At 39.9% G+C, this 66,812-nt stretch overlaps 1 protein-coding gene across 1 annotated transcript; it reads left to right on the plus strand.

Moving 5' to 3' along the window:
* The first annotated feature begins 37,641 nt into the window (after positions 1-37,641).
* LOC117260673 (Krueppel-like factor 15) lies at positions 37,642-59,547 on the plus strand. The gene is made up of 3 exons (XM_033632701.2): positions 37,642-37,992; positions 42,243-43,403; positions 59,050-59,547. The coding sequence occupies exons 2-3, from the start codon at positions 42,313-42,315 to the stop codon at positions 59,216-59,218; spliced, it is 1,260 nt and encodes a 419-aa protein (XP_033488592.1). The 5' UTR covers positions 37,642-37,992; positions 42,243-42,312; the 3' UTR covers positions 59,219-59,547.
* Positions 59,548-66,812: the final 7,265 nt, after the last annotated feature.

A 66,812-nucleotide genomic window follows, 5' to 3' on the forward strand; every position in this document is an offset into this window, starting at 1 on the left:
AAAATTAAACTTACCAGCCCTGTCAAGAGAAGAGGCATCTGAAATGATCCGGCCAATTTCTACACAGGAAATATTGGATACAATAAAAACTCTTAAAAATAATAAATCACCTGGGACGGATTGGTTTCCGGGAGAGTTCTACAAATGTTTTAGAGAGGAGCTAACACCTGTGCTATGTAAAGTATTTAATTATGCTCTAACATCTGGGGACCAACCTAAGTCATGGTCAGAAGCCATCATATCAGTTTTGCATAAAGAAGAAAAAGATCCAACTTTATGTGAAGAATATAGACCTGTGAGTTTACTCTGCAATGATTTGAAAATTCTTACAAGCATAATGGCAAAAAGAATGCAAAAATACATAACTAAATTAATTAAAACAGATCAAACTGGGTTCATTCCCGGTCGACAGGGAGCAAACAACATTAGGAGAATATTAAATATAATTTCAAGTATAAAATACAAACCTGAGGCTTCTATGATGCTTGGCCTTGATGCCCAGAAGGCTTTTGACAGGGTGAAATGGAGCTTTTTATACCAGACACTATCAGCTCTTGGGTTTCCCCAGAATTTCATAGAATGGGTAAAAAAATCTGCAAAGACCCCAAATCATGCAACATAAAATATTTGTTTTATATTGTTTGCAGATGATTTACTGATACTTTTAAATGACCCATCACTATCAAATCCAGCCCTGTTGGAGAATCTTAGAGAATATGGAAAAATTTCAGGATATTTCACTAATGAAAGCAAATCACTTGCTATGATGATCTCAGATAAATGTCCAGTAGAGTTAAAAGAAAAGGTTGAGTTTAAGTGGACCAACAAAGGGTTTAGATATCTGGGTGTTATTATTACTCCTAATATCTCACAGTTGTACGATGCAAACTATGGAAAACTGATAAAGGAAATTAAGAAAGATTTGGATAGATGGGAGATTTTACCCCTGACTCTCACTGGGAGGGTAGAAACGATTAGAATGAATGTCTTGCCAAGACTATTGTTCCTGTTTCAGTCACTTCCAGTTATGATTCCTGGCTCCACCTTTAAGATGCTGGACAAAAGTATGTCAAAATTCTTATGGCAAAACAAAAAAGCAAGAATTAAATACAAGACACTTTTAACCCCCCAAAATAAGGGAGGGCTAAATTTACCAAATCTAAGGAACTATTATTGGGCAGCTCAACTTAGAGCTCTTATATTATGGATAACGAAAGACAAAGATGCAGTATGGGTGGAAATGGAGCAACAGGCATGCCCTGCTGTTTCTTTGGAATCACTACCATTTGTAACCAGGTCGGTGCAGAAGAAGTTTAAAATTTGAAATGATTTGATTATAGAAACAATGAAAATATGGTCGACAGTTCAAAAGAGATTAAATATATCAAGCTCTGTAAGTAAAGCTACAAAAATAGCCAAAAACCCAGACTTTTTACCGTGCACTATGGATGCAGGATTTGAGAAATGGACAAACAAGGGGTTAATATATATAGCACAATTTTTTTCAGGGCAAATTTTGAAATAATTTGAACAACTCAAACAGGAATTTAATTTACCAAATAATGATTTTTATAAATATCTGCAAGTGAGACATTACCTCCAGAAACATGATGAATGGGAAAGAATATGCAAAGAACCAACCAAAGTTGAAAAATTGCTCCTGTCATTTACAGAGAAAGAGTCAAAAAAAAGGGCTGATTTAAAAAATGTATAAAGCACTACAACACAAGTCCAATGACAATAATATGGATGTTAAAGAAAGATGGGAATTGGAAGAAAATGTAATAATAATGGATGATGATTGGGAGGAAACGTTAAGATCTGGACATAAATTAACAAATAGTCCAACATGGAGGGAGTTTGATTGGAAACTGAAGATGCGTTATTTTAACACCCCATCTGTCACAGCAAAATATAGTAAAATATCAGAGTTATGTTGGAGGAACTGTGGGATGGTGGGGGACTTCACTCATATATTTTGGGATTGTCCAAAGATCATAGATTTTTGGAAAGGTGTGAAAAAAGAAATAAAAGAATTATGGGTATTGACCTATATCTTGACTCAACCCTGTACATACTTCGGATATTACCTGAGGATCTGATAGACAGAGAATGTAGTTACTTATTGAGAGTCCTGCTCCTGATGGCAAAGAAAATGATCACAATCAGTTGGTTGAAGCCACATCCCCCCAATGTAACACAATTGACAGAGTAAAAAAGGTTCTTATTATGGAAAAAACTACATCAAGACTACAGCTGAAACTAGAAAAATTTCAGAGAAGTTGGAAACCAATAATACAAGCGATATCAGAGCTCTAAATACCTTTTTTTTTTTTAAACTGTAATTATTTGATTTACATGTTGTTGTTGTTGTTGTTTTTGTTTGTCTTTTTTGGTTTTTTTTTTTCTGGTTATTTTTATTTATGTATCATTATTATCATTTATTTCCTTATATGTATATGTATTTTTTCACTGGCACCTGTTTTGGTTTTGCAAGTACACTTATCTGTACTATTGGACTATTAGAAGAAGTCAGAATTCAACAAATGTTGTTGATATATTAGATTTTGACTTGACTTGGTAATATGATATGTTTTGGATTGAGTGCTGTCCCATTCCTATTTGTAGCATCCGGAGCCCTTTCAGACTCTCACACTCAATCACTTACAGCTGACGTCAGTTAAGTCAGTGAGGGTTCAGGGCTTGAGTCTTAAGGGGCCGGATTGGAATTGGGCCAGTGAAAGCGTGCCTTCAGGAGGCCAAAGGTCATTTTGATCCTGGCCCTTGTCCTGGCATGGGCATGATTATAGGCCTGCTGTGCTTCCTGAGGGTCTGTGTATAGTGTGAGGAGAAAAGGCTGGCAGGCATACCCCCTGTCCCCCAGCAACACACCAGAGAATTCACCTGTCAATACAAAATCTCATCATCACAACCTCATAAATAGAGTGACATTCTTGACACAGCCATGATGTAAAAAGTGGTTATTAACAGAGGTTGTGTGGCTCACCTTGTGATAGGCACTGATAGATTCCAGAGGTCCGAGAGACTCGGGAGTCATGGACCAAGCTGGGCCTCTTTGCCACAACATTGCTGATGAGATAGTCAGCACTGCAGACCATCTGAAATTATAAGATGAAGGTAAGGTGAATCTGTGAATCTGTGAATCTGTGATCGATGGCGGGGTCTATTTGAAGAAGCCACGTGCGCGCACTGATCCAGGATTGGTTTCACCTGGCTTAATGAATCTGTGTCTGCTCATCCTGGCTTGGTCTGTGTGCAACCAATTAAGCCTGGATGTTCTTGTTTTGGATTTGTTGAACCCAGCTCAGTCATTTATCCTGGATGTCTGAGTCCTACTTTTGTGCAACGGTGTCATATATCATCTTTTTCAAGCACTAAATAAATTCATAGTCATACATTTAGGGGCACCACCTTCATTTAGAAGGGAAGTGATTAATGAATTTATTACTCCAAAAACCAATTATTAATTTGTTAGTACACTTATCAATCATGAATCAATCTCAGTATCTGGGTTATGAATTCTCTATACAGTGATCTTAGTTCCTGCTCAAGAGAAATATTCACAGAGAAAGACTTGGCGATAAATGAAGATTTATTTAGGGCTAAATGTTTAACAACTGAGTAAATGAATAGTAAATGAGGATGATATGAAATGACACAAAATCAACTGTATGTATAGATGGATTAAGACAAGAGATAACACTTTTTTTTTTCAGTTATTTAGTTTGGCGATAGTGAGAGAGTATGTGACTATAGATAGATTGGGGATGCAGGGATGTGCAAAACCATTTATTTAATGAAACCTAAATTAAGATCAGAATAAGTAAGTCTCCTATTCTACATCAACTCTCATCACAACACAGCGGCTGCATCAGGTCAGGGAAGTTTTGCCTACCAATAGCAGCTTGGCTCAGCCAGATGTTTCTTGGGGACCCCAAACTGCTGCTGGCGACTCCCGGCTTCACTACATGGCCTCCCAACAGGACGATGCGAACTGGAACACAGTGGTGAGGGGCGGTACTTGGCTCCACCAAGACTTTAGGTGGTCGTCACACATCGGTTATTTCAGGCTGTGGAAAGTCTCTTGGTTTGTCAAAGGAGCCCCTGCTTTGCTGACAACTTTGGCAGGTGGCTAGCAGCACTGGATCCGATGAATCTTTGATAAAGTTGCAGGTCGAATAGTAGCTCATCTATTTAGCTGTGGCCACTCGCTTATAATAAGGTTGAAAACAATCTTGTCAGCCATTCAATATCATTATCAAAGTTATTATTAATGCGTATAAAAAATGTTGCAATCAGCTGGCTTCATCGCTTCAGGTATAATGTTACTGAAGGCACAGACAAAAAAAAATAAAGAAAACTCAGGACAGACACAGCAATCCTGGAGGTGGCGAGCACATCTTAAAAGTTTAAAATAATTTCGATCGTAAGAAAAGAAAGGGTTACGCAGGAACCAAGTGTAAGAACGTAACGGGTTAAAGCATAAAGAGTATAACTAGAAGGAAAATGAAAAAAGTAAATTAAAGGAGGAAAGCAAGGAACTAAAGCAAAAGGAAAGAAAAAGAAAGAAGTGCGGAGATGCCACGAGCTCAATAGTTTTATCCAACCAGGTTGAGTGGGCGTGTTTGAGGTAAGGCGGGTCTCTTAGTTTAGACATTACTTTACTTTGGAGGAAACTTCACCCTCTAAGCACCAAAGTTGCAATATTGCGATAAGCAACATTGCTGAATAAAACAGACAATAGCTCCAAATATACTGCCAAATCTTGTTACTACTTTGTACCCCTAGGTGGCGAACACGTGCAGCTTCAATCCTGATGTCATTTGTGAGTGTGTTTCTATTTAAAAAGTTTGAGATAAAGATTTGAAACAGGGAGGGAGGGGCAGAGCGCAGTGAGCGGAGTGAACACAGCAGGTGAATGGAGTCAGAGAGAGCGGTGTGAAGGCCAGCAGATAAAGAGTGAAATACAGCAAAGTCACACAAAAGGCCTAAAGGAATTTTCACTGTTGATGAAGTACTTAGTCAGTTAATTGCCGATTCTGATTCTGACGGGATATATTTGCCCTCTGATGACGATCAGTCACCGAATGACAAAAGTGACGGTGCATCTGCGTGTTTGTACATCGCATGCACCATGACGGTCCACACAAAGCAGCACATGACATCGATAATAACCAGACTTTGCCTCACCACTAGCTGACGAGGGGAAGTGTTGGAAGCTGTAGGGCTGGTAAAAGCAGGGCTGTAAACAGTGATGATGATGGGTGGATTTACTTGAGAAATGAGGAAGTGGATCACTATGGAGCTAAAACAGTCTCAAAATGAATAAATGACTCAAAACACAAACACATTTTCAATGCACACAAAAATATGTTTCATTCCATACATAAGTAAAAGAAAATCCACATGTAATAAATAAGATTTATAAACATATTTGTGATGCACACAGAAATATTTCTTGTTTTAAATATGTGTAATTGAAATTCACAAATGTACGCATGTAAAAGTATTCGCAATTGTCATCAAATACATATTTGGAGGTTGTTACATTGATATATGAACTGTCGAACCTGCATTTACAAAGTGCTTTTAATTTGTAAACTTTCCTGCATTTGTGTGTGTGAGTTTTGAGACTCCCCTGACGTGACTCGATTCATAAATGCATTTTTTCTAATGCATTTTTTCTAAGAGGGGATTGTCTGCAGCCAATCAGATGTCTCGCTTCTTTACAGACACTAGACTTGTTCGAGATGAGCCAGGCCTGCGCAGATTTGATCGCTGGCGATCGCCGCACAATGCATGCCGGTTAGTTTTGTATCCGACTTCATCCCAACTTGCTCTGACGTATTACAAAAGTGGACGGAGATAAAACCGCTAGAGCAAGGCGGATGCAGTTTTTAGAGCCAGGCGCAATTGTCATCAAATACATATTTGGAGGTTGTTACATTGATATATGAACTGTCAAACCTGCATTTACAAAGTGCTTTTAATTTGTAAACTTCCCTGCGTTTGTGTGTGTGAGTTTTGAGACTCCCCTGATGTGACTCGATTCACAACCTGCCGAAGAGTCGGAGGGGCAACGCAGAACTAAATTGTGTCAACAGGTTGCCGGTCGGACCACTTAAAGTGACTTCCTGTTTGACTCATATGGTCTGTGCATATTGACGCATGTATTGATGTGCCGTCGCGCGGCGTCCATCAGAAATAGACCCGGCGCATGTTTTTAGCGGAGCGGAGCGCCAAGCTTACATTAGGTTCGTTAGAGATGAGCCAGGCCTGCGCAGATTCGATCACTGGCAATTGGCGCACAATGCATGCCGGTTAGACGGCATGCCGACTTCATCCCAACTTGCTCTGACGTATTACAAACGCGGATGGTGTTAAAACCGTGAGAGTGAGGTGGCCGCAGTTTTTAGAGCCAGGCGCTGCAGTTGCTCTCCACCGACTGCACCACCTGGCTCTCACCTGATCTAACAGCTGATTGGTTTAGATGTCAACTCAACAAGATGATGTTTTGGATAAACCATTCATTTTTGTTGAATTTTAGAGATTAAGATTGTATTTGTATGATTTGAAGGTTTATTCTGTGAACAGAAAACGTGTGACTGATGGTGAAGTTTCGTTGTCAGAGACTACATTCATCATAAACTATACAGTCTACTGTATATTAACACTGGACTTTTTTAATTATTGAAGTGTTTAGCAACACAGAGACTGGTGGTCAGTGGGATGTGAGGATTCTTAAACTAACATCTGTACAGATGTGAAGCTCTGACTGTATCTGACTGAGCCTTAATGAAAGCTGTTGTCTTGTATTTTTTTTTCCTCTGAAAATATGAACCTTATAGTGAAACACAGTTTATTCAGCCTGTGTAGTTGAGGGGACAGGTCAAACTGATATGATGCTGATTTACAGGAGAATTCATGTCAAATGGAGGATAAACCATGAACATAAACTACAGATCACCTGTAAAGCATTTTAATAAATCAATCTATCATAACTGAAACAACTGGAAACTGAAAACAAACTGATATGGGTCTGATCACTTTATTAATGAATTGACATAATTCCAGACAGGATGTAAGTGTGTCTGTGACTTCCTGTATGGACTGAAGGGTGCTGGAAACTGTTTTGAAAGTGTCTGACTTCGCCGTGGCTTTTTGTCACCACACCCCGCTGCAGCCTGCTCTCGTCTACTTTCCAGGCGAGGCGCAGTTCATCTCAAACGAACCTACTCACATGAGTGCCTCCCCACGAGGAGTGTTATATCACGTCATTAAAGTGCAAGCAGGTGGGAGTAGGCAGTGGTTGAATTGTTAATTTTTAACAAGGGGGATGTAGTGTAGCTTTGATTTTTTTGCGTGCACACATAATCAAATGTGACAGCAGAGATGTGCAAAATTAATCAAGATAAAGAAAAATGGAATGACCTACACCTGCTGCCTTTAAAAACACAAATAATGCAGTAGTATTGCTATTGCAATACAGACAAAAACATTTTAAAGTATAAATAAGAGTAGTTCTAAAATAGCTGTGAAAATTAATCTTAGAGTCACTCTTATCCTATAGACATTTCCTTAGCCAGTTATAATTTCTCCTTACCTGTGAAGCCTTGGGCTGATAATTGGTTCAGCTGCCAGGTCCCTGTCCTAATACCTGCCTGGTTTCTCCCTGTCCCTCTTCTATCGATTGCAATAATATAGGTAATAAATGTGCAAAGCAAAATTCATAAATAGAATTAGGAATAGTAGTGGTGACATAGCTGTGGAAATTAATCACACAGTCACTTTTGTGCTCTAGATATTTTCTCTCAGCCAGTTATAATCTCTCCTCAACTGTGAAGACCCTGCATGATCATCCTTGCTGGCCTCTGGTCCACTGTCTCCTCCCTGACCCTGCTCTTTCTACTGTGGCAATAAAGATTAAAAAAATATGTGCAAAGCAGTAGTGAGCACAAGTTCTTATTAAGGAGTGGGTTTTTTCCTAGCATTAAACTAGCTAGTAAGGTATTTAACATAGGTAACAATAACATTAGTATTCTTGTTAACTAGTTTAACTTGATATATTGGCATCTATTAATTAGTCATCATTTAGCTAACATTATCTACATACAGCAGCATTACTCAACTTACATGGTTTGTTTGGAAGAAACTGTGCAAGGTTTTTTGCTTCTTGCTGGCTGCTTTGCTGAACATAGTTAACACAGCGGCACTGCTCAGTAACACACGTCTCGTCTGTGCGATTGATTCAGATCACAGCACAGTGTGTGTATGCGCCTGGCACCATCTACTCATGGTGCGTTTAAAGACGGCTCGGAAAAACACATTACCACATGTTATAAATGAAATGAACGGTTTGTAACGGTGTAGGTACCAAATGTGTCCAGGCTGCCAGATTTGTCCGGGGTCCCGCAACTTCTGATGACGCGACATACTATCATTGGCTGAGTGGTGCGTAGAGGAACGGCATTGGCTGAGTGGCTGCATTTGAATGCGAGAGAAACAGCGTTATGCGAGAGGGAAAACAGTGTTAGTGGCAGGATGGCGAACGAGTCAAAAAGGATGGAGAAAGATCGGGAAAATTTTAATTTCTATGTTGAATTGATACACTATATTGAAAATAACACGTACCACCAACTTACCATCAACTCCGAGAAAGCGGAGAGCAGAAAAAGGATGATTCGGAGGGAGTCGAAGTACTATCTGATGAAAGGTAAGTGAGTTAGCTTCTTGGAAAGCTATCAGGTAAAGGAAAAGCTAACGTGGCTGTGTGAGGTGTATATGGGTAAAGAATATTAAATTAGCTTCCAAATTTAACTTTCTGGAAAGCTAACGTGGCTGTGTGAGGTGTATATGGGTAAAGAATATTAAATTAGCTTCCAAATTTAGCTCTCTGGAAAACTAACATGGCTGTGTGAGGTATGGTTCATGAATGAATGCATTTTTATTTTTATGTCAGACACCAAAAACATCAGTGTACAGTATTACTTCTCAGTAGCCACTGTTCCATTTTTTATCTCTCTGTTTTACAAGATATGTCGGAACAGGAAAAAGGGGAAAAATCCAAGCGATTTGTTCTGAGGCCACACATCCAGGCTACTGTTCCCACTTCTGCATCCAAATGCAGTAGGTAAATATAAGTTTGACACACCCAAATCCTGATCTAGACCAATTACCATTTCTGTCACAATGTTAACTTCTTGACAAAATTATCTTAACACTTATGCATGTTCCAGGTCCCCCTTTTCAAAGGAGCGGACACTGGTCATCAGGGCCTCTATCCCCCATCTACCTGAGCCCTGACTGATACGAGCAGACACTGGGCAGCCTGAAACTGGAATCAGACTGGAGACATTGTGATCACAATATATGGAAAGTGTTTGAACCTGTCGTCCACCACAGTGGAGGTGTTCATATGCAAGGAGTTACTTGACTGTCAGCCTAATATGGTGAAAGTCTTATTCTGGTTGTTTACATTGACCTTTGACATTTAGAGTTTCCTTGTTGTTATGAATAGACAAATAGCATACTCTGTCAATCGTGCCTTCTTGTTTCATACCCAAAGAAGCTTGTTGAATTTAATTGTTTTTGATACGTGCATACGAAAATACTGTTCAATGTTAATTTAACATTTGCCTTTTTTTATTTTATGTTAAATTTCATTCTATTTGTCTCTGATTCCTTGTTGTCATGTGTAACACTTGTGTAACCCCAGTGTTAAAAGAAATGGAGATTTAAACGATGTTCACACCTAGCCTGGTTGGTGCAGTTCAATCTACACTCAACAATCTTGCGCGTTTGTTTGTTTATTTGTTTGTTTATTTACTCGCTGTTTAGAGTGGAAACAGTGATTTATATATATATATATATATTACATATATATATACATATATATATATATATATATATATATATATATATATATATACATAAATATATCTGCTAACATTAAAAGATTAATTTTAGAAACATAAGTGAGTTTATCTATGGACCAAGCTTGTGTCTGAAATAAAGTTATACATATATATATATATATATATATAGTACAGGCCAAAAGTTTGGACACACCTTCTCATTCCATGCGTTTTCTTTATTTTCATGACTATTTACATTGTAGATTCTCACTGAAGGCATCAAAACTATGAATGAACACATGTGGAGTTATGTACTTAACAAAAAAGGTGAAATAACTGAAAACATGTTTTATATTCTAGTTTCTTCAAAATAGCCACCCTTTGCTCTGATTACTGCTTTGCACACTCTTGGCATTCTCTCAATGAGCTTCAAGAGGTAGTCACCTGAAATGGTTTTCCAACAGTCTTGAAGGAGTTCCCAGAGGTGTTTAGCACTTGTTGGCCCCTTTGCCTTCACTCTGCGGTCCAGCTCACCCCAAACCATCTCGATTGGGTTCAGGTCCGGTGACTGTGGAGGCCAGGTCATCTGCCGCAGCACTCCATCACTCTCCTTCTTGGTCAAATAGCCCTTACACAGCCTGGAGGTGTGTTTGGGGTCATTGTCCTGTTGAAAAATAAATGATCGTCCAACTAAACGCAAACCGGATGGGATGGCATGTCGCTGCAGGATGCTGTGGTAGCCATGCTGGTTCAGTGTGCCTTCAATTTTGAATAAATCCCCAACAGTGTCACCAGCAAAACACCCCCACACCATCACACCTCCTCCTCCATGCTTCACAGTGGGAACCAGACATGTGGAATCCATCCGTTCACCTTTTCTGCGTCTCACAAAGACATGGCGGTTGGAACCAAAGATCTCAAATTTGGACTCATCAGACCAAAGCACAGATTTCCACTGGTCTAATGTCCATTCCTTGTGTTTCTTGGCCCAAACAAATCTCTTCTGCTTGTTGCCTCTCCTTAGCAGTGGTTTCCTAGCAGCTATTTGACCATGAAGGCCTGATTGGCGCAGTCTCCTCTTAACAGTTGTTCTAGAGATGGGTCTGCTGCTAGAACTCTGTGTGGCATTCATCTGGTCTCTGATCTGAGCTGCTGTTAACTTGCCATTTCTGAGGCTGGTGACTCGGATGAACTTATCCTCAGAAGCAGAGGTGACTCTTGGTCTTCCTTTCCTGGGTCGGTCCTCATGTGTGCCAGTTTCCTTGTAGCGCTTGATGGTTTTTGCGACTCCACTTGGGGACACATTTAAAGTTTTTGCAATTTTCCGGACTGACTGACCTTCATTTCTTAAAGTAATGATGGCCACTCGTTTTTCTTTAGTTAGCTGATTGGTTCTTGCCATAATATGAATTTTAACAGTTGTCCAATAGGGCTGTCGGCTGTGTATTAACCTGACTTCTGCACAACACAACTGATGGTCCCAACCCCATTGATAAAGCAAGAAATTCCACTAATTAACCCTGATAAGGCACACCTGTGAAGTGGAAACCATTTCAGGTGACTACCTCTTGAAGCTCATGGAGAGAATGCCAAGAGTGTGCAAAGCAGTAATCAGAGCAAAGGGTGGCTATTTTGAAGAAACTAGAATATAAAACATGTTTTCAGTTATTTCACCTTTTTTTGTTAAGTACATAACTCCACATGTGTTCATTCATAGTTTTGATGCCTTCAGTGAGAATCTACAATGTAAATAGTCATGAAAATAAAGAAAACGCATTGAATGAGAAGGTGTGTCCAAACTTTTGGCCTGTACTGTATATATATATATATATATATATATATATATATACACACATACATAAGTGAATAAACGTGATTGCTTCTTGATGGGTTCGTATTAGCCTTCTTTTAAGTTCATCATCATCATTTATTCATATCAGATAAAACCGTGTACAAAGTCACTCATTGTTGTAGTTATCCTATGTGAAATGGGATACCCTAGAAAGCTAAAGAACCGTAATTTTGACACGAATACTTTAATTGCAGTATAAAAACAATCTAATGATATTAAGCACAACACACACAGATTAGTCAGTCAGTAGAGTGTATTGAATATAATATAATTCTATGCAAAGACCTATTGCCAACCTAGTCCTGCACACTGCACTTGTACCTGGCACTGTGTTTTTTGGTGGTTCCTGCTCCACTTTCCTCCTTCTCCTCCTCCTCTTCCTCCTCCTTCTCCTCCTCCTCTTCCTCCTTCTTCTCTTCCACCTCCTCTTCCATCTCCTCCTCCTCCTTCTCCTGTCCCTCCTCATCTGTCTCTTCCTCCTCCTCACTCCTATCCTGTCCCTCTGCATCAATTCCACGACTGACACTGGCCTTGTCAGCTAATAATAACAATAACAGCAACAATGATAAACATTATAGCAAAGAATTCACAGTGTTAGAACACAAATACAATATAAAAATCAACATAACAAACATAACAACATTTTTCTTGAGCTGGTAAAAATGGCTATATATTAGTGCAGAAACAGAACAGGAAAACAGGATGTATAGCCTATATATTCCAATATTATCTTTTTAACTTTAAACACAGACTCTCTCCTGAAATAGGTTTTTGCAATAAAGAAATTTGTGCATTTTTCTGGTCAGCCAGTATGGATTTTATTTTTAATTGATAAAGCAGATTAATGATTTATGCACGTATGGTGTAAGATTGCTGATAGGCTACCTTTAATGTTCTGTGTGCACATCCAAAACCACAAACTAGACTTCTCAATGGGCCTGAAAATTACAACACGACCCGAGGTGACCTGTAGTTTATGTTCATGGTTTATCCTCCATTTGACATGAATTCTCCTGTAAATCAGCATCATATCAGTTTGACCTGTCCCCTCAACTACACAAGCTAAATAAACAGTGCTTAACTATGACGTTAATACTTTCAGAGAAAAAAAAATACTAGACAACAGCTTTCATTAAGGCTCAGTCAGATACAGTCAGGGCTTCACATCTATGTTATTTTAAGAATCTTCACATCCCACTGACCACCAGTCTCTAAGTCTCTAAAAGTCTCTAAAGTCTAGACTAAACATCACCATCAGTCACACAACATGTTTTCTGTTCACAGAATAAGCCTTCAAATCAGACAAATACAGTCTTAAATAAACCCTAAGCCTATTTTATAGGCCTCTGCTCAAAAATTGCATATCCATAATGAAATGAATATATCTCTGCAACCACAAGGTCTATTTGAATACTTTTGGTGTCATGGTAAAGGGAACACTTGTGAGATTTGTTAAGATGTGTAAATATCAGTATGTTATATGTGAGGAGTAAATGAAGATGGCACACAACACAAATGAAATATTTTGAGGTTCTCCTAAAAAATAAAAACATTTTTAGGACGAGTATCCCTTTGGAATGATGCAGCTGCAGCTCTAAACCTCTATCAAATCATAGTACAATATGTGAACATTAACTCTGCAAAGGTTGATTCTGATAAAGTGAAGCAGAACAATATAAGAGAGGTTTTAGTACAGAAAATTCAGACGAGCTCTCCAAAATTGTACCAGATTTGCAAGTGATTTTTGTCATGTACGATCCTATTTCTTTCATTTTTTGTTTCTGTAAATCCCTTCTGATGTTTAGGGTATACACATAGAACTGTCTGTTTAATTTTTTTCTATTTCCCACTCCAAACCAATATGCACCTACTACATTTGAACCTGAGTTTCCATTCTGAGCTTTGGAGGCCCATATCTCCGTGACGGCTTGGCCGAATGACACCTTGTTTGATTCGTTAGAGCCAATAGAATGACGCTATACCCACCAAAACGAGACTGACAGTACTTTAAGCCAATCAGAGTCAGCAGAACGCGTTGTGGGGAGATGTCGGCTGCTGTGAGTAGTCATTGTTTTTGTTCCGCCCGGATTCATTTGAATGACGGACAACTTCTGGTAGTATGCGAACGGAGCGTGAATCAACAGTAGAATGCACATTTTACGGAGAAATTAATAAGGTAAGAGCCATATTACAAATATATTTTGACAAAGAGATTTCTGTTGTTGTTGTTCTTTGGGCTGTAGCTCTGTGATGGTTAAAGGGAGAGTGATTTGGAAAGAGTGGAGTCTCAGCTTTCATTTCAGATGAACGGTGTGTGTTTTGAATAACGTGTGGTCGAGTTAGAGCCCGAAATATACCGAGTGGGTTGGGATATCGGTGCTGTTTGGAGTTGTTAGTTGTTGTTGTTGTTGTTGTTGTTGTTGTTGTTGTTTATTTAGTTGATGTTAAAACTGAGTTTGGGGCATGTAAAAAGTTTTTTTACAGCCTTGTAGCTGAGGTTCTGCTGTTAAATTTCATGGGCAACATGACTATATTCTTCTGATCAGTGTATTGATACACACCAAGCCTTTATTAGCAGCTCTAGATGCCCCCCAACTGGGGGACTTTAGGGTTCAGTCTCTAAAAATCCACAAAAATGAATAGTTTATCTAAAACGTCATATTGTTGAGTCGACATCGAAACCAGTCAGCTGTTAGATCAGGTGAGAGCCAGGCGGTGCAGTCGGTGGATAGCAACTGCAGCGCCTGGCTCTAAAAACTGCGGCCGCCTCACTCTCACGGTTTTAACACCATCCGCGTTTGTAATACGTCAGAGCAAGTTGGGATGAAGTCGGCATGCCGTCTAACCGGCATGCATTGTGCGCCAGTTGCCAGTGATCGAATCTGCGCAGGCCTGGCTCATCTCTAACGAACCTAATGTAAGCTTGGCGCTCCGCTCCGCTAAAAACATGCGCCGGGTCTATTTCTGATGGACGCCGCGCGACGGCACATCAATACATGCGTCAATATGCACAGACCATATGAGTCAAACAGGAAGTCGCTTTAAGTGGTCCGACCGGCAACCTGTTGACATGATTTAGTTCTGCGTTGCCCCTCCGACTCTTCGGCAGGTTGTGAATCGAGTCACATCAGGGGAGTCTCAAAACTCACACACACAAACGCAGGGAAGTTTACAAATTAAAAGCACTTTGTAAATGCAGGTTTGACAGTTCATATATCAATGTAACAACCTCCAAATATGTATTTGATGACAATTGCGAATACTTTTACATGCGTACATTTGTGAATTTAAATTGCACATATTTAAAACAAGAAATATTTGTGTGTGCATTTATTTATTTATTTGTTTATTTGAATGGGACAGTGCACATTGATGAACATGTTAAAACATGTAAAGATGCCGGATTGTAGCTTGACGCTAATTTCCATCCGTAGTCCCATTAACATAAAAACAAATTAAGACAATGCAACATTTCACAGTAAGAAAAAATGAGCAGTAGCAATAAAACAAGCACTAACAGTGAAAAACACATTGAAAAACACAAACCATAATATACAGACAGACAGATAAATTGCAGTACAGATTGACTGTGGGTGGAGAGCTAGCCCACAGGTAGGGAGACCATAAGAGTTTCGTTTTGAAGAGTAAAGTGCATAGGTGCTGGGTAAAGTGTCAAGTGCTAAAGTGCATGAGTGCCAGATGAAATTGCACAATGCCCTAAGGTGCACATCAGTTTAAAGTGCCAGTTTGTATTGCACGAGGCCCAGTACACTCAGCTGCACATGCAGAAGCATGTAATTATTGCACAAATATATTTATAAATCTTATTTTTTATATGTGGATTTTCTTCTACTTATACATGAAATGAAACATATTTTTGTGGGCATTGAAAATGTGTTTGTGTTTTGAGTCATATATATATATATATATATATATATATATATATATAAATCCCCAAATACATTTGTAAATCCTTTTTTGTGCATTTATTAATTTCTGTGTGCATTTTTTACCTCCGCCAAGGAGGTTATGTTTTCGCCAGCATTTGTCTGTTTGTCTGCAAAATAACTTGAAAAGTTCTGAACGGATTTTGATGAAACGTTCAGGAAAGGTTGATAATCGGACAAGGAACAGATGATAAAATTTTGGTGGTGATCGGTTGAAGCGAAGTGGATAAAATAATAAAATGGCGGGAAATCCAAGCTGCTTGGCAGAGGTCTGCGCTCTCCGAGTGCTCTAGTTCATTTTGAGACTGTTCTAGCTCCATAGATCACAGGTGAGGATCTCAGTAGATTTGTGAACTTAAAAGCATAGTTAATGACCCTGGTCTGGCAGTTAATCTGGCTGAGTTGTCAAAACGCTGGATTTTCCCAGGATGGTAATCAGCAAACTGGGATCTGGAGGGTTTCCAGTTGACACCTTTACCACCCTTAGTGTCAGGATGACGGTAAAAGAGTATATCAACTTCGAGGTGAAACGGGTAAGCCATAAACATTTGACCCTCAGAGTGGCCCAACTCACCTCTGTCCATTTACTTTCAATCTAGGTTTTGGGAGAGTTCAAAAGGCTGTTCTTCCTACACCAGCATGCACGACAAGAGTGAAAAACTGAGGCTATATTCAATTCCAGGATTTAGTCTTCAACTGTTAACTTTCAAATATCAAAATCTAATCATCAATTGATGGTGGAGGGAGGAACATGCATTTTCTGCTAGTCACACAGGGAGGCTCAAGGAAAAATATGTGGAGCTTCAGGGAGGGTCAAAATAAAAACAGCCACCCCCCTCCTATGATAAATAGAGTCCCTAACATTATTTTTTTCAACTAACTGCCTCACCCTAACCGAAACCTTATTGTAACCTCCATCCATCCATTTTCATCTGCTTACCGGGCCAGGTCGTGGGGGCAGCAGGCCGAGCAAAGCACCCCAGACATCCCTCTCCCCGGCAGCACTTTCCAGCTCCTCCTGGGGGACCCCAAGGCGTTCCCAGGCCAGATGAGCCCAGCCACCCCACGGAGGAAACTCATTTCTGCCGCTTGTATCCGGGATCTCATTCTTTCGGTCACTACTGTAGCGACCCCTGTTGTTGTTGTTGTTGTTGGTGTGTGTGGCATTACCTAACCTTGCCACACCTGCAACATTAATCAGTGCCTCCTGGTGACACCTGGGCCTGGTGTCCACCAGTTTATAAAACTAGGTCTGCTAATCATTCTCTCTCTCTCTTCCTCTTTCTGCAGGCACCCTGGGTGACGTAGCAGCTTTAAGTCTTTTGTTGACCTTCTGATAATTTCATGCATCTAACACATTCACACACACTCCATTTACACAACATGTCAACATGCATCTCATGCCTATTTTACTGACATTCACACCCCATACTTTGTCATACTTTATTTGTGCAGATTTTCAGTTATTTTGTTAAATAAAAGCATTTGTTAATTCTTTAAATGGTGTGTCTCCCTCTTTGTCATGGCTGTACGAGCCAGGCTGTGACACTACCAAGAGCTCATGACCAAAGGTGAGGGTTGGGACGTAGATGGACCAGTAAATTGAAAGCTTCGCTTTCCGGCTCAGCTCCCTCTTTACCACGACGGACTGGCGCAGCACCCGCATCACTGCAGAAGCCACACCGACCCGCCGATCCATCTCACGCTCCATTCTACCCTCACTCGTGAACAAGACCTCAACATACATGAACTCTCTCACTTGAGGCAGTAACTCTCTCCCAACCCGGAGAGGGCAATCCACCAGTTTCCAACAGAGAACCATGGCCTCAGACTTGGAGGTGCTGACTCTCATCCCAAATCACAAACAGGATTGGTGGCAAGGGACAACCTTGGTGGGGGCAAACACCCACAACAACGTGTTTGACTTTACACCAAGTATGTGGACACAGCTCTCATTTTGGTCATACAGGGACCGGAAGGCTCGTAGCAGTGAGCCTGCACCCTGTTAGTCCAGGGGCCAAGGGGCTAATTTTCACAAATTGGTATCACTTAAAGGGACCAAACAATTTTGGTATTTTTTACTTCCTCTATGTCTCTAGTTTACATTTTGGTATGACAGACCTTCCTATCTAGTAGCTTAATAAAAAAAATTGGATGATCTTTGGGTCCTCCCCAAAATTGAAAATAGTCAAAACTGAGGCTTCTCCAAAAGGGACGGTGTCTGCCTTAGCACACGAATCTTGGGAAATAATTATCAGAATGTCACCAAATTTGGACTGAATGTTCACAGACAGTTGCTGCACACAATGCAGCAAAGATTTCATCAGTACCTTGCTCCTGTTAAAAAATGTATACACCTAAACACACATGAATTATAGGTGGACATGGAATAAGGAATAAAAAATCCAAAAGGCATGTATATATGTGTTTGCCATTATTAATGTAAATAAGCCAATCACCCCAAAATTGCATTCATATGTGCCAAAGAATGTTATCTTATCATAAAAGTAGGTTATTAGATTATTCACCTCACCATCTGATGTCACCAGCCCCTGACAGGTAACTAGTGCAGCCAGAACTTCAAACAGATGAATAGAATGGGGCCCTATTAGTACAGGGGCTAAAGAGATCATTTTCACAACTTGGTAGGCTCCTATCACCCATGGGGACCAAACAATTTTGGCATTTTTATCTCTCTACAGGTCTCTAGTTTATATTTTAGTATGATAGCCCTGCCTATCTAGTAGCTTAATTATACTTATCACTCTGTAAACAAACTAACACCCGTGTAGGCAAAACACTACAAATAGGGTGAAAAATTAACTAATAGATATCCCCATAAAACTTGCCCAGTTGATCACTCATATTAAGACAAGTATTTTTTGTATTACAAATTTTCTGAAACATTTTATTTAAATATGCACCAGTTTTGTTAATGAAGACAGTCACAAGGAGGGGAAATTGATTACGCAGTTACTGTCCTAACACTCAGTGTTACTGTAGCCTACAGTAGTCCTACTAGCACTCAGAGCTGCCCAGTTGCTATTTGACCCATAACTAGGAGGCAAAGGGAGTGCTACCACTTGCCTAAGGCGGACTCCCAGGCTAGCAGAGGGAAGGAGGTGCCTTATTTCTCCATTGTAGGCTGTCCTAAAATAGGGGGGCCACCTGCTGCCCTCATCCTAACTAACACTATTATAGAGCTACTATACTGAAATTGAATGTCAGCGGAGAGCATGGAGAGACAGCAATGGCAGACTTCGAATCAGGTGAGAAGAGACAGGAGCTGTGGCTGGTGAGTCCTTAAAACAGAGGGAGAGATGGCATAAGGCAGAGCACAGAGATAATGTCAACGCTAGGAACACGAATTAGAATTTAGACCATCTAGAGCCGTTATATAGTATAGCATTTACTCTATCACATCATTCATCGTCCACATCACTATCACTCAGCTCCGGAAAACGTTCCAGCTCTTTTGCCTGGTTGCTGCAGGTTTGTAGTTCACACCTATCCGTGCAATGCAGACCATTTTGCAGACATGGCCATTCTGAAAGTTTAGTGAGCAGGAGCATGATAGTAGGTCCAATACAGCCTCTGGTGCAGGCGTACCTCGCATCCACTCAATGGCCAGATCCCCATCATGGATCTTCCATCCATGATCCTTTGGATTTGGATTGCACTCCAGACTCCTCCACCAGATAGCAGCCTGATAGTTTGCTCGTAAGGCATGCATGTAGAGACAATCTTCACAAGGTGGAAGCTGACTGGAGTCTATTTCTCCACGCCTTGTACAAAATAGCTGGTAGCAAAGTGTGTTAACTTTAGTTGTGTTTGTGGAAGGCAGGTACATCTGACATGCGAAATAGGTCATCTGAGACCTCCCAGGAGCTTCCCAATTCTGAATGTGTCTTGGCAGGTCTTGTTTGTCTTCAGTTTTTTAAATATGGCTGACTTTCCACGGCCACTGAAAGCGCTAACTGTATAGGAAGCTGTTTGGGCTTAACTATACAGACCAGTGAGCAGTGATAACTAACATGTCTTAGGGGTCATCAGGTGGGAACCTCCTTTCACCAGTGTTTCGTCTAGTTGGTCCCACAACGCCTCCAGGAGGCTAGACAGTGATCTCTGGCGTCTCAGAGACACTCCCCTAATGCCAGGTCTCACTGCTCCCCGCACCAACCCAACATCCTCCTTTACCTTACTTACACATGGCTTTCTCAGCCTAAACAACACTGCCACCTTGAACAAACCCAGGCTCCGTACATGTGAACTCCAGGTAGAGACAGTGCTGATACTACCTATCCTAGCACATTCATCATACTCAATTTCACACATTACATAGCATAACTACAATATAAGCTAAAGTTAAAGGAGATAGAGAAGATAAACTCCCAGGATTTCCGCAGGCACAGACTCCTCCCCCCAACACCGGTGAACATCCAGGGAAAGGACACTGAGATGGTGACATCTTATAAGTACCTGGGTGTTCATCTTAACAGTAAACTGGACTGGACTAATCACATAACAGCACTATACAGGAAAGGCCAAAGCAGACTCTACCTGCTGAGGCGGCTCAGGTCTTTTGGAGTGCAGGGGGCGCTCCTGAAGACCTTCTTTGACACTGTGGTGGCATCAGCCATCTTTTACAGAGTAGTCTGCTGGGGCAGCAGCGTCTCAGCTGCAGATAAGAAGAGACTGGACAAGCTGATCAAGAAGGCCAGCTCTGTCCTGGGATGCTCTCTGGACTCTGTGCAGGAGGTGGGAGAAAGGAGGACGACAGCCAAGCTGTCATCTCTGAGGACTAACAACTCCCATCCTCTGCAGGAGGAGATAAAAGCTCTGGAGAGCTCCTTCAGCGATAGACTGATTCACCAAAAGTCTGTGTACTATCGCAGGTCCTTCCTGCCTGCTGCTGTCAGGCTACATAACCAGCACTGCTCACAATAAACTGCAGCATGGACATTTTATGGACACCATAATAAGCATAACTGCCCCCCTTGTTGTTGTTTATTTGCAGAAACAATTTTCACTTTGCACTAAATATGCTCACTTTAATCCATTGCTCACTTTTTATCCACTGCTCATTATTATTATTATTATTAGTAGTAGTAGTAGTAGTAGTAGTATTAGTATTGTTATTCATTGCTGTTTCTTGTATTTTTTGTACTTGTTTTGCATGCCTAGTTTTTTAAGTTTTTAAATTTTGAAATCTTTAATTTGACTCTTTCCCCTTGGCTGTCGTAACACTGGAATTTCTCAATTGTGGGATCAATAAAGGTGTATCTTATCTCTTAACTCAAGAACTAAAGAATTTCAAAGAATTTCAAGAACAAAGAATTTCTTCAAATTTGGCAAAATGTCAACTTGGACTCATCAATGAACTGATAAGATTTTGGTGGTCAAAGGTCAAGGTCACTGTGACCCCACAAAATCTGTTTTTGGCCATAACTCAATTACTCATATGCTAATTATGACAAAACTTCACACAAATGTCTAATAGGATAAAGTGATGAAGTGATGACATTTTATATCCAAAAGGTCAAAGGTCAGCTTCACTGTGACATCTAAATGTTCTGCATAAAACTTTTCTGGCCATTATTCAATGTCATATCTCAGGAACAGAAGGAGAAATATTTGGTCAGATACTGAATTGGTGACACTAATTTTGGGTGTCCACCTTGAAACTACTGATTCTATAGTTCTGTGCTGTTGGGGGGAGGATGTGTGTGAGGCATCCATGTTGATCCAGACATGGATGTAAACTGTAAGAGAAACTTGACTGGTGCGCAGAGGCATACAACCATGAGGCGGTAACTCAAATTTTTTCCAAGGATGGCGAAGGCATGACCTGCCTCACTCTCCCTCTGATTGCCTACTACCCGTTGCCTTGCTCTGTTGGATTGGTTAGGTTTAGGCATGAGGAGTGAGATAATTAAGGTTAGGGTAAGAATATTGGTGTAAGCTAATCAGAGGCAAAGTAAGGCAAAGTAAGGTGGGTCATGCCTTTACCATTCTAGGAGGAAAAAAACTTGCAACGGGGAGCGCTAGCCATGGACTTGGCAAAGTTAGTGGAAGGATACAGGTGTGACTATGTCCAATTTTCAAAATATGATGTTAACAAAGGGTATATAATGCCAGGATTCATTGGGGTTCTATATAAAACATTAAAGCCTCAGTGTGTAAAAATGGTGAGTAACAGTGACATCAGCGGTCAAATTCTAGATTGCATGGCTCACTCGCACTCACTCGCTCGCCCCTCCCGTCGGGTAAGTGACGGTGGCCTCGTAGGGATAAAAAGCCTTGCGCAGACAGCAGAGATCCATCCACAAGTTTATCAAGTTTTTCAGGAGTAGTCTTAAATTAAAAAATATACCCACTGCATAAGAATTAGACAACTCTTTAAATTAAAGCAAGATACTGGCAATGAAATAATTAATATTTTGCTTCAGACAAGTCTTGCAAATATGCTATGTATATTTGACACTCCTATAGCCTATTTTCATTGGCAGGGGTGATACAAATATCTTTTTCATATTTATAATATTATAGTATTTATACCATCAATTCATCACACACTGTAAAGCTGGTGGTTTCTACAATGTAGATTTGCTTACATACACAATTATCCTTTTATTTGCCTGTTAGTGTCAGGATTTCAACAATTCTTTATTTGTTATAAACAGTTAAGTTGACAAATTGACAAATCAAATGTGTCTATTGCAACTACTTCACATGGACAGTTTGAACTAGTTTTGCGGCGCATTTTCTTTATTGGGGTCAGATGTGTCTGTGAAGCCCCCCAGGAATTACACTCTATTAAGACATGTAAGTACCTCTTTACTGCTTTTAGCCAAACTGTAGAAACAACATCACAAAGTGAGTTACAGGCTAGTCAGACTTAAAGTGTAAGCAGCTAATGTTATCTTAGCTATATGAAAGCAGTGTATGTTGGTTGAGATTTAATATAGCCATAATTTCAGTTAACAAATTAACAATCCGTACTAGGTACTGGAAGTAAAACATGAAAGGCAACTAAACTGATAATCACCTCTTTCAACCATCTCACATGACATAGGAGCAATATTGTGTGGTGTATATCATAATAATACAATATATGCAGTAAAATGTGTCATTTGTAATGTGTTATGAGTAATCATTATGACACATGTAACATAACTTTTAATAATGCATTTTCATAATCACTTTGGTATAGATTTTTTTTTAAAATATTTAAAAGATTAGCTTGAGATTTATAATATACAAATAGGATAATTTAATTGTAGTGGATACAGATAAAAGCTTGCAATTCCTTCCCATATTTTATCACAGAAAAAAAGTGTGTGTGTGTGTGTGTGTGTGTGTGTGTGTTTCTCTGCTGAACCACCAGAGGGCTTCTTTGTTTAACAGATCAGCGGCACATCAACCTAAGACTGGTGCTATTTCTAAACCCTAAGCCTATTTTATAGGCCTCTGCTCGAAAATTGCATATCCATAATGAAATGAATATATCTCTGCAACCACAAGGTCTGTTTGAATACTTTTGGTGTCATGGTAAAGGGAACACTTGTGAGATTTGTTAAGATGTCTAAATATCAGTATGTTATATGTGAGGAGTAAATGAAGATGGCACACAACACAAATGAAATATTTTGAGGTTCGCCTAAGAAAAGAAGCATTTTTAGGATGAGTATCCCTTTGGAATGATGCAGCTGCAGCTCTAAACCTCTATCAAATCATAGTACAATATGTGAACATTAACTCTGCAAAGGTTGATTCTGATACTGAAGCAGAACAATAAAAGAGAGGTTTTAGTACAGAAAATTCAGGTGAGCTCTCCAGAATTGCACCATGTTTGCATGTGATTTTTGTCATGTACAATCCTATTTCTTTGATTATTTGTTTCTGTAAATCTCTAATGATGTTTAGGAAATACACATACAACTGTCCATTTCGTTTTTTCCTCTATTTCCCACTCCAAACTGACCAATACACACCTACTACATTTGAAACTGATTTTCTATTCTGAGCTTTGGAGGCCCGTATCTCTGTGACGGCTTGGCCAATTTGAGTGACTGACACCTCGTTTGATTTGTTAGAGCCAATAGAATGATGCTATAACAGAGTCAGAGTCAGCAGAACATGTTGTGGGGCGATGTTGGCTGCTGTATGTGGTCATTGCTATGCTTCCCCTGGAACCTCCGGCCAGCAAGTTTTCCGCCCGGATTCATTTGAATGACGGACAACATGTCGGTCAGTGGGAATGAAGCATGATTTAACGGCAGAATGAGCTTTTCATGGCAAAAACAATAAGATAAGAGAAATATTACCAATATATTTTGGCGAAAAGATTTCTGTTGTTGTTCTCTGGCCTCTAGCTCCCTGATGCTTTGGGGTAGAGTACTTTGGTGCATATGTGTGGAAACAGCTTTCATTTGAGATGAACGGCAAGTGTTTTGCATAATGTGTGGTCGAGTTAGAGCCCGAAATATAGCGAGTGGGTCGGGATATCGGTGCTGAATGGAGTTGGATTTGTTGTTGTTTATTTAGTTGTTGTTTGAGCTGTGTTTGGGGCATGTAAAAAGGCTTTTTACAGCCTTGTAGCCCAGGTTCTGCTGTTTAATTTGATGTGCATCATCACTATATTCTTCGTGATCAGTGTATTGTTTGTTTGCAAAGTCGCTCTCTAAGCTCTCAATGTTGTGGTAGTGGGCTTGTAATTGATAGAGGTTCCCCAAAAGATCAAGACATGTGAGTGTATTGTTTTCTTAGGGCGGTTATATTAATGAATGTGTCAGTGATTTTTTTACTGCTGCTTTCTCCACAACTTAAGAATGCAGATAGTACAGTACCAATGCTGAATTTTGCAGAGTTTGTTGGATATAATTTATTTTTTCACTTTTGTCATTTTATGGAATCTTCTCCCAACATCTTTACAGTTTATTGATCTTACCAATCCACCACTGTAGCTGCTCTTGTTTTCTGTTAATTTTAGAGAAAAGGGATTGTTTTCAGTGTAGAAGCTTATGTGAAACTCAGTGCTGTTGGTGAAACTGAAGAAGCACAAAATATTTGCAGCATCATCACTGAAATTAACTTTCATGGACTGGCCTTCCTGGACTACAAAAAATATCCATATCAAGGCTGGATGTATTACTGGGCAAAGTGGGCAGCCGCACCAATTCCCAGACCCTTAGTGAACCCCAAAGGCCTCAGGTTCACTGTGTGGCATGTAGTCTGTGCTAATCTGATAAATTGATTTATATAAACATAAATTTATCTGAAAGGTGCTTACCTAATGTTGGGATTTTGTAGAGGAGTCCTGTTAAAATAAAGTTTTAAGGACCAACCCTAAACTTTTGGGGCCCTAAGCAGATCTGGTTTGCATATATTAGTGTGCATATTTTATATTTTAGTGTTACGTGTTCATTGGGAAGGGCTGAATCTCACCTGTCCTCATGTGTAAGGTGTCTAAATGTTGAAAGGATAAGACACGAGCAAAATGATATGATACACAAGGCATCTGTATGGTAAAAAAAAAGGAAACCCTTATTACAAATAATATTGTGCATGTCTGGTACAGTAACCAAATAAGAAAGAAAGACAAAAAGAGCATTGTTTAATAAAGCTTATAGTTAGGGCTGGCTCAGGCTTGCCTTGGACCAGCCCCTAGTTAGGCTGACATAGGCCTTGTCTGTCAAGGGACCTCCTATGATACACTGAGCCTCTCTTTTCATTTGCTAACATTCATGTTCAGTTCTGCATATCACTAACTCTACTTTTCCCCCACACCCTTTGTGCTTTACTTGCAGGTTCCCACGAATGGCAGTTGCACCTGGATCGTGGGCCATGGTCCTGCCTGATTCCTACTACTACTGCTGTTATTATTAGCCATACTTCTACTGTTACTATACACATATGATTATTATTATCACATACATATACTACTACTAAATATTCTTATAATTGTTGTTGTAGTAATTGTCATTACTACTGTTGCAGTGCATCTTTCTCTCGATGCATTGTAGTGTAAGAATTAATCCCTAATCCAGTAAAAGTGATATACTGCATAAATTGATCAAGAAACAAAGCCATATAACCATCATATAACCATGTCTTATGCATGAGTTCTTATAACACTGAGTGAGATGCATCTATATGTGTTAAAACACTGTCATACATAACAAAGTATTCATAATATGAGTTCACATTGTATCCATACTAAAAAACACACATAACCGATTATATTGCATGAAGGCACAAGGGACTTATAGAAATAGTCCCTGAGTTCCATATGTTTTTTAAAAATAGTGTAAACCTGAGTTCCAACCTAATGGTGGGAGAGTCTGGGGATTTACAGGCCGGGGGAAAAAGATACACCATTAAAACATGCCTGGGCATGTTCGGGCATGTCTGGACAAAGGCAAAAAGGCCAGCCAACAATAGGTTTGGGCTCAGGTAGGAAGGGCTAAAGAAAGAACGTGGAGATTCTCTTGAATCTTCACCAGCATAAAAGGGACAGCTCAGAAAGTTAAACTTCAGTCCTGCTCCGGAGTGTGACTCGATGAGTTGTATGCGTTGAAGCTTGTGAACACATTAAACTCGTTTGCATCGGACTCTGCCTGTCTCCAGTGTTTCTTTGAGTATTACTTAGCTGAATCCAAGGTACCAGATCTACATCAAAGGGCAATTGAGAAGTCAAGTGGAGGACAAGGTCGGGTGCCTACAGGCCCACTTGCAGGTGCCGATTTTTGCCCCTACAGCATCTAAGTGTTAATGACTGTATTTATTAACAACAATAACTCCTCCTGTGGAAACCCATCTGCTGTAAAAACAAACAATAAATGACATAAAGTAAAACATAGGTGTTATAAAGTAATGATTGTTGTCAAATACTGTCCTTAAAGCTGCATACAACTACATTCACTATGTTTGTTTACTGTTTATAAATGCTAAATAGGAGAACTTGAATATATATCAGGTGTTACTAGCATTTATATCTCTATCTGTATCTTATATATATCTACATATATCTATCTCTCTCTCTCTATATATATATATATATATATGTACATATGTCGCACCGTGTATTATAATAATAAAGTTTATATCTATAGCACTTTTCTAAACCAACTACAAAGTGAAACAAGTAAAATATCATCCACAGAAAATGCAATTTTAGAACTATACATATATATAAAATATAATTTCATACATAAACTTATACACATATGTCCACAGAAACACATTCAATACAAATTTATTTATAAAGCCCAATATCACAAATCACAATTTGCCTCACAGGGCTTTACAGCATACGACATCCCTCTGTCCTTTGGACCCTCACAGCGGATAAGGAAAAACTCCCCAAAAAACCTTTAACGGGAGAAAAAAAAAAAGCAGTAGAAACCTCAGGAAGAGCAACTGTGGAGGGATCCCTCTTCCAGGATGGACAGATGTGCAATAGATGTCGTGCAGAACAGATCAACATGATAAATTTATAGTATTCTATATGACAAAATGATACAGAAAGAGAGAGAGAGAGAGACAGAGAGATGCAGGGCAGACAGTAATGACAATAGCTTACAACAACAACAACATTAATTTAAGTAATAAAATTATAATAATAATTATGGCTATTGTGGTACAATATGTTATGATAGTAATTGTATGTGACAATAATAATCATATGTGTATAATAACAGTAGAAGTATGACTAATAATAACAGCAGCAGTAGGCGGCATCAGGCAGGACCACGGCAGCAGCACAATCATGACACATGATCCAGGCACAGCTGCGGTACGATATAACCTGCCAGACAGTGGAGCACAAAGGCTCCGGAGAAGAGGCCGAGTTAGTGACATGCAGTAGAGCCGAGTTAGTGAGATGCAGTGACAGGACATGAGAGAGAGAGAGAGAGAGAGAGAGAGAGAGGGAAGGCAGTGTTTCCCATTAATTAACGAAATTATGGCGGCCCGCCATAGTTTAATTTGACCCGCCATAGTTTCTAAATAAAAGATTTAGGCTGCCGGAAGTATTGACTTCTCATGATATAAATAATATCTCGAACGCTGTAGCGTTTTGTGCCGATGTGCTCAGGCTGTCAGATCCAGCGCTCGACAGTGCAAGCGTCACTCGACTAAAAATAAGTGTGTGCGAACTGTAAAAAATATTTAGGGGCACATGTGCGCATAAAAAAAATCAGCCGAAGCAGCCTATATTTTTGTCAATAAAAAATATTATAATCTAACCGCAAATGTTGAAGGAACTCCAGCCGCCTTCCCTCTTCCCTCTTCCCCGTGTGACACGGTTATGGGCGGTTTTCCAAGCCACTGTCGGCACAATGAATATAAGTCCCACTGTCGGCTGGGTGGAAATAAGACAAAGGGCTCTAGTTTCCCGGTGCAGCGCAGGGTGGCGCAGGGTGGCGAACCCCGCGCAGAGCTAGTTTCGAGCAGCGCAACCCGAGGCGTGCTCAGTTTGGTAGTTTGGCAGACCGAGGTGCGCTGAGATGGGTGTGGTGGCACAGCAGGGGGAGGTGTCGACAGATCCAGCTTGGTGCAGTGACAGTTTCGTGCCAAAAGGCTTCACTAAAGGTGCGCTAAAAGCTCGCCATCTGAAACCAGGTTTACTGTCAGCAGAAGGCGGAGCGCAGCTGGTGTAAGCCGAAGTTTGGCTGACCGGCGGACAGTGCGGACAGTGCGCACAAAACCTCACCAAAACCTCACAGGCAGGTTTCCAGAATATCAGGCACATTAACGATGCAATAAATAGCCAAAAAACCACTATTCAATGCAACTATCTGCAATCAGCACATAAATGTATCTCTATATCGACTGTCCCGTCACATCTGATGTCAGATCAAAGGGGAATGGCACCGTTTGGCACGTTTGGCACGCGTAATGGAAACCCAACATACAGCTGCAAACTAATGAGTTCACATCCCTCTCAGCCAACCACAAACAGCCACAGCATCAGATAGGGAGTATATATTCAGCATCTGTCATCTTAGAAAAGCCAAAAGAAAAGAAACAGAGTGAGACTGCGAGAGAGAAAGAGAGAGTGCACGCATGAGAGAAACGCATCATTGATTTACAATTGTGGTGACCTCCTCCCAGGCTACCTTTGCATCATCAGCCCGTGGAGGTCTGCTCGCAGTTCCGTATATTCGGACACTGTGAGCTTGGACCTCCCGGACCAAAACATCAGTTTCCTCCTGGGAGAAGTTTGGCTGTCTGACACTGCTGCTCTCTTCTGCCATGGCGAATTGAGTAAACTCTCACTACGCCTTCGCGCGGCGCATTTAAGGGCGAGGAGAGGGGCTCATTTGATTGGTGTGATGTGTGTAAAACCCACTCCATGCCTTCTCTCACACAGCGCGCACGGTGTGCCAAACTTGCAAAATCCGCCTTGCCACACCCAGTTGGCGAAGCGCAGGTGCGCTGTGCCCCCGCCTCGCCCAGACTGCGAAACTAGAGCTGAGGACTGAGGAATGCCCCCCCCCCCATAGTTTCCCAAAATACTGTGGGAAACACTGGAAGGAGAGAAGGTGCTCGGTGTATTATAGGACGTCCCCCAGCAGACAAGGCCTATGTCAGCCTAACTAGAGGTTGGTCCAAAACAAGCTTGAGCCAGCCCTAACTGTGAGCTTTATCAAAAAAGGAAAGTCTTAAGTCTAGTCTTAAATGTGGAGACGGTATCTGCCTCCCGGACCAAAACAGGAAGATTCCACATGATTCCACAGAAGAGGTGCTTGATAGCTGATCTTTTCGGGTCAGGATAGGCCTAATTTTTGCAATGTTATGCAGATGAAAAAATCAGTCTGTGAGGTTTGTTTTAAATGGGAGTTAAAAGACAAATCTTGATCAAATGTTACTCCAAGGTTTCTTACAGTAGTGCTAGAAGTCAGAGCAATGCCATCAAGAGAAACTGTATCATCAGATAAAGAGTTTCTGAGTTGTTTGGGGCCAAGAACAGTAACTTCAGTTTTGTCTGAATTTAACATCAGGATATTGGAGCTCATCCAGGATTTTATGTCTTTAAGGCATTTTTGAAGTTTAGTTAATTGATCCATTTCTTCTGGCTTTATCAATGAATACAATTGTGTATCATCCGCATAACAATGGAAATTTACAGAGTGATTTCTAATGATGTTACATAAGGGAAGGATATATGAAGTGAATAGAATTGGTCCAAGCACAGAACCTTGTGGAACTCCAAAACAAACTTTAGTATATTAAGATGATTCATTGTGAAAAATGTTCATGTGTGTACTCTTACATACACACATCCATACATACATGTCTGTGCGCATGCATACACATGAAGGCTTCATATATGTACATACATGCACACATACCCATAAACACACATACAAGCATACACACATATGTATATATGCATACATAAGTGCACATACACACCTTAAAAATCATACAATGTTGTATAAATGCTAGTCTGTACAGATGGGTTTTTAACAACTTTTTAAACTGTGGAACTGAGTCAGCTGATTTGATGTTAAGGGAGAGTTTATTCCATGATTTTGGTGCCAACATATTAAAAGCATGATCGCATTTGATTTTCTGATCTGAGGGATCTTGGAGCAGGGGGTTAAAAGCTCTGAAATGTATGGCTGAGCCAGACGGTGTAGGGATTTGAAAGTAATTAATAGAACCTTAAACTGAATTCTGTACTGAATGGGGAGCCAGTGTAATTCAGCCAGGACTGAGGTGATATGTCCCCTACGTCGAGTGTTTGCGACTAGCTGTGCTGCCGCATTCTGTACCAATTGTAAATGGTTGATGGATGCATAGTTAAGGTAAGTAAATAGTGAGTTACAGTAATCTAGGCTATAAAAAATTAGGGAATTGATAAGTTGTTCAACTGTGTTTTTGGAGAGTATTGGTTTGATCTTTGCAATATTTCTGATTTGTAAAAAACAGGATTGAACATCACCCTTAATGTGCTGATTGAAGTTTAGGTATGGATCAAAGACAACTCCCAAATTTCTGGCTGTGTTTTGTGCAAGTTGTTAGTGATCCAAGGCAGGGGGTAACACTGTTGGAGGCGTGGTTAGGACCAATAACCAGGACTTTTGTCTTATCTGTGTTAAGCTGTAGGAAGTTGGAGGCCATCCAGTCCTTAATGGCAGCAAAGCAGCAGTGCAGAGAGTCTGGGTTGCTATAATTTTCAGGTCTAAATGAGATGTACAACTGAGAATCATCAGCATAACAGTGGTAGGGCACAGAGGTGAAATTGCAGATAACATGGCCAAGGGGTAAAACATACAAACTCAGGGGCGGCTGGCCAATATAGGGCGCCGCCCCTCATTGAGCCACAAAAGAAAAGAAAGATGATGATAATAAATGTATGATTATCATTATCATTATTGTCATATATACACACAATATATGAATTATTCTGATAATTTTCACTTGAAACAGCTCGTCCTGCCTCTGAATATCCAATCAGATGCAGTGTGAAGTCACGTTCCGGCCCTTTGGGGCGATATCAGCCTGGCTGGAAATTGCCCCGACTCACTCTCATAAACTTCCATGTAAAATGCTTTTTTTTTTCTAAATGCAGGCACTCCAGTGCAATCTCTATGGGTTCCGGGAGGGCTTGCCCCAACGTGTTTTCGTCATACGTAAACCACCAAGTATCATTCATGTGCTCCTCGGATGGTCCGATTTCCCATGTCGGGAAGTCGTTCTGACTTCATTGTGTGTTCATGAGCATTTAAGTCCTAATGTGGAGACATCATGGACATTACAAAGCAAACATTTTATCACTCAAAATGTTGAAAAAAACACGTCGTCAACCGTTTCCACTGAAATATTGCTTTACGGTCGGAAACTCATTTTTCCGATTATTCCGACATCACATGAGGCAGCGCCACTGCGCAGTAGAGATGGGATTTATGGCTCTTTGAGGGGAGCCGGATCTTGGTGAGCCGTTCCTTTCAAAGAGCCGTTCAAAAAACTGGCTCATTTGACTGATTTTTATATTTATTAAGTTTTAAGAAGCCAGCCTGGTGGTAACTCATTTTATCTTGGAAATGATCACTGGGAGGTATGATGGGGTAAGATTTGGAACAAAATAATACAAAATTAGATATCCCACCAATATCTGAGTTTGAATTATTCTGAAATATTGATTATAACCTCATTTGACATGTGTGGACTAGATTTTAAAGTCTGATCTGGATTCATTGTAAATATTCCACAAGGTTGCGCCATATCACTCTGCTTTGACAGTGACATCACTATTTTGGATTTACCCTTTATACAAACTGTTTGTATGTGTGTAAAGCTACCATGACTTGTTATTCATGCAACACCGTGACCTTAACACTTACAAATAAACATTAAAAAACAAAGCAGGCTACAATGAATTTTGCTCAGGGGAGGAGCAAAGGAGGAGCACACAGTGATATTAAAAAAAAAAAAAAAAAAAAAAAAAAGAACGGTTCCCAGCTGCGACTCGGTTCCCATCGTTCATGTTAACGAGCCGTTCGATAGAATCGGTTCATTCGTGAACGTCACAACACTACTGCGCAGCGGTCACATCCAAGATCAACATGGCTAAAGTTTCCAGCTGATCCAAGAGGCTTTTTAACCATATACAGTACAGGCCAAAAGTTTGGACACACCTTCTCATTCAATGCGTTGTCTTTATTTTCATGACTATTTACATTGTAGATTCTCACTGAAGGCATCAAAACTATGAATGAACACATGTGGAGTTATGTACTTAACAAAAAAAGGTGAAATAACTGAAAACATGTTTTATATTCTAGTTTCTTCAAAATAGCCACCCTTTGCTCTGATTACTGCTTTGCACACTCTTGGCATTCTCTCCATGAGCTTCAAGAGGTAGTCACCTGAAATGGTTTTCCAACAGTCTTGAAGGAGTTCCCAGAGGTGTTTAGCACTTGTTGGCCCCTTTGCCTTCACTCTGCGGTCCAGCTCACCCCAAACCATCTCGACTGGGTTCAGGTCTGGTGACTGTGGAGGCCAGGTCATCTGCCACAGCACTCCATCACTCTCCTTCTTGGTCAAATAGCCCTTACACAGCCTGGAGGTGTGTTTGGGGTCATTGTCCTGTTGAAAAATAAATGATCGTCCAACTAAACGCAAACCGGATGTGATGGCATGTCGCTGCAGGATGCTGTGGTAGCCATGCTGGTTCAGTGTGCCTTCAATTTTGAATAAATCCCCAACAGTGTCACCAGCAAAACACCCCCACACCATCATACCTCCTCCTCCATGCTTCACAGTGGGAACCAGGCATGTGGAATCCATCCGTTCACCTTTTCTGCGTCTCACAAAGACACGGTGGTTGGAACCAAAGATCTCAAATTTGGACTCGTCAGACCAAAGCACAGATTTCCACTGGTCTGATGTCCATTCCTTGTGTTTCTTGGCCCAAACAAATCTCTTCTGCTTGTTGCCTCTCCTTAGCAGTGGTTTCCTAGCAGCTATTTGACCATGAAGGCCTGATTGGCGCAGTCTCCTCTTAACAGTTGTTCTAGAGATGGGTCTGCTGCTAGAACTCTGTGTGGCATTCATCTGGTTTCTGATCTGAGCTGCTGTTGACTTGCGATTTCTGAGGCTGGTGAATCGGATGAACTTATCCTCAGAAGCAGAGGTGACTCTTGGTCTTCCTTTCCTGGGTCGGTCCTCATGTGTGCCAGTTTCGTTGTAGGGCTTGGTGGTTTTTGCGACTCCACTTGGGGACACATTTAAAGTTTTTGCAATTTTCCGGACTGACTGACCTTCATTTCTTAAAGTAATGATGGCCACTGGTTTTTCTTTAGTTAGCTGATTGGTTCTTGCCATAATATGAATTTTAACAGTTGCCCAATAGGGCTGTCGGCTGTGTATTAACCTGACTTCTGCACAACACAACTGATGGTCCCAACCCCATTGATAAAGCAAGAAATTCCACTAATTAACCCTGATAAGGCACACCTGTGAAGTGGAAACCATTTCAGGTGACTACCTCTTGAAGCTCATGGAGAGAATGCCAAGAGTGTGCAAAGCAGTAATCAGAGCAAAGGGTGGCTATTTTGAAGAAACTAGAATATAAAACATGTTTTCAGTTATTTCACCTTTTTTTGTTAAGTACATAACTCCACATGTGTTCATTCATAGTTTTGATGCCTTCAGTGAGAATCTACAATGTAAATAGTCATGAAAATAAAGAAAACGCATTGAATGAGAAGGTGTGTCCAAACTTTTGGCCTGTACTGTAGGTTATAAAGTAACGACGCATAGTGCGCCCAAGTTCACACCCGTTCTTCTCTATGGATATTCTCCGCGACCATTAGCGAGAAGCCACACATCACGTGAAACAGCGGAACCAGAGCGCAGGAGCAGAGCTTTCCAGTGATCACACATCATTGTGCTGTCATCCCATCACACTATAAATCCATTTCAATTGTCTACAAAATAAAAACCTGACGAATTTCTTTACAAACCATTATACAGATCTTGTTATCAGTCACTTCATATAGTGAGGAATATCTTATCTTACCACGTCTTAGGCATGCGTGTGTTTCTCCCTGTCTATCCACATTTGTTGTCCGGCTTTCAAGATGCAAATATCTCCATATTGTCCAGCTGACACTCCATCAAACTTTGTATGACATGACCAGCCACTTCACCTTTGCGCACCCAGACAACTGCAGCCTAATTATGCATGCTGACAGGGCCGTAGTCACCATATACATTGAGGGGGACACGTGCCCCCCCACTGCCCAAAATGCCCCCCAATAGGCTATATAACTGAAACTGAAAAACAACAACAAAAAAACGTTCAGGTCAGGTAAAAGAGCAGTGATACTATGTGATGTGTATTGTATTAAGTTGTAGGGTATGCCTGCATTTAATCAGAACACAAAATGAATTTCCACTTAGCTATAATAAAATGTTTTCTCATTAAGACTGACAGTGACTCAGTGAATACCTTACTCAGTTTTATTTGATTAATGGTAAAATAGGTCTCTGTTTACATTCAAAGGCATTTATGTGGGCAAACTGATGAAAAGTAGTCTGTTGATGACCACAGTGGATTGTTCAGTCGTTGTAGAGCCAAATTAATTCAAATTTACCCATTGAATGGGTCGCCTCGGCCATCATCACAACAATTGCCCCCCCTGAGAAATTTGGCAGGAGCCGCCACTGTACAAACTGAATGAAAAAGGGCCAAGAACTGAGCCTTGTGGGACACCACATGACATCAAAGCAGTTGTCATTGTTGACAACTTTGTTGAAGTTGTCAACAATGACTGTGAATTCTCTATTTGACAATTAGGATGCAAACCAGTTAAGAGCAGTTCCCCTTAGACCAACCCAGTTCCTGAGTCTGCTGAGTAATATAGTGAGATCAACTGTTTTAAATGCTGCAGTCAAGTTAAGTAAAATGAGAATGGTATGGTTTCCTGAGTCTGCACTGTCATTTGTTACTCTAACTGTACGTTCACACCAAAAGCTGCCAGAGCTGCAAAGGTGACAGGTCTAATTCATTTTAAATGGACATGTGGCGACTAGAGGTGTTTTGAGCTGTAAAAGCGATGAAATGAAAGTTGAAGACTGGTTAACATTATGCAAATTGGCTATGACGCATTTGAGCTGCAAATGACTAGCAACCAATCGGAATGTAGATGTCCATCGCTTGTGTAGAACCCAGAGAACATCCCCGGAAACTTTTAGTTCCTACCACACATTCGTTCCTACTTCAAAACAAGCAGCAAGCTGTCAAACTGATATGTTTAGCATGAAGTAGCGCTGGAACCTCTCCCCATCCAGCCGCAGCTCCCGCACCAGCCAATGATATTCCCCATGCTGTTCACGGTCTTCTTCCATGTTGAATCGATACAAAAGTGTGGACAAGAGCACGTACTTATACAATTTTTATGTGTTCTGGAACGCTTGTTATTAGCGGGAATGCAATTAATTTGCTCTCCTTACCACCAGTTTAACTAATCGCACTGTAGACACTCGAGCCCAAACCACTGACAGTGTTTCCCCTAGGTTTACAGCTTCTTTTTTTTTTGGGGGGGGGGGGGGGGGGGGATAACAAATCAAAAAACTTTGCTCATATTTGGTCCGGGTTTGGCCCACTTGACATGCTGCTGTGTTGCGCTGTTATGTATTCAAATGCTGGAATTTGTTATTTCCGTGACAACATCTGAACGCAACACAGTCTGTGTTTAATGTTTAATGTCAGACCTATTTCAACTTTTTATTCTGTTTTCATTGTCCAGACATCAAAGTTTCTGTATTTGGGCAAATGCACAAAATCACATTTCTGTGCTCCAGCCCACTTCGCGGCTCCTTTAAATTGAGAAGCATAACCGAATGTTCAGAATTTGACGTCATGAGCTGCTAGAGCGAATTCAGCTATTTTGCAGCTCTGGCAGCTTTTGGTGTGAACGTACAGTAAGTAGAGCAGTTTCTGTACTGTGATTTTTTTGTAAAGCCAGACTGGAATTAATCAAATATGTTGTTTTCTTCTATTCTTTCTAGATGTTACTGAGCTTTTTCAACATTTCTGAGATCAGCAGTAATTTGGATATAGGACAGTAATTACTGGGCAGTGTAGGATCTAAACCAGATTTCTGAAGGAGAGGCTGGATAAAGGCTTGTTGAAGTAATGTGAGACCTGGCCAGACAAGAAATTCATTAACAATTTTTAGATGCCATGGGGCAATGACTTCAAAAACCTCTTTGGAAAACTTGGAAGGCAGAACATTCAACTTACAGGTACTGAGATTAGTATTTAAACACAATGTCATCCAAATCCTTAAGGTTAATGGGGTAAACTCATCCAACACTGTGATGGAGAGCGAAGGCTGTGATGACAGAGGAGGTAAGCTAGTGGGAGTAACTGATGGTTTGATGTTTTCTATCTTTTCAACAAAGTACTTTAAAAACTTCTCACAATCTTCTACAGATGTGGCAGAAACAGTAGCTTGGGCAGGGCTCACCAGTCTGTTGATAGTGTTAAACAGAGATCTTGAGTATGCTTTTTTGAGATTAGATTGTAGAAATAAGAAAGTCTCTCAGTTTTTATCAGAGAGTTAAACAATAACATTAGTCATCTTTGCAGATTTTATAACATTTATGTTTGGAGGAGCCAAAGCTCTCAGCCCCACACTGGGAGTCAATAAGTCTGATCATTTCTCAGCATAGATGAGAATAACAATCAGGGCAAATGGAGGCAATCCCCTCATAGAAAAAATGCATTTATGAATCGAGTCAAGTCAGGGGAGTCTCAAAACTCCACACACAAATGCAGGGAAGTTTACAAATTAAAAGCACTTTGTAAATGCAGGTTCGACAGTTCATATATCAATGTAACAACCTCCAAATATGTATGATGAAAATTGCAAATACTCTTACATGCGTACATTTGTGAATTTCAATTATAATATTTAAAACAAGAAATATTTTTGTGTGCATCACAAATATGTTTATAAATCTTATTTTTTATATGTGGATTTTCTTCTACTTATATATGGAATGAAACATTTTTTTCATGTGCATTGAAAATGTGTTTGTGTTTTGAGTCATTATATATATTAAGTCATTTATATATATATATATATATATATATATATATATTTATATATATATATATATAAATCCCCAAATACATCTGTGAATCCTTTCTTTGTGCATTTATTAATTTCTGTGTGCATTTATTCATTTTGAGACTGTTCGAGCTCCATACAAATGTTCCCTAGTTGTAATCAAAATTAGAAAATGCCTCCATCTTCTCTATTATTTAGTGTAGTATATTCAGGAGTAGTTTGTTTAGTAGCAGGATGTTGTCAGAACTGTCTCCTCAGGAGCAGCTGCAGGTTTGCAGGATGCAGGACAAAGAGCCCAGAGGCTGCGCTGATGAAAAACGGTACATAGTTACATTGATAGGTGTTTCCATTATTTTGTCCATCCCTGTGTACACCATCAATAGGCCACATTGTATCGTGCTTTAGTCGTTGTACAGTGATCCCTCCATCAACACATGGCAGTCAGAATTTATCGAGCGGCAGCCAATCAGAGCGCTTCTTTTAGGGCGAGCCTCCGCCGCGCTCAGCCAATCAGAGACGCGGAATAGGACCCGTGCCTCCGAGTTGTGCAGCAATGCTGTCACGTGACGCTGGGAAAAGGAATGCCAACATGGACCCGTGGCAAGGACGGGATGTGAGTGTGCTACGACAATAACACGACGGAGGAAAAGAGAGAACAGGAGAACACTAGAGCCATCGACGGCGCCGCATCTCCTTACCGAGCCTCCTCCGAACTACACACGGTAGGTCAAGCCGAATGTCCGGGATGGTCGCGCTCGGTTCATCCGGAGACACGTAGGAGTATAAATAGAACAAATTTTGACCCAGCCGAACTTGAGACTCGTGGATTCCTCTGCGGGCGCAGTCGCATTCGGGCGGATTGCGATGTTGCCGACCGCTTCTGCCTTACAAATAGCCCGAGCACATTTTTTTCTGCTTTCGAGCGAACCCCGAGCAACACGGTCCGTTTTCCTCGCCACACGGTAATGGGCGCGTCAGTGCGGGCCGTGTTTACCCAGCGCCTTGTTCGTGCATTGTGTAAAGTATGAGGCCCTGCTGCAACATGTGCCTGACCGTCTGACAGCAGCAACAAACAGCCTGCACACAGGCTAACGGGCACTTTGTCACCGCTGTAAGTCTGTCCGTTCGGACTCTGTTTTAAATAGAATGTCTGCAACAAGGTAGGGGTCAGATACACTGTAACTACAGATCCATTTTTAATAAACTTGGAATTTGCATAATCAAAGAATTTTCCATTTCATTTCTCATATCCTGTTAATACAATGCTGCCTCACTTTGTGTGCATATAAATATAGTCAGACCAGTGCTAGAAAATTTTAAAGTTTATTGTGGCCCACAGGTGAAGATGGCCTTGAAAAAATAAAGGTAATTGTAGAAGGTTTAGGAATATTCCTTCCCTATATTTGATAACAACTTTTAAAGATGGGATATTTTATGTCAAATCTAATGCACAAACCACCATTAAAACCTGCACAGCTTTTTCATTTTGTCTTAGTTACATATTGTTCATACTTTTTAATTTGTGACACACGATAATATCAGTGGATCATACAGTACAGGCCAAAAGTTTGGACACACCTTCTCATTCAATGCGTTTTCTTTATTTTCATGACTATTTACATTGTAGATTCTCACTGAAGGCATCAAAACTATGAATGAACACATGTGGAGTTATGTACTTAACAAAAAAAGGTGAAATAACTGAAAACATGTTTTATATTCTAGTTTCTTCAAAATAGCCACCCTTTGCTCTGATTACTGCTTTGCACACTCTTGGCATTCTCTCCATGAGCTTCAAGAGGTAGTCACCTGAAATGGTTTCCACTTCACAGGTGTGCCTTATCAGGGTTAATTAGTGGAATTTCTTGCTTTATCAATGGGGTTGGGACCATCAGTTGTGTTGTGCACAAGTCAGGTTAATACACAGCTGACAGCCCTATTGGACAACTGTTAAAATTCATATTATGTCAAGAACCAATCAGCTAACTAAAGAAAAACGAGTAAGAAATGAAGGTCAGTCAGTCCGGAAAATTGCAAAAACTTTAAATGTGTCCCCAAGTGGAGTCGCAAAAACCATCAAGCGCTACAACGAAACTGGCACACATGAGGACCGACCCAGGAAAGGAAGACCAAGAGTCACCTCTGCTTCTGAGGATAAGTTCATCCGAGTCACCAGCCTCAGAAATCGCAAGTTAACAGCAGCTCAGATCAGAGACCAGATGAATGCCACACAGAGTTCTAGCAGCAGACCCATCTCTAGAACAACTGTTAAGAGGAGACTGTGCCAATCAGGCCTTCATGGTCCAAGAAACACAAGGAATGGACATTAGACCAGTGGAAATCTGTGCTTTGGTCTGATGAGTCCAAATTTGAGATCTTTGGTTCCAACCGCCGTGTCTTTGTGAGACGCAGAAAAGGTGAAAGGATGGATTCCACATGCCTGGTTCCCACTGTGAAGCATGGAGGAGGAGGTGTGATGGTGTGGGGGTGTTTTGCTGGTGACACTGTTGGGGATTTATTCAAAATTGAAGGCACACTGAACCAGCATGGCTACCACAGCATCCTGCAGCGACATGTCATCCCATCCGGTTTGCGTTTAGTTGGACGATCATTTATTTTTCAACAGGACAATGACCCCAAACACACCTCCAGGCTGTGTAAAGGCTATTTGACCAAGAAGGAGAGTGATGGAGTGCTGCGGCAGATGACCTGGCCTCCACAGTCACCGGACCTGAACCCAGTCGAGATGGTTTGGGGTGAGCTGGACCGCAGAGTGAAGGCAAAGGGGCCAACAAGTGCTAAACACCTCTGGGAACTCCTTCAAGACTGTTGGAAAACCATTTCAGGTGACTACCTCTTGAAGCTCATGGAGAGAATGCCAAGAGTGTGCAAAGCAGTAATCAGAGCAAAGGGTGGCTATTTTGAAGAAACTAGAATATAAAACATGTTTTCAGTTATTTCACCTTTTTTTGTTAAGTACATAACTCCACATGTGTTCATTCATAGTTTTGATGCCTTCAGTGAGAATCTACAATGTAAATAGTCATGAAAATAAAGAAAACGCATTGAATGAGAAGGTGTGTCCAAACTTTTGGCCTGTACTGTAGGTATTGGCCTATATTGGCTTTAAAATGAACTACCAGAAACAGCCAACATGCTTTTTCTTATTTTGCACGATGAATGAATATTACATACATTTAAAAGCTTTCTATTTCATGTGTCCATCTGCTGGTGGCCCATCATGATCAGAGTATGCATGCATAATATCATGTTAATTCCACTACAGAGACTTGATGGTCACTAAAATTAGGTGGGGAAAAAGTGGATATATCAATATCGGTATCGGTTATAGGCCTAATAATTTGTTATATATTGGCATATGGGCAACACATCCAATATTGTGCATCCCTAATTTTGATAGTATTTTAATAGTTTTTAAATAGAATTTTATTTTATTCTGTACTTACTAGGTCTGTCAAATGATAAATTTGTTTAATCCCAATTAATTGCTGAATTTCAATAGTTAGCCTAATCGCAATTAATCACATTTTCAGTCACTTTCACTATTTTGCATTTAAAAACAGTTTTAAAGTCCATTTTAACAAGGTAAAGTAACTCTAGTGTCTTGACTGGGGATTAATTGAAATCAATGAAATGTATTTTATGATGTTGACTTGTAGATTTATTTCTTTCAGATCAGTGCTGCACTGCTAAAACAGTGTGGTCCTGAAACCATGTCAACATGCCAACATGAAGACGTCCCTCAGACCCAGGTGTTCCACAATGTTGACTGGTCTCCAGTCAGATTCCAGCCATTTAGCAGCGCTGTAGTTAACATCTTCGATTTAGTTTCATCCACAGGTCTGAGCAGATTTGGACACTCCAAAATGGTACTCTGACATCTTTGGTGATGCAGTTGCCCACTGACATCTGTGGCTGCATCTGTGTGCTCAGCAAACTCTAAATACTTTGATGATATTTTAATTCCATTTGAATTAAGGTGCATATTACTTTACTCTTGTCAACTAAGCTGTTTGGGAGTGAAAGGGGCCATTCAAAAGCACTGGTATTTTTCATTACTGTGGTAGCAGAAAGCTGCTCCAGCAGCTTGACTAAAAGTAAGGGTCCATCGAAGGGACAAATTAGCAGTACACAATAAACGCTATTTAAAAAAAACACACCCTTTTTAATTGTATTTTAATTGCATCACAATTAATGCATTAATGCTAAAAATAAAATAAAAAAATAAATCATACTGTGCTAATAAGTTGTCACAGAGAAAGAATATATGATTAACTCAATTCTGACAATTTTCAGATAGGACCTTATAATTCTACGGTGACGATAAATCAATTGCTTTGTGGAGCAGACGTTGCAGAAGACTTAATGTGAACTCAGAGCTGATGGGGTACATAAACGTGGCTCAGGAGGGGCCCAGCAGCAAACTTTTGCCACGGGGCCCCCAAACAAGTACATTTATCTCACGGTTTTTTTTTTTTGTTTGTTTGTTTTTTTTGCATGCGTGAAGAGTTGGTTTTGTAACATATAACAGCAAAACACTGTTAACTGCATTGAGCATCGACATGGTAATTTTGTATGTGATTGTCAACACTTGCTGTATTATAATTGCATTGTATGTGTATTGCCCAAGTTGTAATTTCAACCATATCACCTAGCCCTTGTTTATACTTTAAACTTTATTGTCTATCAAAGTAGAACATTGTGTTTTGCGCATCTGGCAAGTAATAAAATACAATGTACAAAAATTAGGTAGCAAAAAATGAGATTAAAATTATGTCTGTAAGAAACTAGTCAATCAGCGGCCTGTGGAATAAATGATTTCTTAAATATGTTCTTTGTAACCAAAGGTAATGTTAATGTGTAAAAGTCAGGTGGTGATGTAAATAGCTCTTCATTCACCTTTTAACTTTTTGCTGAGTAATAAAATCCAATCTCACTGTTTCCTTTGCAGGTTTTTTTTGTTATCCCACTCCTGGATAGTGTTTCCTCAACATCCTCTCCTGTGTGTTTGGCCTGGATCAATGGTGTCTCTCAGCAGCAGAACGCTGATTTTGGAGAATGACCTGTTTAGGGATAGCAGCAGCCTATTCTCCCTTGGCCTAGGAGATGGCGTCCACAGCGAAGGGGGCAGTTCAGCCTCCTGCAACAGCCCCGAAACTGGGGAGGTGGGGGCTGTGCACAGCTCTAGCCCTGGAGAGGAGGAAGAGGAGGATGAAGAAGAAGATGAGGAGACGAGTCTGCATATTTTTTTAGGAACAGAGGGAGAAGAGGAGCCTGCGAGTCAGGATCCTAAACTGCCAGAATTCCCTTTCCATCCCTCTTCCCCGTTCTCCCCGACCCTGGAGGACATAGAGGAGTTCTTGAGGGAAAAAATGGAACTGGTCAAAGAGGGGCTGCTGACTCCAAAAGAAGAGGCCTCCCCTCTTCCATGCAGTGAATCTCCATCCTCCACTGCACCCCCGGCTGCTTCCTTAGAGACTTGCAGTGACATAGGGACTAGTGCCTCTCACTGCACTTCAAGCTCAAACACCCCTCAGAAAGATCAAAAGAGCCACAGCCCAGCTGACCTTTATCCTTCTGGCCAAATGAACTCCCCACCCTCCACCTTAACCTCACCAGTGCTCCTGGGGGGTCCACTGGTTCTCCAGCTCCAGCCCCTACCTCTGGCCCAGCCCTCGGCCTCAGCAGGCTCTTCACCTGGGGCGCCAAGTGGCATTTGGCTCACTCATGTGGTCATGGGGCTCCAGGGTGCAACAGGACAAAATGTCACCCTGCTGGCCCCACAGGTGCCCTCCACCCCCACCACCCTGTTATCACTAAACAGTGGAGATACCAAGTCAGCTGATCAGAAGTACGTGAAGATCGCCCCTCTGCCCATCACTATGAGGACTCTAGAGATCACAGGCATGACTGGGGTTGGGGGCCAGGGCAATGGTCTGCTTAAGGCCGTGGCCCCCCGGATGACCAGACTGCCACCTACAGAGAGGGTCCATAAGTGCTCCCACCCAGGCTGTGGGAAGATGTACACCAAAAGCAGCCATCTGAAAGCTCACTTCCGCCGGCATACAGGAGAGAAGCCCTACACATGTAGCTGGCCTGAGTGTGGATGGAGGTATGTGGCATGATGTATTCTGTAGTAGCATTAACCCTTTATAGGGTTGAAATACTTTGAAATTCAAAATTTCAACCCTAGAGTGTTATTGGAGGACATAACAAGACTTTTTTGCTTTTGTGACATTTTTTTAAAATTTTTCATTTTCATGTTGAAAATCAAGGTCAACGAAGTTACATATTTGGTTCCTTGCCCTAAAGTGGTAAAAAAAAATTCAAGAAGTGTATATATAAAAAATACAAGAAATACACATATAAGGTGAAATTAACATGTGTTGTAAAACATTAAAACATAATTTTTAGAATATTACAACATTTGTGCTGATTCAGGCACCTGTCAACATACACATTATCACTTTGGAGGCAGGCCACTTCTTCATGATAAAGCAGTTACGCTCACTGTTCATGCAGTGGTGGACCTTGCAGACCCTTCAGGCCACATTTGACCCGAGAATGTTGCTTATCCTGCTGCAGTACTTGCAGCCTCATTTGGGGTGTGGCTGCGGTGACAGACTTAGGGACATCAGCACTGGTGGTCAGGCTCCTCATCATCATCACTGATGGCAGGGTGGGCTGGCACGACAACAGTCTCCCTCCTCTTGACATGAAATATCCGAGCAGGCACTTGCTAAAAATTAAACACATGCAATAAAACAACTGTTATAAGGTGGTGCATTTGCAAAATAAATGTTTTGAAGGAGCAGCAGCGGCGCTGCTAAATGAATGTAGCGGAAACACTGGGTATATGTTCAAATATCGACATTCCATATTAACTCTAGTTTTTAGGTGAACAGGGCGTATGATCAAATATGGTGCCCCCATTTTTCATGCCATAATTTTACTCATTTCACTAAGTCCTCCACAAACAACACATATTTAATCACTTAGCACAATTATTCAACCATAAAATGTGTGAGTTTCATCAACTTACCATGGTTAGTTTTGATGTTTTGACCATAATTGCAGAGGGACTTCAGAAAAAACAGCAAGTTGGATGTGGTCCAGGTCTCTGCTGATTTGTCAAATGCCACAATCGCATGTTCTGTGATGTAGGTTAATCTTTGCTGATTGGCTGGGTGAAGACCACATGCTACTTGACCTCACTGAGGCACGGGATGGGCTCCATATGTAATGTGTGCGGAAATTACCAAATATAGTTCCTCACCCTATAAAGTAAATATGAAGTGTAAGACTAACACGCAATTTATGGTTGTGCGTAGACCCTACGTACGTAGCCTATGCACGTCGCCTTTGATGTTGTGAGCATTTTTACTTCTGAGGTGGTGTGTCTGTGTCACTCTGCAGTTACACCCCCAAAATGCTAGATGGCAGTGTAGGTTTCTGTTAAGTGCTATGAAGTTTAGTTGATTCAAAACAGGTAACACTTTACAATAAGGTACACAAAATTAAAGTAGTTACTGAGGAACTAATGAGTAACTAATGAGGAACGAATGAGGAACGAATGAGTAACTAATGAGGAACTAATGAGGAACAAATGAGTAGTTACTGAGGAACTAAGCTACACAAAATTAGAGTAGTTACTGGGGAGCTAATGAGGAACTAATGAGGAACTAATGAGTAGTTACTGAGGAACTACGGTACACAAAATTAGAGTAGTTACTGATGAACTAATGAGGAACTAATGAGTAACTAATGAGGAACGAATGAGTAACTAATGAGGAACAAATGAGTAGTTACTGAGGAACTAAGCTACACAAAATTAGAGTAGTTACTGGGGAACTAATGAGGAACTAATGAGTAGTTACTGAGGAACTACGGTACACAAAATTAGAATAGTTACTGATGAACTAATGAGGAACTAATGAGTAGTTACTGAGGAACTACGGTACACAAAATTAGAGTAGTTACTGATGAACTATTGAGGAACTAATGAGGAACGAATGAGTAACTAATGAGGAACTAATGAGGAACTAATGAGTAGTTACTGAGGAACTAAGCTACACAAAATTAGAGTAGTTACTGGGAAACTAATGAGGAATGAATGAGGAACTAATGAGGAACGAAAGAGTAGTTACTGAGGAACTAAGCTACACAAAATAAGAGTAGTTACTGAGGAACGAATGAGGAACGAATGATGAACTAATGAGTAGTCACTGAAGAACTAAGGTACATAAAATTAGAGTAGTTACTGAGGGACTAATGAGGAACTAATGATGAACTAACTATTAGTTAATGGTCAGTTCTTCATTAACTCATGATCAAATTTCAGAGGAGTAGTTAATGAGGAACTAACTATTAATTAATGGTCAGTTCTTCAGTAACCCCTGATCAAATTTCAGAGGAGTAGCTACTGAGGAACTAATGAGGAACTAACTATTGGTTAATGGTCAGTACTTCATTAACTCATGATCAAATTTCACAGAGGGGTTAATCACGACTTAATAATTAGTGAACTAGTTACTTCATCAGTACAGAATCATTACTCAATAACCCGTCCATTAGTTAACCTTTTTATGTCCTAAAGTAAAGTGACACATAATAAGTAGTCTTTCATTACATTATCATCATCTTTACAATTAGTTCATTAACAAATAAAATCACAGATAGCAGGATTCTTGAGAAGAGTTTAATTAATTATTTTCAGACCACATACACATTAATATGACCATCCATGTTATTCTGTACAAGGTGCTGACACACCAAACCGACATCAAAGAACTAGCGGCAACGAAAGCCAACCGTTGCATCGTCTACGTCGCCTCACGTCACCCTGTGTCAGTTGCATTTGAACACACCACAAAGACTACACCCAACGCTTGAAACTGTTACTCATTTATTTTGGCACTGCCCCATTGTCAAAAGACTCTGGAGTGATATTTGTAATTTTATTGCGGACAATATTAAAAAATAATTTAAGCAGTTTTGGAGGGATGTGCTGTTTGGACTTTTTGACTTTAACAGAAATACGGCAAAACCCATTGAAAGATTTATTATTAATCTCATCTTACTTTTGGCAAGATTTCACATTCACAGTTTAGTTTACACATACTCATTAGTTTAGTTTACATACTCATTTTGATGTCTCACTTTACTTTAGGGTAGGCTACACAAAAAGAGTAACTAATGAGTAGCTAATGATTCAGTACTCATTACCTACTCATTTTGATGTCTCACTTTACTTTAGGGTACACAAAAAGAGTAACTAATGATTAGGTAATGATTTAGTAATCATTACCTAATCATTGTGATGTCTCACTTTACTTTAGGGTACACAAAAAGAGTAACTAATGATTAGGTAATGATTCAGCAATCATTACCTAATCATTGTGATGTCTCACTTTATTTTAGGGTACACAAAAAGAGTAACTAATGAGTAGGTAATGATTCAGTACTCATTACCTACTCATTTTAAAGTGAGACATCAAAATGAGTAGGTAATGAGTACTAAATCATTACCTACTCATTTTGATGTCTCACTTTACTTTAGGGTACACAAAAAGAGTAACTAATGAGTAGGTAATGATTCAGTAATCATTACCATTATCATTACCGTCTCACTTTACTTTAGGGTACACAAAAAGGGTAGGTAATGATTAAGTAATAGTTAGTTCCTCATTAGTTCCTCAGTAACTACTGAAATTTGATCAGGAGTTACTGAAGAACTGACCATTAACTAATAGTTAGTTCCTCATTAGTTCCAAATTTGTTTCATATTAACTACTTTAAATTTTGTGCACCTCAAACAACTGTACTGTCAACAACGGTGTGATCAGTATATAGTACTTTACACGCAGCCCCCATGATAAATTCTTTAAGCTTAGCCTACCTAAAATGTGACACACTATCATATTTATTTCTAAGGCATCATCATACAGAATAACATGGATGGTCATATTAATGTGTATCTGGTCTGAAAATAATGAATAAAACTCTTCTCAAGAATCCTGCTGTCTGATTACACTGCCTGGCCAAAAAAAAAGTCACCACCAAAAAAAAAGGTCATACACTCTAATATTTCGTTGGACCGCCTTTAGCTTTGATTACGGCACGCATTCGCTGTGGCATTGTTTCGATAAGCTTCTGCAATGTCACAAGATTTATTTCCATCCAGTGTTGCATTAATTTTTCACCAAGATCTTGCACTGATGATGGTAGAGTCTGACCGCTGCGCAAAGCCTTCTCCAGCACATCCCAAAGATTCTCAATGGGGTTAAGGTCTGGACTCTGTGGTGGCCAATCCATGTGTGAAAATGATGTCTCATGCTCCCTGAACCAGTCTTTCACAATTTGAGCCCGATGAATCCTGGCATTGTCATCTTGGAATATGCCCGTGCCATCAGGGAAGAAAAAATCCATTGATGGAATAACCTGGTCATTCAGTATATTCAGGTAGTCAGCTGACCTCATTCTTTGAGCACATACTGTTGCTGAACCTAGACCTGACCAACTGCAGCAACCCCAGATCATAACACTGCCCCCACAGGCTTGTACAGTAGGCACTAGGCATGATGGGTGCATCACTTCATCTGCCTCTCTTCTTACCCTGATGCGCCCATCACTCTGGAACAGGGTAAATCTGGACTCATCAGACCACATGACCTTCTTCCATTGCTCCAGAGTCCAATCTTTATGCTCCCTAGCAAATTGAAGCCTTTTTTTTCCGGTTAGCCTCACTGATTAGTGGTTTTCTTAAGGCTACACAGCTGTTCAGTCCCAATCCCTTGAGTTCCTTTCGCATTGTGTGTGTGGAAATGCTCTTACTTTCACTATTAAACATAGCCCTGAGTTCTACTGTTGTTTTTCTTCGATTTGATCTCGGCAAACGTTTAAGTGATCGCCGATCACGATCATTGAGGATTTTTTTCCGGCCACATTTCTTCCTCGAAGACGATGGGTCCCCACTATCCTTCCAGTTTTTAATAATGCGTTGGACAGTTCTTAACCCAGTTTTAGTAGTTTCTGCAATCTCCTTAGATGTTTTCTCTGCTTGATGCATGCCAATGATTTGACCCTTCTCAAACAGACTAACATCTTTTCCACGACCACGGGATGTGTTTTTCGACATGGTTGTTTAGGAAATGAGAAGCAACTCATTGCACCAGTTGGGGTTAAATAACTTGTTGCCAGCTGAAAGATAATCGCCCATGCAGTAATTATCCAATAGGAGGCTCGTACCTATTTGCTTAGTTAAATCCAGGTGGCGACTTTTTTTTTGGCCAGACAGTGTATTTTTGTTAATGAACTAATTGTAAAGATGATGATAATGTAATGAAAGACTACTCATTATGTGTCACTTTACTTTAGGACATAAAAAGGTTAACTAATGGATGGGTTATTGAGTAATGATTCTGCACTGATGAAGTAACTAGTTCACTAATTATTAAGTCGTGATTAGCCCCTCTATGAAATTTGATCATGAGTTAATGAAGAACTGACCATTAACTAATAGTTCATCATTAGTTCCTCATTCGTTCCTCATTAGTTCCTCATTCGTTCCTCAGTAACTACTCTAATTTTGTGTACCTTAGTTCCTCAGTAACTACTCAATAGTTCCTCATAAGTTCCTCAGTAACTACTCCTCTGAAATTTGATCATGAGTTACTGAGGAACTGACCATTAACTAATAGTTAGTTCCTCATTCGTTCCTCATTAGTTCCTCATTCGTTCCTCATTAGTTCCTCAGTAACTACTCATTAGTTCCTTATTAGTTCCTCAGTAACTACTTTAATTTTGTGTACCTTATTGTAAAGTGTTACCTTCAAAACACATTAAATATGGCTTAATAGAGACAATTTCAAACACAAGTACGCAAATTGGCTTCACTATAAATCGCAGCATTGACAGACAAACACCTGTCTTTATCTGGACACATTTTCCCCACAAATACAACATGCTAACGTTACTAGCACAGGCCTATGGTATTTTACATTGTATAAATTAGCCTAGCAACTAGCGATCTCTCCCTCTTCTCAGGAGGAGGCGCATGCGCGGGACTGAACGCATGGGGTGCGAGTAGCTCCAGGAAAAGAGTGCCTAAAAACTGCAATTTAAAAAAAATCCAGAAAGTTTTTCTGTGGACATAAGGCAGTGTTAAATTGATATGTCTCTGGATTAAAAAATCTTAAAGTTTGGAGAGATCCCAAGCTGCGGGAAACGGACAATCAGAAATCATGCGGCCAAAGACCCGAGACAAAGAACAGCAGGGAGACGCCAAAGACGGTGACGACCAGCTGAATGACATTCAACGTAATATAGAGAAAATCTTTGCAACGCTGGTTTCGGTGGAACATAAAGTAAAATCAGTGGAAGCTAAAGTGGAGTCACTCGACAAGAAAATTGAATCTATGGTCACTGATGTGCACAATCAAGGTGTGCGTATGGATTCACATGAAACAAGAATAAGCGCTCTGGAAAAACAATTTGGGCATTTGGAGGATCAGTTGGATGCACAAGAAAACAGAATGAGAAGAAACAACATCCGGATTCTTAATTTGCCAGAAGGCGAGGAGGGAGATAATTTAACGGACTATCTGGTCGATCTGTTATCCAGTGAGTTGGACGTGAAAATAACTCCCGAAGATTTGGAGCTTTGTCATCGGATCGGCATCAAGCAAAGCAAGGCCAAATATCCATGTATGGTCATCTTTAAAGTATGGAACCACCAGACCAAAATTAACATACTAAAGGCACAAGGTGAGAAAGAAGTCAGGATCCAGGACCAAACCATCCGCTTTGTGCAGGATCTCTCCACAAATTTGAGGAGGAAGCGCAGGGTATATCTCCCCATTCGTCAGGAGTTGGATAAATGCGGGATTAAATCCCAACTACGGTTTCCGGCAACTCTATGGGTATGGAAAGGAAGGCAAAAGCTTCAGTTTACAAGCGCAGCAGAAGCTCAGGCCAAGCTCAAAATCAACATGAACAGCGAGAGCTCAGGCTCTCGTGCGTAAAAGTGCATGTGCCATGGTTAGAGTGCAGTGGGCCGCAGTCAAGCAAGAGGGATGAAATGTTCTGGTAAGCAGTAACTGAAATCTGACTCTGAGTAACTGCTTCATTATGAGTTCATTATGTTTCACAATGTAGAATACCCCTCCCCCAAGATGAACTATAACTAAAGGCACGTTGTGAAAACTGCCGGGGAAAGTTTGGACTGGTTACCTTAAGATGCACAGAGGAGTTTTCTGTCTAAATTTTGTTTATTAATCTTTTTTCAGTTCTTGAGTGATGTGGTCATGTGGACTTTTGAGTTTCCATTCCCAGCAATGTGTAAGACTGTTTATGTTTCTATGTTATGTGATATTGAGATATTAGACATTAATATATTAATATCATGTGATGTTAAGATATTAAGAATCCATATGGGGGCGGGTTGGGGAGTGCAGATGAAAATTCCATAAATATTTCCTCCACATTTTGATAGGAGACGCAGGTTTAGGCACAATGAGGGAAGAAGAGGAGCTTCTTAAACCCTTTAAAGGCAATGCGCCTTAAAGTAGTATTTTTTGTTTTGTTTTATGTTTGTCTATCGTATGATGTTAGCTCAACTATATTCATAGGTAGGGTAAAACGTATTTCTGTTTATGAACTTTATCATGACGTTACTGAGTTGGAGAGTAATCATTTAGTATGACAGCGAATCTAAGAGAAGTTATATCCGGGCCATCGCATGAATCAATGAATAAAATCCAATGCATTACTTGGAATGTGCATGGTTTACATAATGGGGTAAAAAAACACAAGGTTTTGGCTCATTTAAAGGGTCTTTCCACAGATGTAGCGTTTCTTCAAGAACTTCATTTTAAAAAGGGGGAAATCGAGTATCTAAAGAGAGACTGGGTAGGGGAGGCTTATGATGCCACCTACTGCAGCAACAGCAGGGGGGTGGGCATTCTGATTCACAAAAGGATACCTTTTTCCCTAACAGCAGCCCATAAAGACCAAGAAGGTCGATTTCTGGTGTTGGTTTGTAATTTATATGGTGAGAGGTTCACATTAATTTCATTATATATACCTCCAGGAGCAAATTTAATTTTTCTGGATAAAATTCAAAATATCCTAGATACCTATGAGACAGGGAGTATAATTGTGGGAGGCGACTTCAATAATACTTTTGATAAGCTTGACCGACAGAGTCATAAAAAGGGGGGCTTCAGAGACCCTCCAAAAAATTGAAAGACTTTTTATTGACAAATAGATTGGAAGATACATGGAGAATATTATTTCCAACAACAAAGGATTACACATACTATTCCAAGTGTAAAAACAGTTATTCAAGGATTGATTATATTTTTATCTCAAAAGCGGCTTTAGAAAATGTATTGAGTTCAAAGATTTATGAAATTGTTATCTCAGACCATTCCCCTGTATCCTGTCTAATTGTGCCGACGGAAAATAAAAAGAGTAATCGCATATGGAGAATGAACAGAGCACATTTATTTGATGCAGAGTTTGTGAAATATGTTAATGAAAAAATTGATAGCTTTATTAACACAAATGTAAATAATGGACAACAGGATACACCATCCCCTGATATAATTTGGGATACGTTTAAAGCCTACATGAGAGGAATGATAATTTCATTTTCGTCAAAGAAGAAAAATGATTTAGATTCCCAAATTAAAGATAAAGAAAGAGAAATTAAGACATTGGAATCATGTCATAAAAAGTCTTTAGAACTGGGGGACAAATTGGCCAAAGCAAAACAAGAGTATGAACTTTTACTTTCAAAAAGAGCCAATAACTATAGATTTAATTCAAATAAAGCATTTTATTTAATGGCAAATAAATCTGGTAAACATTTAGCATCACTTGTAAAGAGAATACAGTCTAGACCAACAATAATTCTCAGAGACAATGAGTCAGATGCACTCATTAGAAACAATAAACTTATCAATAGTACTTTTAAATCTTCTATGAAATGCTGTACAAATCTGAACAAGGCAATTTAAGCAATCCAAGTTCCTTCTTAGATAGAATCCATTTAAAACAACTCTCAGAAGATAAAAGGGAAATTTTAAGTTCAGAGATTACCGGAGCTGAAATATTACAAACAATTAAAACATTTTCACTAAAAAAAGCACCAGGCATGGATGGTTTTCCAATTGTATTTTATTCGACATTCTGGAGTAAACTGGCTCCAATATTCATTCAAATGACCAGACATATGTCAGAAAACCAGGTATTGCCCAAATCTATGTATCAGGCAATTATCTCAGTTATACTGAAACCAGGAAAATCTGGGGAATCACCCGCTGATTACAGACCTATTAGTTTAATCAACTGTGATAATAAGATATTAACTAAACTCATGAGCAATAGACTTTCAAAGATCCTACCAGACTTGATACATAAAAACCAAACAGGTTTTATTAAAAACAGGCGTCTGCAGACAAATACAAGAACTTGTTTTGGTATCATTCAGCATGTTAAAAAACACAATTTAAATTTGACTGTTATGGCAGTTGACGCTGAAAAAGCGTTTGACCACCCCGAGTGGCCTTTTCTTTTTAAAGTCTTGGAAAAATTTAATTTCCCAGGGGAATTCCTCAATTTTGTGAGACTTGTGTATAAATTCCCTAAAGCTAGAATTTTTACCAACAGTGTTCTTTCAGAGGAATTTACTTTGGAGAGGGGTACAAGACAAGGTTGTCCTCTGTCCCCACTTCTCTTTGCTTTAGCAATGGAACCTCTGGCAGAGAGAATTAGACAAGATCAGCAAATCACTGGTATCACTATAGGAGACGAACAATACAAACTGAATTTATTTGCTGATGATCTTTTGATGTACTTAAATAATTTCGATGAATCTATTCAACCTTTGCTTAGAATATTTAATGAATATTCAATGGTGTCAGGCTATAAGATTAATTTAGGAAAAACAGAAGTAATGGCAGTAGGAAAATTCAAAAATACAGTAAATACGCTTCGACAGGCATTTAAATGGACTTCTAAAATTAAGTATTTGGGATGTAATATTAATATTAATAAGAAACAGATATACAACGATAATTATATTTTACTACTTAACAGCATGCAATCCGAAATGAATAAATGGTCAAATCTTCCGTTAAATATCACTGGAAGAATAAATTTATTTAAAATGATGTGGCTTCCAAAATTTCTTTTTCTTTTTTCTACAGTTCCTGTAGCCCCACCAAAAATTTTCTTTAAAAAAGTATATTCCATTATTTCAGAATTCATCTGGGAAAAGAAAACTCCAAGAATAAAAAGAAAAGTTTTACATATATCAAAAAGTATGGGAGGATTTAATCTTCCAGATTTAGAACTGTATTACCTTGCAAATCAAGCATTATACCTACACCATATTGTTAAACATACAGATGATGAACAATGGCTCCAGGTTGAAAATGCTCAGGTCTGTCCTCAAAACCTGTTTTCCTATTTGTTTTCCAAAACTGAAAAAAATACCTCTGCTAATTTTATGGTTAGAAATTTAGCAGCATCATGGAGAAAGATGAAGAGTCTTTTAAGGGAATCTATAACACTGCCGAAGCAAACTTTATTGTGGAATAACCCTTGGATAACTCTCCAGAATAAAATGTTAAATTGGTCTACATGGCGGGAAAGAGGTATAGAAACAGTTGAAAATTTAATGAACGGTAATAAATTTATTTCCTGGACTGACTTTAAAAGCAGATATGATCAATCGAATGGGGAATTTTTCAGGTACATGCAGCTGAGGAGCTTATTCCAAAGTTTTGATTTAGAATTTTCAGGACAACATAGTGAACTAGAAAAACTTATATTCAATCCTGAAACATGTCACAGACTGACAGGCAAAGTCTATAAAATTTTGCAGAAGTCATATTTGGTTGATAATTTGTTGAAATCTAGAACTTGTTTATGGAACCAGGATTTAGGAAGGGAGGATATAAATTCCAAGTGGGAACAATGTTGGAATATAACAAGAGATATTACACTCAATGAAAATTTACGTTTGATTCAGTATAAAATAATGTATAGAATATATTGTACCAGGGATAAAATGCATAAGTATGATGGAAAGGTTTCAAATAACTGCTTAAAGTGTGGAACCCCAGACTCTCTGGTTCATGCGTTCTGGGAATGTTATAAAGTTCAGAAGATTTGGTTGGAAATAGAGAATTGGCTATCTGAGGCTCTTGGTACGAAGCTTCATTTCCATCCATCGCTTTGTATTTTGCAAGATGTTTCAAATAATAATAATATGCATTTTCCACAAAAATGGATCATTCTTTTCTCATCTTTGATATTAAAGAAACTTATTCTACAACATTGGAAATTTACATATCCTCCCTCTCTTAGTCACTGGAAAAATGAACTGTCTTTTTATTTGAACATGGAAAAGCTTATAGCCACTGAAAAAAATAAAGTGACTCAATTTGAAAACATATGGGGAAAAGTATTACAAGTGTTGAGTTCATAAAGGTGTATGTTTAACAAATGTGTATGAATTATCTGTGCTGATGTTATATTTAATTTATTCAGTAGGATAAATAAATAGCATGGCTTAAAACAAGGGACATCTATTAAACTGTTTAACATGAGTAAATTTAATTCGCTGGATGATAGAGATTAATGTAATGATAAAGGACATGAAATTAGGAGGTTGAGCTTGTTTGTTTTCGCTGTGGGTCTGTTATAAATTTGTGTTGTGTTTTTATTTATTTTTTTGTGTAATTGTTTTGTTTGGTTTTGTTTGTGTCTGGGTTTTTGTTCTTTCGTTTGTTTGTTTTCTCGTTTTGGATGTTTTTATTATAATCGTGTATCGTGTATCAACCGTGAAATTTTTGTTATTTGAGAAATGAAAATAAAATAATTATATATAAAAAAAAAAAAAAATCGCAGCATTGACAGACAAACACCTGTCTTTATCTGGACCAAAATTGGTTTGGTGAGCTCATTAAGCCTTGAACTTCACAGACAGGTGCATCTAATCATGAGAAAAGGTATTTAAGGTGGCCAATTGCAAGTTGTTCTTCTCTTTGAGTCTCCTAGTGGTGCTCCTTCCTTGTGTATCTTCGGGAGTCCATAGATGCATGGGATGGTCCTAGCAGGGTAGAGTCAATAATACAGTGGTCTGTCAATGACTTTCCTTTTCCAGTTTTTGTAGATAGTCTATTACCTTCTTTTTGTAGCCACTGCTAGGATCACTCCTCAGTGTTTTGTATGTGGCTGTGTGGCTAAGCAGAACAGTGAATTTGGGACTACCATGCCATACCATGATGAAGCTTCTTGAATGAGAGGCGAAATGTCTCCAGTTGCCTACGATATAGCACTTATGATTACGTGCTTTTATGGAGATTTCTCCAGTGGTTGATGCAAGGGGCTGCATTGGAGGGGCAGGTTGCTTTAGGTGTTAGTGAGATGATGACACATGATCCATGAAGTCCAGTTGAAGTGACACATCCATGAGTTTGAAGGGTTGGCAGATACGAAAACACTGCACAACTTTTTATGACAAATGCCTTACTGGAAGATGCTGCATTGAGTTGTGCCAAAAATTGAGATGGAGTAAACTTGTACCAGAAGACTCTGCTAATGGCAGAGTGCCAATGATAGGCTGAACACTTCCTGTTTGCGTGAGTGGCAGTCAGTACAAAGATATTCAATTTACAATGATATGGAACAGAAAAGCTGAGAAAACTCACGTTTGTAGCTGAAATGTTGATATTTTGGCCTCTTTGCTTGATAAATGACTAAATAGATTGCTCAGAAATCAAAATTGTTATTGATCAATTTTCTGTCATTTAGCTCATTGACTAATGAGTTCTTGTTAGTGTTATTTTCTTTGTGTCAGAATGCTGAAATTGCTCAGGGCGTAGGTGGCTTAGCAGGGTCCGACATTAATGGTTGCCTGAATGCCCGGGGCAAGTAAAAATAGCCGGCGGGCCAGCAGACCCTGCGCAGACACGCCCAATCAGGCAAGCAGCACCGACTCCATTTTTTTTTTTTTTTTTTCTAATCACAGGGCAGGAATTATACCACGGCCAAACGGCCAGTGCTGTAATCCCCTTCCTACCCATACGGCCAGTGTAGCATGTCCTGTTTTTTTTTTTAACATTAACATGACAAACAGCAAGGCTACGGCTAACAAGTTGATGTACTGACACTCCTCAGACAGACACACACACATACCGGACAGCCTCTCAGTCCTTAGCCGCTAACGTTAGCTCATGTACAACACAGGTACCACACAGAAACTTTTACAAAGGGTCATAATGTGCTTCTAGTGACTATCAAATCGCCAGCGAAACTTGTTTACACTGCCTGCTCTCATGGGACAAAGATCCTCTGTGAAGGAAGACAGTTTACTCTGCTCTGCCACCAGGAACAAACTGGGAGGCAAAGATCCTCTCTGAGGAAGAGGATTCACTTTGCTGCAGGGTTCACCAAAACGTTTTTTTGTTTTTGTTTTTCTTTTAATAAATTGAACAAACATTAAAGAACATACAAGATCCTGTAGAGAATTAATACATATAATACAATACAATAAACATTGTCAAATTAAATGAAGGAAGAGGATTTTTTTAAAGTCAAGTAAAACATTGGGGATTTATGTAAAATATCCATAGAGACATATATATAATTATATAATTAAAGATATGTAGGTTATGTTAGGTGAATACTCCTGTCAGTGACCCTGACCACTGGCATTGGCAAAAGAACTGGAGTTGGTCCCCGGACGCTGCACTGTGGCTGCCCACTGTTCCTAGTGTATACAGTAGGATGGGTCAAATACAGAGGTCAAATATATGTAATGTGCTGAGAAAGGACAATAAAGAATCTTCTTCTAATAATAATTTCTTAATAACTAGGAGATAACAACAGAATAAAGAGATTTCAAAGACTTAAAAAATAAGGGACATGAATCAAAACAACAAGAAACGAGATATGTCCCCAGTCATGCACACCCAGTTTTAATAAACTCAGTGCTGTTTTTCAACACGTATATTGTTTTGGCTTCATTCAATGTAATTAGCACATATTGTTATTGCGCCATTGGTTTTGGCCTTGGTGCCCCACATTTTGGCCGTGATGCCCCAAGAAATTTGTATTTATCAAAGGCCAAAGTGGCCTTGCCCTAAAAATGACTTAATTCCAGGCCTGTAATCGTGTATTTCCTCTCCTGTTTCTGTCCTCGGAGGGGCCAGTTGCAGTGTGCTGCTTTTTTATGTGCTGCTGCCTCCATTGGCTGAGCGTCTCTGCTGACGTAAGATATAAGTCATGAACAAAAATATGCACCACACAGCCAGAAAAAGAACCTCTTAGGCAGGGCAAGTAAGAATTTAGATGGGGCAAGTAGATTTGAGAAGTACTTGCCCGGCAGGGCAAGTAGGAAAAAACCTTAACGTCGGACCCTGCTTAGTGGTAGAGCAGGCGCCCCATGTACAAGGCTGTTGCCGCAGCGGCCCGGGTTTCACTCCAGCCTGTGGCCCTTTGCTGCATGTCACTCCCTCTCTCTCTCCCCCCTTCACACTCATCTGTCCTATCGATTAAAGGCTTAAAAATGCCCGAAAAAATATCTTTAGAATGCTGAAATTGCTGCATCCCCAAGAAAAAAGAACCATCTTTAGCTGCATACTATCACTGCTTGTTTATTTCATTTCATTTAACTAGGGATACGCGATATTGGATATTTTTGCCGATATCTGATTTATCAGTATGTAACAAATCATTTGACTGATAACCCATACCAATATCGATATATCCACTTTTTCCCACCTAATTTTAGTGATCATCACGTCTCTTCTGTAGTGGAATTAACATCATATTATGCATGCATACTCTTATTGTGATGGCCCACCAGCAGATGGAGACATGAAATTCAATACTTTTTAATGTATGCAATATTCATTCATTGTGCAAATTTAGAAAAGCATGTTGGCCTATTCTAATAGTTCATTTTAAAGCAAATATTGACTATTACTGTGCAGCTCCAGATTTAACCTTTAACCAGGAATAGTCCCATTAAGATTCAGAATCTCTTTTTCAAGGGAGTCCTGGCCAAGACAGCAGCATGAAGAATTTCACATAAAAGAACAAACAGACTAAGAACACAATAGCAAAAAGATTAAACAAACCACTTCAAGTTCACACGCAAGAAACAAGGAACAAATTTAACCCAGTTCAGACTAATGATTCATGATGAGACAAAACCGTTTTAGAGTGTTGCAGAGACAAGTTGCAGTGGTTAGAACTGGCCGGTCTGAGCTTGATTCAAGCCAGCTGATGGTGTCACCTGCAACTCAGCTGGTTAAATTGCCAATGGCTGGTTTTAGAACAGCACGTCACCTGTTTCAACAGCCAATGGGCTTGTAGTGAAGTCCACTGGTCAAGTCAAAATGACCACAGATGGCATGTTTGCTTGCTGTGGCAGGTGCTCCGTCCCTGCCAAGCCCTCTGTTCCCACCCTCACAGTGCGCCAGTGCTCAGCTGCCCAAATACACGTTAATATCAGGTGTAAACAGGCTAAAAAAAGTCTACTACAATGTGTGTATTATTTACCAGGTCCAGAGTAGTATGCACTCTGTGGGCCTAGAGCTCCTAGCTTAGTTCCTTGAACACCAGATTAGGTCATGCAGGGGACATGGATAAATTAGCCAGTGGGCTCATGTGGAAAGACTTGGTGTATCTGTCCTTGGTACAGTGTCCCTTACCTCACCCGCCTGCTCTTGTGTCACCAGGTTCTCCCGATCTGATGAACTGTCTCGTCACCGCCGCTCTCACTCTGGCATCAAGCCATATGAGTGCTCACTGTGCGAGAAGAAGTTTGCCCGCAGTGACCACTTATCCAAACACACGAAGGTCCACCGCAGCTCCAGGCCCAGCAGGATTATCAGAGCCACTGTGTGACACCTTCAGCTGGCCTAAACCCTGACCTGCCCCCACCCAGCCTGGCCTGGCTCTGATGGGGGGGGGTCTGGGTCTCCCTCAGGACTTTTGGTGCTTCACAAGCAGAACTTTCAGAAGAACAGTGAGAGCTGGCTGCTGTTTTCCCTTCATTTTTTCCTTCCTGTCTTTCCCTCCTGCTGTTCATCTTTTACTGTTCTTTCTGAGCAGCTTGTCTTATACTGAGCAGCCACCTCAGGAAAAAATCCACTGACAATGGATTTCCTGGCCTTCACACACACGCACACACACACACACACACACACACACACACACACACACACACACACACACGACAAAACACATAACCAGTCAGTCTCACAGAGGCCCTTCTTGCAACCACTGGTTGCAGCACAGTTACCAAGCTTCCAGGTGCTGTTGGAAGTGGGGTGGTAACCAGTAACACGTGTGTCTGTAATTCTTTAATCCCCTTTCTTCTTTTGTGATTGCCCTTCTTCCTCAAAGCCTAACTTCAGGGTCCACACAGAAAAAGCTTCCCAATGTTTTTGTATGTTGTTAAAATGAAAATTTAGTGCCAAGTTTATTTTATGTGTTCTAATCATATGGTTGTGTTCACGTGGCAGAGCGTGACAGCCATCGCTGTGCGGTGAAATTATGACTTAAAGCTGCAGAATCTCCTCAATACTTTGCAGATTTTTAGAGTGACATTTCACTCTGAATGAACGCTGTAGCCCCATTTTCACCAAACACGTTTGGTATGGTACCTTTGGAACCAAAAGTAACCCTTCAGACATGGTATCTAGACCCTAGGTCCATTTAGCATTTCCACCACAAACAGTACTCTTAAATGTGGGCAGGGTTGTTGTCACTCACTGCACTGTCCCACACTCGCTGTATTTCCTCTTCACCAGTGACACAGATGGAAGTCTGCACCTCATTTATCATCCGTAGAATGGGATTGCACGCCAACATTTTGTGAACAACATTTTGTGCATTGAGTGCTTCTCAGGCAAGTGCAGGGGTTTAGTGTTGCCATAGCCCACAGGAACAATGCTCCATGATGCTTTTTTTTCTCCAGGTGAGGATTAGAATATACGCAGTCAACATAATCCGGTCAAAATTAATATATATATTTTTAAACACTTGAAGATCCACTCATTACTAAAAGTGTATGTCATCCAAGAGAGACAATAAAAACTAATGGAGAATTGAGTAACGTTACAAGTAAACGTTCCACCTTAAAAGTTGCAGGCAGTTGGCCCAGTAAATTAAGTAAATTTTTTTCTCAGTCTCCAGCTGCTGCTAGAGGCAGCAAAACATCCTTTTATTTTATAGTTCTGCTTTACTAATGTATGTAAAACATGCTACAGTATGAACAGTGGTTACATGAGCTTCAAAACCTACTACTACTCAGCCCTGAGCAAGAGTGACTGTCCTCTATTGACCAATCAATGGGCTACAAAGTTTCTATTTCCACCTTATAGTACCAGATCTGTGTGCTAGGTATCCCAACAGAGGGGCGCCAAAAATGGGGACGTAAGAAACAGTTCCATTGTTACCATCCACAACTTTTCACAGTGGAAACAGGAAAAATGCATACCAAACTGAAATGAATTGAACCCTGTGGGACTACTGGGTTAAAACGGAGCTTATGACTCTTGATATTAGGAGTAAATGCCGAGATACTGTTAAACTTGTGGCTTTGCTCACAATTTGGCCAAACTGAGAAAAACTTCTGTTTTAAGCATTCAGTCCTGGCTTTTTTTTGTATTCATTCAATCCTAATCCACTCTGTTTTGACCCTTTATTCCTTTGCTCAGCTCCTGTAATCTCTATTGATGCCTTTGTCCATATCACAAAACCAACCTCACTTGATCCTACTGTTATCATATGACTGCTCTTATTTAACTGTGATTCTGAACTGGGGGTTGCCAAACCAGAAAACCCTGTTCTGGCCCTTTGAGGAAATGACACCCTTGCTGCGTGACAGTTTATAAGCTCTTTGTTCTCTGAAATTCTCTTGAAAATCATTGTGCTGCCGACTTACATGGCCTAGAAAACTACTCTGTCTGTGTGTTATATCTTGGCTCAATGGTGCAAAAGTGATGTGAAGCACTGCTCTTTCGTCTTTACAGTAGCAGTTACTGTAAAACAATTCTCTGTTGGTTATAGCAGCAAGAAAAGCTAATAGATTAAACAGCTGGAAAGGCAGCTAACATCTACTCAATCATCTGTATTAGCATACTCAATATAATGTGTACTGAACATAAAGGACAAAGATAAGATGTACAGCTTGTAGCCTTTATATACATGTTTTGTTTTTTTTTATCAATGAGGATTTTCTATCAGTGCATTAAGCTATTCAGTCGTGTTTCTGGAGAGGTTTTTGGTCTGTTATGTGAGTTTGATTGTAGCGTGATCAATCTGTGGAATGTCAGACTGATTATGGTTTGGGATTTGGAGTCCCACTCTACCCATTCACAAACCATTAAGCTGAGTCTGCTGGTCTCAAGTGCACTTGTGTTAGTGGAAAGTGAGAAACAGTTATTGTGCTCTTACGGCAGTTCCATAACATGTATTGGAACCGTAAAATGCCAAAAAAAAAAAAAAAAGGATTTTGTAAGGAAAGTTAAACTGCACCATGCAGTGCAGTCACTATTATCATTTGTTTGTGCTCTAAATACATTGGTGCTTGTTAACCTACCAGTGCTTCACATAAAGAGACAGTATAACTAACAGCTTCACATAACTGGATTGTCTCTGTTGAACCAGCAGACATTCACTACTACAAACTGTAGGCTACCGGCAATCTTAATTTAGCTTGAGCAACGTTGGTGCTTTTGGATAAACTCAAAAGTAGAGCACTTCTGCATGTAGCAGTGCACAGTCATTTACACAGCAATCCTTCTCATATCCCTGTCTCGTAGCATTATGGATACATTAGGTTTCACTTCTGTAGAACCAACCATGCTTAGTAATGTAGAAACCCATTCAAAGCAGACAGACGGGCAGACGTGTTTATCTGTCTGAACCAGCGCTGTCTTTGTGTCTGAGCCTCCCCAGGCTGCTTCTACTGACCTACATCCAGACCTGTATTCCCTAATCATCATCCAATTCTCTTTCTCTTTCTCTCTCTCTTTCTCTCTCTCTCTGTCTCTCTCTCTCTGTCTCTGTCTCTCTCCTGCCTGTGTATCTGGTTGAACACAGGCTGTATTTGTTTTGAGGTTTTTTTTTTAATACCAGATATGCTATTTTCCTATTTGCAAAAATAAAATGCAAAAGATGAAAATGCTGAATCCTTTGCTCCTTTGTTTTTTTTTTTAGGGATGTAAAGAACTGTAATAGCCATTGAGGAAAGAATGGGAGTTGCAGTAAAAGCATGGTTCACACACAAGTGTGACAAAGTGTTCATTTTCACACTCACTACCGTTTTACATAGTACTATACTGATTCTATTGTGTGGAACGATATGGTCCCATTTAGACATATACCAGTTAATGATTGGTCAACAACACCAATGACGGGCAAGTTACTCTTAAAATGTAATCTATTATATATTACTAGTTACCTTCATTTGAAAGTAATAACTTACTTGACAATATTACTCTCTGTGTAGAGTAATACTACTCATTACTCACGTTACTCATTACACTACTTTTGTATTACTTTGACCATAATGAGCTCAGAAGAACTAATGTTCATTTTAAATGGATGAGTGTCATGTTGTTTCACAGCAGGTAATTAAATCACAGAAGCTCCACTTTATTATAGTTCATGTCAAATCCAGTGCTGCGCAGGTCTGGCCCATTCATGTATTCACATACAGTGGTTACCATTTTGTATTAAAATCCCCTGCTTGTATTAATAATAGCCTGATGATATAGAACCATTTAAAAGCCTAGACCCCCCTAAATAAATGAAAAGCCCTGGACACAGTGACGGTCAGGCGGAGGATCAAAGTCTGTAACTTATGAGATACAGATAAATATTTGTGGGTCTATGATATGAAACACAATAAACAAATATTGAGGTTAGCGCAACAAACAGAATGGCATGCTGATTAGTCATTATGACGAGCGCAAATGTACCGGAGCTGGAAGACCCACCTGCCAGTTCCCAGTGTGCTGTGGTCAGCTACAACAGAACCAGAGAGAGACTTATGCATAAGAACAGGACTGTGTGCCGGCGTTGCTCTGTGGTTGTAGGGGATGTAAATGGAAACACATCCAACATGTACTAATGTCATCCAGATGTGCCAATCATATTTGATATATGTTGTAGATGTTGTAGGTATATTAATGGAAACACACTGACCATGATAATGTACAGTACAGCATCACCCAGATGTGCCAATCACCAGCACCTCTCTATAATGTAGCGTATAATGACATGACAACATACAACAACCTTTGGGGTAGGGATGCACCGAAATGAAAATTTGTGGCCGAAGTTTAGTTAAACGCTTGGCCGAATACTGAGTACCAAATACTGAATATCGTTGTTTAGTTTTTCGTTAGTTTTTGCAGATGAACCTCCTCTAGATTAGTGTTGTCACAGTACCAAAATTGGGACCCACGGTACGATACCAGTGAAAGCATAACAGTTCTGAGTAGTATCACGATACCACAGCGAAAATGAGTCAGATGTGCCTTTTGTCATTTATAAAAAGATAAATCACTTTTCTATTATAGGCTACATCAATGATATTTCAATGGAATAAATTACTTATTGACTTATTCATACTTCAAAAATAGCATCAATCAGTGATGAACATAGGGGGGATTGAAATAAAATAAATAAAATAAAAATCAACCAGCCACTGACAAGTAAGGAACAGTCCCTTCATAAGTAAAGAACAGTCCCTAAAGTGCGGTGAGGTTTGTGGACCGTTACCTTCCACAAAGAGAGAAATGTGAATGGCTCGTTTCCCCTCTGACACGTCACATACCTGTGTGCTGCCACGGCTCGGCTGTCCAGGTACTTTTGGGCAGTCATGACGCCAAGAAGAGGACATTATTGGAGCCAGACTTCTCCATTGCCGGTAAGCTGATGGCCGCCGTGTTTGACAGGAATACATTCCTGTCTGTGTCTGTGACCCTCGTTCAACCCACAACCGGCAGGATTCGCCTTTTGTTTCTGCTGCTGGTTGAAATCTGTACTCGCACAGCGTGATGAATGATTTATTTTGCTCGAACAAAACTATTTTTAGTCGCAAATGTGAGTGCAGTGACTACGTACACACCACTCCTGTTTCAGTGCCATATGATGTCCTGCATCGACACACTGATCCAGCGTATAAGCCTTTGGGCATCGATATACCAATTGATCCAGCGGTATAAGCCTTTAGGCATGGACATACCGCTACTCTTCCAGCAGTATAAGCCGTTAGGCATGGACATACCACTGATGAGCCAGAGGAATATGTCGTTTATATGATGTCAGTGGCCACCAACTGGGATGCAAACGTTGATTTTAAGATGCAGTTATAAAATGAATGTGTCACAAGTCACCATTAAATTTGCTCACTCATTTTGATCATTTCTTTAGGCTGAGATGTGATATTGATAAGTGACTGTGTGTAAGGCACAAGCTAAACACATGTAACTATATGATGCTTTCCACCTTTGTGGCAAGTAACATTGTTATGATGCAGTACGTAGTGCAGCGGCCTTACAGTCAGGAGAACTGTGGAAGAAGTTTTAACTGATCATGTGAACGTTATTTATCCATTGTTTTTTTTTTCTTTTTTGCAATGAAGACATCCTTTATCCACTACAATGTGCAAATAAGAGAATGTCTTAATTTTGGAGCTTGACTAAAAAACACATTGAAATGTCTTATAAAAAAGACAGTATTGCAAATCCTGGTGGAAAAATGTTCTAAATGTGAACGTTCCATTGTTGTCCTCATATACTCAATAAAACATTTGCACGTCTGAGCCAGTTGAACGTCGGGTTGCTAGTGATTTCTGTTTAACAGAAAAATGCTGTCTTGAGGATTGTTGTAAACATCTGGGGTTTTTTTTGCTCATGAGCTTAAGAAATGAGGATGTGTAAATGTATTGACTACACCTGAAGTAGTTCACTGCTGTCAATGTACAGACGCAGGTTCCTATATCTGCCAGGAAGTGGCACTGTAGATATTTGATGACTTGTTTTAATTCATGGTCTAACAGCTACTGAACCCAGACCTGTTTACAGTCTGGCTAATTGTGATAAGAAAGTTGAAAATGTAGTGTCTCAATTTAATTGTTACTCCTATGTTTCATCTAGGTCTTGGATCATGCTATTCTACACATGTCTGTGCAGCAGCATATGTTACATATACCACTCCTGCTTCAGCACCATATGATGTCCTGCATCAACACACTGATCCAGCGCATAAGCCTTTGGGCATCGATATAGCAATTGATCCAGCTGTATAAGCCTTTAGGCATGGACATACCACTACTCTTCCAGCGGCATAAGCCTTTACTTCCAGCGGCATAAGCCTTTACTTCCAGCGGCATAAGCCTTTACTTCCAGCGACATAAGCCTTTAGGCATGGACATACCACTGATGAGCCAGAGGAATATGTCGTTTATATGATGCCAGTGGCCACCAACTGGGATGCAAATGTTGATTTGAAGATGCGGTTATAAAATGAATGTGTCACAAGTCACCATTAAATTTGTTTACTCATTTTGATCATTTCTTTCGGCTGAGATGTGATATTGATAAGTGACTGTGTGCAGCCGGCAACACATTTCCTGGAGATCATGGTAGTGTAACCGAGCAGGTGTAATTGCGCCTATAGGCTACTTAGGGATAATAAAATAAAGATACGGGAAACTCTATTCACTGAATGGGTCGCACTTCAGTCTTCAGCGCTTTTGCCTTGAAAAACCAAAAAACATTCAGACCACACACATTTCCGTTATGTCCCTTCAAAATAAAAGTATTCGACCAGAAATGGTTTACAGTATTATGTTCATACATTAATGTAAAACAACAAATTACGCTTTACAGCTGGAAAGCGCATGCGCAGACACTGTAAACATGGACACTTATTGCCAGAGACCATACTACTATTTAGAAAATAAAAAATGACTTCACCCTATAATGTTTGTTATGTATTTCACCCCTGTCAAATACCACTTAGCCTAAAATACTCATAGACACACATTTCATATACGAGTAAAGGAAATACTGCCTATGTCTATGTAATTATATCTTCACTCTCAAGCAAAAATTGGAATTTATAGTAAAACTATATGTGGTGTAATCAATAAACAATACATTTATTTTTATATAGCGCTTTTCAGGTACACAAAGACAATTCACAAGTTAAAAACAGAAATATAAAAACACACTGAAAATATAAAGAAAGAGATAAATTATACATTAAAAGCAATTTGAAAAAGGTGAGTTTTGGTGAGTGTTTTATATGTGGATTGTCATTTCAGACTATCCAAAGATGGACCATAAAAAAATACCCCAATATATTAATATAACAGTTGTTTGACACAATAATTCGGACTGGAAATTTTATATGAAGTAATGTATTATTGTGTTCTCCTAATAATGAAAACCTGTCACTAAGTATTGTTTTGTTGGTT

Source organism: Epinephelus lanceolatus, chromosome 1 (assembly GCF_041903045.1).
Source record: "Epinephelus lanceolatus isolate andai-2023 chromosome 1, ASM4190304v1, whole genome shotgun sequence".
NCBI classification, from domain to species: Eukaryota; Metazoa; Chordata; class Actinopteri; order Perciformes; family Serranidae; genus Epinephelus; species Epinephelus lanceolatus.

Coding starts and splice junctions, on each gene's coding strand:
- LOC117260673 (XM_033632701.2), top strand. CDS start 42,313: ATGGTGTCTCTCAGCAGCAGAACGCTGATTTTGGAGAATGACCTGTTT. Junction 43,404..59,049: donor TGGCCTGAGTGTGGATGGAG/GTATGTGGCATG, acceptor TTGTGTCACCAG/GTTCTCCCGATCTGATGAAC.